The sequence below is a fragment of the Heloderma suspectum genome, chromosome 10 (assembly GCF_057233095.1).
Source record: "Heloderma suspectum isolate Gila_16-S chromosome 10, 16-S_ref, whole genome shotgun sequence".
In the NCBI taxonomy this organism is placed as follows: Eukaryota; Metazoa; Chordata; class Lepidosauria; order Squamata; family Helodermatidae; genus Heloderma; species Heloderma suspectum.
In genome coordinates this window covers 20,073,962-20,124,539 of record NC_139467.1, presented here as the reverse complement: position 1 = coordinate 20,124,539, position 50,578 = coordinate 20,073,962, and the positions used below count along the sequence as shown (strand labels likewise).

General features: G+C 45.4%; 1 protein-coding gene and 1 pseudogene across 4 annotated transcripts; both read right to left on the bottom strand.

Annotated features, from left to right (window-relative positions):
* Positions 1 to 14,582: 14,582 nt before the first annotated feature.
* Positions 14,583 to 49,841, bottom strand: LOC146337910 (IgGFc-binding protein-like). 3 transcript variants are annotated; one of them, XM_084815448.1, is made up of 12 exons: positions 49,754 to 49,841; positions 46,412 to 46,465; positions 40,851 to 42,077; positions 39,813 to 40,012; positions 39,058 to 39,199; positions 35,584 to 36,191; positions 34,132 to 34,696; positions 31,780 to 32,375; positions 31,028 to 31,598; positions 27,064 to 27,263; positions 21,893 to 22,273; positions 14,583 to 16,252 (listed from the first exon to the last, which is right to left on the bottom strand). In XM_084815448.1, the coding sequence occupies exons 2-12, from the start codon at positions 46,461 to 46,463 to the stop codon at positions 15,977 to 15,979; spliced, it is 4,818 nt and encodes a 1,605-aa protein (XP_084671574.1). In that variant the 5' UTR covers positions 46,464 to 46,465; positions 49,754 to 49,841; the 3' UTR covers positions 14,583 to 15,976. The 3 variants fall into 3 exon arrangements, with proteins under 3 accessions (XP_084671574.1, XP_084671575.1, XP_084671576.1); XM_084815449.1 differs by having other exon boundaries at positions 49,684 to 49,812; XM_084815450.1 differs by lacking the exons at positions 14,583 to 16,252; positions 21,893 to 22,273 and adding an exon at positions 24,906 to 26,905.
* On the bottom strand, positions 15,212 to 15,916 carry LOC146337911 (AN1-type zinc finger protein 1 pseudogene; annotated as a pseudogene). The gene has a single exon (XR_014785120.1). The product of XR_014785120.1 is annotated as an AN1-type zinc finger protein 1 pseudogene (transcript).
* Positions 49,842 to 50,578: the final 737 nt, after the last annotated feature.

Sequence of the window (50,578 nt, the reverse complement as noted above, 5' to 3'; positions counted from 1 at the left end):
AGATAGAACATGGATACAGATTATATATGCACGAAGAAAGTTCACACCTCCCCTCCCCTCAGCTGACAAAGCAGGCACTCCTGCCACAAGCTAGTAAGTCCATCTGAGTCCCCAAGACAAACGGGGAAGCAGTTCCTGGAGCCATCAGAGTTCTGTAAGCTGGTAACGTGTATTTCCCCTTGAAGCAAGTCCAAAATATGAAGCCTGTGGATTGGATCTTACAAGCTTTTCTGCTTGGGGGCCTACCCCCAGGGGCATGCCCCCGGCTCATGAACTGACGGGCAACACCTATCTCTCTCCGAACACACACACTGAGAAGGGGAGGGGGGCTTCCTCCCCCCTTAGGTGAGAAAACTAATTAGCCTGGGAAAACTAATTGTCTTTCCAGAGAGAGAGATTGTGGGGGAGTGGAAGCCTCCCAGCTCATGGGAGAGATAAGATCAAAAAGGGTGTATGCGTGTGTGTGTGTGTGTGTGAGAGAGAGAGAGAGAGAGAGAGAGTGTGTGTGTATGTGAGTGTGTGTGTGTGTGTGTGTGTGAGAGAGAGAGAGGGTATGAGAGAGTGAATGAGAGTGTGAGAGAGTGAATGAGAGTGAGAGTGAGTGAGTGAGTGTGTGAAAGTGAGTGAGTGAGTGAGTGTGAGCAAGTGAGTGAGTGAAAGTGAGTGAAAGTGAGTGAGAGAGAGAGAGAGAATGAGAGTGAGCGAGTCAGCGTGTGAGAGTGAGCATGTGAGTGTGTGTGTGTGTGTTTGTGTGTGTGAGAGAGAGAAAGTGTGTGAGAGAGTGTGTGTGTGTGAGAGAGAGAGAGAGAGTGAAAGTATGAGAGTGAGAGTGAGAGTGAGCATGAGAGTGAGCGTGTGAGAGCATGTGTGTGTGTGTGTGAGAGAGAGAGAGAGAGAGAGTGTGTGTGAGAGAGAGAGAGAGTGCACACACACACACACACACACACACACTAGAGTACCACTGAATCCAACTGAAGTTATTCTCTTCAGTTATGTAAAGGAAGTAGTTTTATCCAATGGCATAGAGACGGTAGTGCTTTTACTAATGGCCACCAGAATTCTGATATCTGCAAACAGGAAAAAATGAAAGCCCCCACAATTGATGACTGGATTATTAAATTATGGGAAATAATATATATGGTTGAGTTAACTAACGTGGTATAGGTTAAGAATGGAAGGCAACAAAATAATAGTTTTATAGACAAGCGGGCCTTATTTGTAACGTATTGGTATAACAAGAATCAAGAGAAAGTGCAACCTTTTGCGTTACTGGGAACCTCATGATATTTGTTTATAGTCTCTATTGTTAAATCGTTGATAATTGGAAACTTGGTCCAATTATTTGTTTGTATGCTTTTGTATGCTTTTGTCAGCATTGCAAAGAGAGAGAGAGAGAGAGAGAGGTGAGGCATGTGATACTGGTTAGGGCCTGGTGTGAAAGGGCCTGCTTTTAACCATTAAGCTGTCAGTTAAGCCAAGTCACACAGGTCTATTACCAGCATGTAGTAACTCTGTGCAGGCCCCTTTTTTGCCCGCTAACCAACTCACTACACTCCCCTCCTTTTCCTTTCAATAAACCGACCACAAACATAGTTAACCAGAAGCTTCTGTATCTTGAACTCAATGTATTCTCTCATTGGACAGAAATCCATTAACAATGTTTCCTGTGCATCCTCACTGGGATGAATGAGACATATGCAAGAACACTCTTTTATATGTTGAGTTCATTTCAGGTTTGCAATTTGTCCTACTTTGTCCCGTTAGGCAATACTCAGTTCCTCCACTGAAATGCAGAAGCAAACTGAGGCAAGAAAGTTTGCAAGGCCGATCGGAATTGCCAATCTTCCTGTCCCACTTTTATCCCTTTAGGGTGCAGTCCTATGGGTTGCACGCTCAATGATTTTAAGCCCCTGAATACAGGGGCTTATGATTAGGCTATGAAGGGCAGGAGGAGTGCCGGAAGCGATTTTCGTCTCCCCATCCTCCCTCTCTGCATTGTTGGCTAGATGTGCTCTTTTGCCCACCTAGCTAAGGTGTTTCAGAGGGGGAGGAAAGGAAGTTGGGATGGCCTCAGGATAGCTCATACCCTGGCCTGGCCTCTCCAGTCTCCTCCCTTCCTCACCCACTGATACACCTCCATTTCTCCCCTTTCTGAGGTCAAGTTCTCAACCTTGGAGGGCAGCTGATGCAGTTCTTTATGCACTGGCTGCAATGGGGCGGGGGAGGAGGGTGGATCCCAGATTCCCCCTTCTGACGTCAAAGTGCTGTCTCTGACCTCAGATTGGGGAATCCAAACTATCCTATGGTCCCTCAGACACTGTCTCAGGGCCATAGGATTACTCTTCTGCCCTCTTCCAGAGGAGATGAAAAAAGAATGAAAGACTGAAGAAATTTCACTCCAGACTTCACCAAACTATCTTCTCCTGGGGAAAATGGTACTTTTCTTCTAGTAATGTCTTTGCACTATTGGTTGTCCACTCAAGAGCTGCTTCCTGTGGGGACTGGAAGCTGCTACAGGGGTGTACTCATACTTAATCTGTGATGGATTTCCATGGGGGCCAAGCCAGTTCAAGTACTTTGAGATTTTGTGGATCTCGCTGCCTGAGATCTGGAATCTTTCCTGAGGAGGCAATATCCTTCCTTCCTTAAGGGGGGCTTTACCGAGTCACCTCTGGTGAGTAAGGCTCACTTTCAGGTGACCAAACAAGCTTTTGTAAACTAGAAAAGAGCTGGTTCTTATTTCAAGCTGTCAATGTTCAACAAATGACTTTTAGATCAGTATGAGTATATGATCTACTAAAAATGTTTGTGAGCTAGAAAACACCCTTAGGGATCTCCCTTATTGAGTGAATTTGCTCTCTGTCTCTGTCTCTCTCTCTCTCTTTTTACCAGGTGAGACCTCCTTTGACTCAGGAAGCCTTCTCATCCAACAGCATCAAGACAGGATGAACACAAAGCCTTGAAATCTATTCTGTTCCCTTGGCCCCCACCTTCCTCATGCACACACACAATAAGAGAAGCTCCGGTCAACAGGTTCATTACAGATGCAAATCCCCAAAGACTCTCAGGCTACAAAGGAATCACAGCAGGGGATCCAAATGGGAGCTACGATGTTGCCAGCAGTTTGAACAGGGACTTGCTGGCTAGAATAACTGAGGGAGGGAAACCCCTCCCATCCAGTGATGCTCCCCTACGTCGACCCTCTTGCATCACCAACCGGGTCGACCATCTGAGCTCCGCCTCTAACTTTTCCCGCTTCACTCTGCACCGCAGTCTAGCATACCTCAAGTCACACCCCGTGCTCTCCTCCTCCTCCACCTCTTCTTGGGTTCTCACAGAGGAAGGAAAGGGGGGGGGAATTCAGGCCCAGCCACCCAGGTGCTAGCATCCTGAGAAGCACGCCTATCCATATCTGAACTCTCTGGGGTAGGGGTGTACAAAACCCCACTTACCTTGCTCCGCTGGGGTCCGTGGAGGGGGAGGTGATCCGGTCCTCCCCCCGGAATCCTCGATGGGGGGGAAGCGATCCGTTCCTCCCCCCCAGAATCCTCCCTGGCCAGCTCCGCTCTGCGGCGTGTCTGTGAAGCCACCGGCTGGGCCGATCCGCAGCCAGGCTGCTGCAGACGCAAATGTAGGGATGTCAGAGAATTCTGCCACAGATCTTGGTGAGGCCGAAGGCCAGTGCATTCGGCCCCCCAAAATCCGTGGCAGAACGAAGCCCCCGCCCCCCCACCCCACAAAAGGCATGCAAAATGGAGCATCAACCTGCTGCCGTCCGCGCTGACTTGCAAATGGCGGCCGCATCTGCGGCCACCATTCGCTTCTTCATCATAGCCGTGATAGGCTACGTAAGTATTTACGTAGCCTATCACGGCAAGCAGAAAAAACAACAACCAGCAGATACAAATGGTGGCTATGGTGGCTGCCATTTGCGTTCCCTTTTTTTCACCATTTTAGCCTACATAAATATTTACGTAGGCTATTACGGCGAAAAAACAAAGGGGAATGCAAATGGCGTAGTGGGCGCTATTTACGTTCCTTTTATTCCCCGCTGTAATAGCCTACGTAAATATTTACGTTGGCTAAAACGGTGAAAAAAAGGGAATGCAAATGGTGGCCACCATAGCCGCCGCCATTTGCGTCTGCTGTTTTTTTGGGGGGGCTTGCTGTGATAGGCTACGTAAATATTTACAATGCCTATCACAGCAAAATACAGGGACGCAAACGGCGGCAGCTACAGCAGCTGCCATTTGCGTCCCTGCAGGCTGCCCAGTGGCTGGATGTCCGGCTGTGGGCGGCCCCGGCCAGTGGCTCTGCAGAATCTCCACAGAGCGGAGCTGGCCGGACAGAATTTCAGGGGGAGGGACGGAGCGCCTCCCCCCCCCACTGCGAATGTCACCCTTCGAAAAGGTAAGTGACTTTTGTACATCCCTACGCAAATGGCATCCTGCATAGGGGACACCATTTGCGTCTCTGCTTTAGCTGTGATAGGCTATGTAAATATTTACCTAGCCTATCATGGCTAAAGCAGTGACACAAATGGCATCCCCTACACAGGATGCCATTCGCAACCACACACCAGAGCAGCGGCCAGCAGTGGCCGGATCCGGACCGCCAGAGACAGGTAGGATCTGGTCCGCGGGGACTTCATGGGGTGGTGGTGGGGATTGCTCCGTTCTGCCATGGACGGGGGGTCCATGGCAGAATTCTCCTCCATCCCTACTCTGGGGAAGATACCTCCCCCAATCCTGGCTGTTCCCCTTCTGAATTTGAACTGCTAACTATCTCCATATGCTCAGAATCAGTCCTGAAAAAATCATCCCTCCATTGATCCCTATAGGCAGGGAGCCCACTCCAGCTGTAGTTTATTTATTTTTCATTATACAATTTATATTCCGCTTTCCGGGAAGTTATCAAAGTGATGAACATACAATATAATTACCACTAAAATAAAATAATGTGGCAATAATCATTACTGATTAATGATAAAACTATACTTTCTGCCGTATACTGGAGATTATATGACATCTCAACAAAAGCCTGTGGGAAGAGATGGGTCTCAAGAAGATGTCTGAATCCAAAACGGTGGGTGCCTGTCTAACGACAATTGGTCATGCATTCCGGAGGGCGGGTGCTGCAACACTAAATGCTCTGCTGCAAATGCGCCTGAGGTGGAACTCAGGAGGACCACGAGGCACCATCAGGAGTGCTCCCTCTGAAGGTGGTTGTACTGCAGCAAATGCAACACAGAATTGTTCTCACAGGGCTGCTCTTCATTTCTGAGTCCCTTCCCTTGGGAATCGGTCAGGCTGTCTGATGAAGGATAGCTGTTAATGTCTGTGTGTAAGTTAATTACTTACCATTAATTAAACAACTGCATATGGGAAGTCCACAAGTAGGCAATAACCCTCTCCTGTGGCTCCTCTGCAGCAGCAGCTTATTTGGAGGTGCAGCACCTCTGAATCTGAATCTGGAGGTTCCCTACAGTCATCATTCCTAGCAACTGCTGATAGTCGTAGGGCGCCATCCTGTGCATGTTGAGACAGAAAACAGTCCTACAACTCCTAGCATCCCCCAGCCAGCATGTTTGGCTGGGGCATGCTGGGAGTTGTAGGACTTGGGAGGTGGGGGGCTTCTCTATAGAAGCGATTTATTATACACTCGTGACTGGCCACTTAAGGAAGTTTGTGGGTCCTTTACACTATGTCGTCAACCTCCAGGATGTCTCCCATGCTTTTCTCCAGTTATCCTACTTTCAAAAAGATTGGAGATAAGCTATAATAGACCTTAATGGTGCGATATTTGCACAATAATGACAAGAGCTTCGGCTGTTGGACGGTATAGAAATGAAAATACATAAATCAAAATACACAAATAAAAATATTGGCAGTGTGTAATGCCAGCGTAGGGCTATAATTCAGCCACTAGTTGGTGCTGTTTCATTGAACATATAGAGCATTGCTGAGAAAGGAAGTTTTTGATTCCACATCATGTGTTCGCTGTCTAAAGGGTTCTGCAGGTTTCTTTGTAGTCCTGCAAAGAAAATGGAAGCAGAAAGCCCCGATAAAGTTGCAAGATTTTAGCCTGGTGGTGTAAATCCTCTTTTTGTCTCAAAGTGCTTAGGGTTGCAGCTTTACTCCACTTCCATGTGTGAATTTTCTGTTGACCAGGAGGATTATCTCTAAGCTTCACAGAAGCTTTTGTAGTATTCCCTGATCCACAATGCAGGTATTCTGTGTATGCTTTGTAGCACAAGGATTTGGGGGCTCTAGATCAGTTCCTTCACCCTGACTCTTTTAGACAGCGCCACACACTGAATGCCCACAGTTTAAAAACAAAACAAACAAACAGGGAGTAGGTAGCAGGTATGACGGGGAAGACCTGTTCCTGAGACTCTGGAGAGTCTCTGCCAGAGTAGACATTACTGGGTTAGGTGGGTCAAATAGACTGACTTGGTGTATAAGGCAGGTTCCTTTATTCTCCAGCTTAGAGTCATCTTTACAAAACTGGGTGGTGTGGTGGGAGTTAGCAATTCGGCTGAGAAGCCACGTTTCAGCACTGGAGTATGTCCATGTGCACTGGAGAAAGACAAAGGAAGTCTTATCTTGGGTTCACTCTCAGTCCTGAGACCTGAAGGAGCTACTTCTGTTGCCTGTCTTCTGCCAATAGCCCTCATGAACACTCTGAGGTGCCTTCACTAACATTATCACTCAAGAAGAAGCTGAGGGGCTCATGAAATGGATCCATCTCCTCAACTGTCTCCCCAAGCCCTCCCTGCCAGTCCCCCACGCTCAAAACACATCCCCCCTTTTCTTTTAAAATGAGTGCAAAACCCCTGACTCATGGAGACTTCAGGGGTTCCCCCAGTGTGTGTGTGTGTAGGGAGGGAAAGAAAGTGGAATTGCATTCTTCAAAATACAAGTCACCAGTTTAAGCACACCTCTTTACAAACTTGAATAACGTAGCATGTACTTCGGCTCTTCACAGTTAAAGCTATCCACATCATCTACAGGTGAAGACCTGGCCACCCTAGATTCTAGGTTGATGGAACTGCTGGGCCACTGGAACTCAGAAGGCATGACTTTTGGTGCAACAACCTGAAGTTGTTGCCTCTTGAGTTGACCTGTCAGTTGGAAGGGAGGGAATTTTCTAAGGCCTCCATGGGCAAGTATGGTAGAGGCATTGTAGTTTGATGGGTTCTGATTTACAGCAAGCGGGTTAGCCAGATGATCCTTGGCTGGACATGGTGGCTATGTTTGATGTGAAGCAGTGTTCAAAGAACTGTTCACCTTGCTTGTTGTTTGGATGAGAATCCTTCCCCCCCCCCAATCCTATAGACAAATTGATCAACAAGTTCCAGAGAAACAGAATGTCAAACACACCTCAAATCTCCTCTATCAAAGTCCAGAGCTTGTTTAGCACTCAATGGGACCTGTCTGTTTTTGTTTGTTTTCATTTTGTTTTTTGTCTGGACATCAATCCCCCATTTCACATCTGCCTTTGAACACCTCCCTCTTTATTTTGTGGGTTTTCCACTTTCTTTATGGTTCTGTAGGATAGGAAAGAGATGGAGTTTCCTTGACATTCTACTTTCTATTAGAAATATTACAGTCCTAAAGGTCAAATTCTACTTCTTTGGAACTTGCAGAACAATTTGTCAGTGATGGGATCCAAAATATACTGCATTGGCCTTTCCCAACCTGGTGCCCTCCAGATGTGCTGGAGTACATCATCCTCCATCATCGTGGACCTTACGATTGGTGTTCTAGTCCAAGCAACACATCTAAAGGGCACCAGGTTGGGGAAGGCTGTAGTAGAGCATCATCTAACCAATAAGCAAGGCCAACAATTTTGAGCACCCTGCCCTTTCACTCCACTGGAATCTCCACAGATTAAATCTTAATGGAAAATCCTAAAATCTTTATTAGTCTAATACCTTCACTGGGCCAACCATAAGGTCACCCAAAGCATGCAAGCTTTTGAGATCCCCAGATCTCTTCATCAGGCAAGATGTTGCAAAACGCCAGCTGAAGAGTTCTGGGGATCTTGGAATTTTGGACATTTTTGTTAAGGTAGCCACTGTTATTCCTGATAAAGGCTTTGCCTGGTGCATAGCAAACAGAAATGTAAGCCACCTAGCATGCACCAGGAAATGTAGCATTAGGGGAAAGATGAACCAGATCACTGGACACATCGTAGAGCCTGTATAATGATGCTGTGTGTTAACCTAAAATGGGTGCAGAACCTCTTTCAGCCCAAGGCCTGAATTCCATTGTAGAGAAGATCTAGGGGGCTGCATTCCAATGATCTACTGGGCTAATGGCAAAAGGAGCAGGGCCAACCCGCCCACCCACCAGCATATTTTAGGTTAGAGCTCTTATTGCCAATCACTAAGCCTTAGGAGTGAAGCTGAAGCTCAAATATTTTGGCCACCTAATGCAAAGAGAAAGCTCTCTGGAAAAGACCCTGATGCTGGGAAAGACTGAAGGCAAAAGGAGAAGGGGACAGCAGAGGATGAGATGGCTAGATAGCATCACCGATGCAATGAATATGGACTTGAGCACGCTCCGGGAGAGAGCGCAGGACAGGAAGGCCGGGCGTGCTATGGTCCATGGGGTCACGAAGAGTCGGACACGACTGAACGACTGAACAACAACAAGCCTTAGGAGAGGCATTTCAGCCTTTCAGAATAGTACTAACCAACCTGCCTAGTCACTGAGGTCTTCAGAGGGCATGTTCCTGGTGGTTCCTCATGGACCCACGGCCCAAGTGGAGTCCACCAGGAAAAGAGACGTCAGGGTGGTGCTCCCTTTTGTATGGAATTTCCTGCCTTTGGAGGTCAGGTAGCCACCAATGTTGTGTTGCTTCCAGCACCTCCTGAATACATTGTTATTTCGAGAGGCCTTCCTTGGGTGGCCAGCAGTGGTTTATCAAAACTCAGTTTGTCAGAACTCTGCTTCTTTTAGAAAATATTAATTATAACATGGTGTTTTTATTATTTTATCCTGTCTGCTGTTCAACGCTCTGGATCTTTGGTTGTGGAGTGGTATACAAATATTGTAAATAAACAAATAAATAAAATACTCCTATTCCTCAAATGAGTATTCTCTGAGGAGATAAGCTGACTGTGCCTTCTGTTGCATGCACTTTGTCCTAATAAGCTGTCTGTGCATACTCTAGCATGCACTTTGTCCTAATGTCCTTTCCCTAAGATATAAAGCAAAACAAAAAACAAAATAGCACGGAAACCATGGATCAAATTGGCGGATGGGAATCAACTGAAGCAAAGGCACCCGTCTGCTGCCTAAATGCTCTCTCATTCACACACACACCACACTCTCACACTCACTGCCTCTGTAGGCCTCAAACCTTCACATTCTCCTCTTAATCTTTTTGTTTCTTTTGTCTTGTACTTCTATTTCTTACATATTCTATTATATAAATAATTTAAAAGGTCAATTACATTCCTAATAAATAGAATTCGGCCTTTGTGATTTGATATTTTAAAAAATAAATAAATCAGAAACTAGATATTCAAACCTCTTTTTCTCTCCTGTCCTTAGTCAAAATCCAGGGATGCGTTGAATCTGTGTTCAAGGGCATTGCAACATTTTGTTTTTTTTCTTTAAAAAGAAAAAGAAACTCTCCAGGGGTCAAATGCTACCTCTCTGGAACTTGCTAATCAGTTGGTCTGTCAGTAGGATCCAAAACATACTATCATCCAAACAATAAGCAAGGCAAAAAAAAAAAATTGAGCACCCTAGCTTTTTACTCTGTAGGAATCTCTACAGTTTCAGTATGAATGGAGAAAGCTTGAGAGTTACCATGCTAAATCCTTAAATGTAGGGATGAGCGAACATGTGATTTTCACGATTGCCCAGGTTGTCTAAATGCCACCTTGAAATAGGGATGACTGTTGTGGGGAAATCTCACCCTTTTTTCCCTCTCTGGATATCACCAAACCCCTCAGTTCGGCTTGCATTTGCAAGCCAAGCCAGAGAGCCTGTTCCCCAAATCCAGGAACGTTTGCTTCCCCCACCCCCTGTAAGAAAGTCATTTACGCAGGTTGTGACCACAAGTTGCGTAAATTGTGCAATTTTTGGCTGGAATTTGTGTAGCTTGTGCAAATTGCAGCTGTAAATATGCCTAACTTGCACAAATGGTGGCCAGTAATTTTTTTTTTTGGACAAATCTGGCCACAATTTGTGCGAGCTAGGCATACGTATACCCCTATTTGCACAAGTTATACAAATTCCAGCCAAAAATTGCGTAACTTATGCAAATTGCGCCCACAACTTGCATAAATGGAAGTGAGGCGGGTGGCTACTGTTAGAAAAAGACTGTCCTCTTATTCTTTGACTGTCAGCTCTTTGCTGGACCTTTGAGCTATTAGTCATAACTATTGAGCCCACCGGACACACATGTCCAGTGGCAGTGTACATCTGTTAAAAAGGGGAAGTCTGGTGAGACAGTCACATAAGCATAATCAGAAATAAACATGTTGACACAGTCGTGCTCTAATGAGTCAGCTAACGGCTCAGTCAGTTGACATGTCTTGTGGCTAACAGAAAATTGTAAAGGGGAGGGGGTATAAAAAGACTTATGCTTGCTTAGCTCGGGGTCCAGACTGCTCTGCACCCGTTTTGCAAAATGTTCAATAAAATAGTGTTGGATCCACTGCTGCCTGCCTGGCATCCTTTCTTTCAACCAGAAGCAAGAACTTTTTATCTAACACTACTAGGAGGGCCTTTTCTGCTGTGGCACCCCGGGTGTGGAATGTGCTCCCTAGTGAGGTTCACCTGGCACCTACATTGTATTCCTTCTGGCACCAGGTGAAGACCTTTTTATTTTCCCAGGCATTTTAGCATTTTAGCTTTCTAGACTTTTAGTTTTGCTGTTTAAAATCTGTATTTTAAATCTCTGCATTGCTGCTAGGTTTTATTCTGGTTTTACTCTGGTTGTATTGTTATACTGTGGTTTTCATGTTTTTATATTTTATATTGTTTTACTGTGTGCTTTTTGATTTTTTGTGAACCACCTAGAGAGCTCTGGCTATTGGGCGGTATAGAAATGAAATGAATAAATAAATAAAATGATGCTTCTTACCATAAAATAAAATAAAATAAAATGGTGAAGATCCATGACACAGATCAAGTTGGGTCAGCTCATGGACAAATGAGCTGAAGTCTGGGCGGGAGGAAGCTGCTAAAAGCTTGGCAGACTTGACCCCCAGACAGATTCCTCCTGCCTACCTTGAACGTTGGCTCACCTCAGTTCCCACATTCATTTGCACTCTTTTTTCATATCATTTGAATGGAGAAAATGTATATCTCAAAAGTAGAATATGCACTTCTTTTTTTAAAAAGTGCATGGAAATGTGCACTTCCCCCCATAGAGTGAAGCAAAAAAATATGCACATTTTTAGAATACAATTTTGGGACTTTAAGGACATTTTCAGAGAACATGTTCTCCTATTTGTATCCACGTTTGGGGTTGTGAATGGGATATATGTTTGCATGATTTTTTTAGCATAAAAGAAATTTTCATACATCCCTACTTGGGTGACATACCTGCAATGATTACATGAGGAATGTACAGAATAGAGAGATTCTGACTATTTTAAGTGGGGGATGGGGTGACTTGTCTTACTCATGCCTGATTTGGGATTAACTGGAATGCAAGTTGACAGGGCTTGTTGTGCCAGGGTCCAGCAGAGCTTAGTTTTTTGCAAGGTATTTAAAGGTTAATTGCCTTTAAATTAGGGATAGGGGAGAATTTCTCCCTGAAACTTTGGGGGGCCGAGTGCCAACGCATTTGGCCCCCCGAAATTGGCAGTTAAATTCTCCACCCCCCCCCCCAGGATGGGACTTACCTTTCACGAATGTCCCTCCCGGCGGTGGGTCCTGGCGGCAGTTCGGCGGGCTTTTGTCAGGGGCGGGGGCGGCAGCCAGTCTTTTGACCGGCTGCTACCGCCACCATTACAAGGGAAGTAAAAAAAAAAAAACCCGTGATAGGCTACGTAACGATTAACATAGCCTATCACGGCTAGATCTCCAAAGTTAGCCATGATAGGCTACATTAATTGTCACGTAACCTATCAAGGGTGACTTTGAAAAAAAAAAAAGCACATACGCAAATGGCGGCCCCATAGGGCGCTGCCATTTGCATTCCTTATTTGGTCCCTGTAGTCTATGTAAAGATTTATGTAGACTATGGTGAAAATAAGGGCAACCCTATTTGCGTTGCCCTTATTTTCGCCGTAGTCTACGTAAATCTTTACATAGACTACTGGGACCAAATAAGGAACGCAAATGGCGGCACCCTATGGGGCCGCCATTTGCGTACGCACTTTTTTTTTTTCCCCAAAGTCACCCGTGATAGGCTACGTGACAATTTACGTAGCCTATCACGGCTGACTTTGGAAATCTAGCCGTGATAGGCTACGTTAATCATTACGTAGCCTATCACGGGGGTGGTTTTTTTTGTTTTTGTTTTACTTTTTTTTTCGCGGCCGGGTAGACGGGGCGCTTCTACCCGGCCTGAATTTCGCCGGTGAGGGATGGGGCGCCTCCCCCCCAGCCTGAATTTCGCCTGGGCGAGGTGGGGCGCCTCTCCCCCCTCGCCTGAACTTTGGGGGGAGAACCGAAGCGCCTCCCCCCCACTGCGAAGCAAGCTTCGAGAACAGGTAAGGGACTTTCGTCCATCCCTACTTTAAATACCCTCTTATCTCCAATCACTGATCAGAGATAAAAGCAAAAGAAGCTTGTGGCCAGATGGGGAACCCCTGGGATGACTTGGCCCATTTTTTTGGCTCACACTCTGTCATGAGACAAAACACTGAAATCAGTGAGACTCTTTAATGTAGCAAATCTCATGGCAAAAGCTTAACTGTTATAAGTTACTGTTACAAGTTACAAACTGTTACTCTCCAAAAACCATATAGTGAAGGCAACAGCTATAAATGCATTGCTTAGTTCAAGAAACTGTTCAAAGGCTAATAACTACAATTGTGTCAGAGATTGGTCCAACAGTAGTTTTCAAATTGGGATCTCTATGGTTCAGAATATAAGGCAAGGTCAAGGTTCACAATAAACCCAGGCAAGAAAACATTCCAGGCAATTCAAGATGTTGTTCAAAAGCAAGTTAGAAAACTATCATTTACGCACACAGGCAGAGATCAGTCCAACAATAGATTCTACATCAGAATATTCATGATATATGTGTCAAGGCAGACCAAAGCCAAGGGTCACAATACATCCAGGCAAGACAGTACCTTGGGCAGTTAAAACAATGGTAAGTCCAAGCAAGAGAGAGAGCGAGCACTGGAAGTAGAGATGTACCCATGAAGGGCCTCTACAAACGAAGCTCTTAAGCAGACTAAATCCAGGTTTTATGGTAAGTCCAGGCAAGAGAGGGCCCCAGGCCATAGAGATGTTCCCTATTAGGGCCTTTACTACACTAGATCTCAAGCAGGGATGCTCTGACTTGGATTCCTGCACTGAGCAGGGGGTTGGACTTGATGGTCTTATAGGCTCCTTCCAGCCCTACTATTCTATGATTCTATGATATGATTCAGGCTAAAAGCACAGGTTTCTAGATGAGTCCAGGCATTAAAGACAAGTAGAGTTCACACAATAAAGTGATCCTGGCATTATATTCCATGGCAGGTTTTTAACAATACAAGGTTCAAACCTACAAGGATCCAAATTTAACAGAGAGTCCAGGTGAGAAGTGTTCAGGGCAGTTAAGATGATGGAATGTCCAGGCAGAAAAGGTTTCAGACAATAAAGATGGATGTTCCCAGCAAAGGATTTAGCACCAGCTTAAATGCAAGGAAAGGGTTGCTATAGCCCCCCCCCCACCACCACCTTTGACAATTAAATGAACTGGGGATCCTAGCCTGTAAATGAGCCCTATGCCGAACAGGCCACCTCTGTTCAACTCTCTTGCATTGATGCCTTAGCCTGGGTGACACTGCTGAAAACCCCTTCTGCCTGCTTGGTTCCCACAAACGATGTCTCAGGCTGTAAATCAGAGGTTTGACTCAAAGCCTGATCTTGCAACTGTGCTGAAAAGGATCCCTGCTTTCCTTTGGCCTGTAATGAAATGGGAGGCCAGGCAGAGCCAGGCTTTTACCATTTCAACATTCCACAGCCTGAGCAGGCTGAAACCAGCCTGCCTCTCTCAGCGTGTCATTGGATGAGAAACCAGGCTAAGCTAAAGTCTCAGGCCCCATGCTTCCCATGATTGACCTAGGTTTTAAACCATCCCAGGCACCTTCTGAATCAGATTCTGGCTCTAAAGCTAGAGAGCCCACAATAGTGCTTGGGCTAGGCCCAACAGGGGGGCACATCTGGCCTGTGGGCTGGAGGTTCCACATGCCTGCATTAGCAGCTAGAGCAGCTTGGACAACCTGTGGCCCTCCAGATGTTGTTGGACTACAACTCCCATAGTTGGATGCTCCCATCATCTCTGAGCATTGGCCATGCTGGCTGAGGTTGATGGTACTTCAAGTTCAAGAACATCTGAGGGCCACAGGTTCCCCATTCCTGAGCTTTTATGGATTCAGTTTCTTTCTTTTTGGTTCTGCAGTTGCTTTCATCATCTTTCATTGCATACCGTGCTAGCAACCCTCAAAGAGAAGACAGCATACTATGGAAATCAGAATGTGGCTGTGTATTGCTTTGTAGGACCACTGTTGCTATGGCCTACAGCAAATACTACTGAACAAAATTATGGTCTTTGATAGGGCTTCACTGCCTTCAGTCATAATCTGTGACATTAACTAGGTACAGAGCAAATAAAAGGGATGGGTGGGGTGAAATCATACTAGTTTGCTGGAATTTTAGAGGTTGCGGGGGAAGAAATATGAACAAAAATGAGTCTTATTTATTTAAAATATTTATCTATTGCCTTTCACCAAATTTGGTTTCAGGGTGATTTGCAAAATTAAGATACCAAACCACAGAATAAAAATAATCAACAGATAAAATTCAGTGGGAGGAGGGGGGATAGTTCAGATAATATGCTGAGAGGAATCAAGTGAAGAATATGCATGTATGAGCAATTCATTAGCTTACTTTGGAATGGAATGGGCTCAGTTTTAATAGTATATGTCTATTTTAAAATTGAATTCATGTAGGTGAATTCATGCAGTAGATAACAGGCATGAAAACACGTACAGTGTTTTCCATAATAACTCTAGATTTGCTTATGTTAAAATCTGACCTTCATTATCAAGGTATTGCAAGATAACATTACATAGTGGGGATTTGTTACTGCTTATCCAAGACGTTCGGGTGTGATCCAAAGGAAAGGCTTCTGTAGCTGCCTAGGAGAATCTTAAGTTCTTGGCTATGGTTTTGTTGTCATTTTATGGTTTGATAAGGAAGATGCAAAACCTGTCACTTCGCTGACATTCCAGTTACCAGAAGAAAATGGGTATGGGTTTGCTTCTTGCTTCTGTTATATAAAAACACTTGGAAATAGATTCTCTCTTTTCACATCCATACATTTTAACTGTTATTAGGGTCACCTTTGCTGACATTTCACTGTTCTTGGCTCCTCTGCACTTTTTATTTGCTGTGGCTTTTTTTTGGAATCTACAATATCATTAACAAGCTGCTCGGTGACAGGCACGTGAGGCTTAGGTTTCTCACACTCATGGTCCGACTGGTGACAGTGCTGTAAGCAAAGCTGCTTTTCACAATAAGTGCCTTGCAAACGTGCAACAATGAATGGCACTGTGCACTGAGATTTGGCAGCATGGAATGGCAGAGCTGGGGAAGCAGTGATGAAACCATGTTTCCATGAAAAGTGCATGTCCTTTTGAGGGAGGTTTCCTTTGGTGCAAGCTTGGTGCAGCTCAAGGCCACACGGGACTTCCAGAATGCCCCAAAATATATGTGGATCTGTAGTTGCCAAGCCTCAATGCTTTGTCAGAAAAAGCAGCTGACCAGAGAGATATTTACTGATGTTAGAAGTCTTCAGCCTTCCAAGCATGGAGGACCTTAGCACTGTCCTCATTCTTCCCACTGGGCAGCTTCAGGTCATCTGAGCTGTCCCCATTGAAGTTTCCACATGGGGCACAGAGCTTCCCTGCCAAGGTCTCCCTGGCTTTCACTGTCACTTCTCCAGTAGGATGAAGGTGAACCTGCACCTGAGAAGCCCAGTCAATCACAATCCCATCTGAGTGTTGGCTCACAGACACAGCATTTTTGTTGTATGGCAGCGTTGGTGAGCGCCCATTTACCTGGAACACCAAAAAAAAAAAAGGGGGGGGTTAGGGGATGAGATGGGGGCTTGTGTAAAGGCCTAGACACTAACAGGTTACTAAAAATCAGGCACCACTGTGACTACAATATTTTGATATATTTTGACTACAATATTTTGAATATTGAATACAATATTTTGACTACAATATTTATTTTGACTACAATAAATGACTACACAAGTCATTTATTGTGTGTTCATCATTCCCTACTCATGGTTGTTTATGGATTCTGTAGGCAATGTTGCGACCCTTCATTTTCACTTCTGTTTTTAAAGAGCACTTTCTGTTAGTTTTTTTGTTTGTTTGTTTTTGTTTGGTTTTTTGTTTTGTTTTTAGAGCAAGGAAAATGCAATGTTATTTGTGAAAGCAGAAGAAAATGCTTTTTCCACTTGTGTAGTTCCACTATTCTGCTATACCACAGTGTCACCTATGTAGTGGAATATGGAGTTCTGTAACGGAAAAGCAGGAAAAGAAATGCTCTTCATGTAGTGCTCAGATCTCAATTCTGTGACGAAACCGAAAGTAGATACAACAAATTATTAGCCTTGTGTAGACAAGCTCTGGGACTGATCTAGGCTGAACCAATGGGCGAATGAGCGATATTCAAGCTTGCCAAAATTCTCTGAACACCTGGTTGCTTCTCGTGTCTCCTTGATTTGCACTCACATTTGCGATCACTGTTCATTTTGTGCAAATGAGAAAACTGTGCAAAATGAGCATTAAAAACGTTGTTGTTCAGGCAGGCATTTGGGGTGGGTTAGGGTATTTTAGAAAATGTTTTTATTGTAGAATTTTATTGTTTTAAACTGTTTTTATTGTATGTTGTACATCGCCCAGAGTGGCTGGGTGACCAGCCAGATGGGCGATTAATAAATTTAATAATAAATAACAAATAAATAATAAGAAGGTTGTGCATTTCAAGAAAACTGCCCATTTTTCAAGAACACATTTTGCGAACATGAAGGCAAGTTTGGGAATTTGCAAACATTTTTGGAGAAAGTGTGCTCCCACTCACGTTTGTGATTGCAAATGGGGCATTTTTGTGTGATTTGTGAATTGAAATGAAATTCTCATACATCCCTAACCAAACCATATATCCGCGTGCTATCAAAATGCTGCCAGACTTTGCCTTAGCGCAGGGGGTCTTGGCGATCTCTGGCTGGATTTACTAGCTAAGCATTATTGTCTTCTGCCATTTAGCTGGGATGTTACGTCTAAGCGAGGATGCTGAAATAGATTTCTAATCCTATTTATGTGCTTCAAAATTAAATACTACAACTTTACAAGACTTGCGGTGCACTCCTACACATACTTAGTTGGCACTAAGTTGCACTCTCAATGGGCCTTGCTCCAAAGTAAGTATGTATAGTATTGCAGGCAAATAATCTAGCAAAGCACCCATACTTAATGACAAATTCCCAATTTATCCCACCCACCCCTTTTTACTTTCTCCAAGCCTCTGTCTTAAGCAGCTTTGAAAAGAAAACAAGTTTCAAAAGCCCTACAAGAGTGCTGCTCTCAGGAGTTCTGTACAGGTTTTCTCTGCTTTAATGCTAGACCTCAAGAAGAGACAAGAGGAAAATCCATTCTAATACTTCATCTCTCCCTCCTTCTACCTTCTGAGTTGATCCTCTGTAGAAACAATGCCTCGTGTGGCACAGGGTGGTAGGCGGCAGTATTGCAACCGAAACTCTCCCCACAACCTGAGTTCGATCTCGGCAGAAGCTGGGTCCCAGTTAGCCGGCTCAGGTGGACTCAGCCTTCCATCCTTCCGAGGTCGGTAAAATGAGTACCCAGCTTGCTGGGGGAAAGGTAGTCACGACTGGGGAAGGCAATGGCAAACCACCCCACTACAGTCTGCCATGAAAATGTCAGCGAAAGCGGCGTCCCTCTAGGGGTCAGCATTGACCTGGTGCTTGCACAGGGAGAACCTTTCCTCTTTTTTTTTCAGTGTTAACATTAACAGTGCCTGATCTATAGAGTGGCTATGTGTCCCCTTTTACAAAGAACGATCCTCTATTTGAAGGGTTGTCCACTCCAATTCCAGCTTAAAAATAAAGAACCATCAGAAGGAAGAGCAGGCAGGGATCTGAAGTTGCCCATCCACAGTTAGTACCTGTCCTGGGCAACAGACCAGCAACCACCCACTCATTTCCTGGGCAAGATTGAGCTGGTGGTTGCCAGTCAACTCCAGGCACTTTGAATGAAACGGATTACCTAGTTCCAATTCAATTGGGCTTCAGACCTGGTTTTGGAACAGAAACTTCCTTGGTCGTCCTGTAAGATGACCTTTGCCAGGACAGGGACAGGTGAAGTGTGATCCTGTTGATTCTCTTGGACCTCTCAGCAGCTTTCAATCCCATCGACCATGGTATCCTTATTTATAGGATATCTATGCTGGGAGTTGGACATACTGCACTGCAGTGGTTCCACTCCTACTTGGATGGCTGATTCCAGAAGGTGGCGTGAGGAGGTTATCGCTCTGTCCCTTGGTCATTATGTCATGGGGTGCTACAGGGCTATATTTTATCCTCCATGCTGTTTAACATTTACATGAAACCACTGGGACAGGTTATCCAGAGATACGGACTGAGGTGTCACCAATATGCAGAAGACACCCAGCTCTATCTCTCTTTTTCGTCAAATCCAGGTGAGGCAGCGGGCATTCTGAACCAGTGCCTGGATGTGGAAATGGACTGGATGAGGGCCAATAAACAGACTCAATCCAGGCAAGACGGTTGTACTGTTAGTGGGTGGTTCATCTGCCTGGCTAAGTGATGTTCGACCTGTTCTGGAGGGGGTTGCACTCCCCCTAAAGGATCAAGTTCATAGTTTGGGGGTACTCTTGGATCCAGAACTCTCACTCGAACTGAAGGTGGACTTGGTGGCACAGAGCACCCTTTATCAGCTTAGGCTGATATAACAACTATGGCCTTATCTGGACAAAGATAGCCTAGCTATAGTTATCCTTGCTCTGATAACCTCTCATTTTGGGTTACTGCAATATGTTTTACATGAGGCTGCCTTTGCAAATGGTCTGGAAACTTCAGCTGGACCAAAATAGGGCAGTGAAACTATTAACAGGGACTGGCCAATGTGATCATATTATGCCAGTACTCTTTCATCTGCACTGGCTGCCAGTCCATTTCTGGGCCCGATTCAAAGTGCTACTACTAACATTCAAAGCCCTAAACCGCTTGGGGCCAGGCTACCTGAAGGATCTTCTGCTCCCATATACACCTGCCAGGACCCTAAGATCAGCTTCAGCAGTCCTCTCCCTGGATCCCCTGCCAAAGGAAGTGAGGTGGGTGGCTACTAGGAAGAGGACCTTTTCTGCTGTGGCACCCCACGGCCACTGTAGAATGAGCTTCCCAGAGAGTTTTGTCTGGCACCTACATTGTGCTTGTTTCGGTGCCAGGTGGAAACCGTTTTATTCTCCAGGTCATTTTAATTTTTCAGTTTGTTTTTATCTGGTACTGTATTTTTTTTTTCTTTTGCTGCTAGCTTCTGTTTGATTATTTTATTTTTATGTCATAGTTTTAAACATTTAAATGTTTATATTGTATTTTATCAACTGTATTTTATTGTTTTATATTTTATGGTTGAATTGTTGTGAACCACCCAGAGAGCTTCATCTATTGGGCAGCATAAAATGGAATGGAATGGAATGGAATGGAATGGAATGGAATGGAATGGATGAGTGAGTGAGTGAGTGAGTGAATGAATGAATGAATATAAAAAGGCAGACACACAAATAACTTGATCACACCCTTCCCCACCATGGCAAGATGTACTCTAATTCTATTTAAATTAACAACAAATTATTTCTAGATTCGCACCTATACATATAAATTAACCTATGCAAATAGGCATCCTCTTTTGTCCTCTTTTTTAGTGATGCATCTCCTCTTTTTTTGGCAATTGATAAGTGACTTGGATTCTGACTTGGATTCCTGCATTGAGCGGGGGGTTGGACTCGATGGTCTTGTAGGCCCCTTCCAACCCTACTATTCTATGAGTCTATGAAGCTGGACAGCCACCTGTCAGGGATGCTCTGACTTGGATTCCTTCACTGAGCAGAGGGTTGGACTCGATGGTCTTGTAGGCCCCTTCCAACCCTACTATTCTATGATTCTATAAGTGGCCACTCTATGCCTGAAAGAAATCCTGTTGTCATGCTTCTTTTATCAGGAAAGCTCCAAAAAACATCCTTAGGAGAGGAAAGAGTTACCATGCAAATGTTCTTCATTGGCTCTGCTAAGACCCTTCTCTTCTTGTGCATTTTTAACCTATAAAATGGCATGGCATCTCCATTGAACACAGACTTCCATTCACAAAAATCCACTCTAGTTTTTTTCTGGCTGCCCAGGTTAGCTGTTGCAACGCAACCTCCCTGTTTGTCCATCCCTGCTTCTGAATCCCACAGAAACTGGTCCTCGGAAGATGAGAAGGAAACTCTTTTGGGGCCCTCCCTACCTTAAAATCTGAAAACAGTGGTGTTGCATGTATCATTGTGAATTATCCCTCTTGGTTAATTATACCACCTCTGCAGAGCAAATGTGAATTGGTGAAAAGTCACTCCACGCACCCCCAGTTTTGTGGGATGGCTGTGGGGCATATAAGCTGTTTGTGATGGGAAGCAGCCCATGTGCTTGACTGGGAAGCAAACATACTGTTCTATGGTTCTCGTAAAAAAATCTACTTTAAATAATCTGAGGTTGGGGGCTGTTATCCTGAACCAGCAGCCATTACATACACAAGCAGGGAACCCCACACATACTGGCTCAGTAGTTCTGATCATGCTGGAAACACTGTATCCTGAATGCAAATTCAGAAAGTCTCTCCCCCGCTCCATCCCCACTCTACGCACACAGACATCTCCATAGCTGAAATAAGCAAACCATCATTGATGTGGCACTCCCCATACCAACTGAAGACTCAGTGTCCAAAAATAGGTCAGGTTAGATTTGGCTGAGAGATTTTAAACAATGAATAGATCAGAGATTAATCCAGACCTCCTCGTTTTCTTCAGGCTCTCTTCCTCACTTTCAGTGCAGCAGCTAAAGATTATCCCAGGCAAGCCCAAAAGAGGCTAAGGGCGCAATCCTATGGCCACTAGACAGTGTCTAGATGGTCATAGGATTTTTCTGTTTCTGGGAATCAAGCTTGGAGCCAATTGCTCCAAACTCAGTTCCCAGAAACCCAAGTCCCCACCCCCTTCCCTGCCACCTTGTAGGTGTCATGGTTCATCCCCAGCTCTGTGTTCATAAGAACAATGCAGAGCAGGTGAAACGGCAGGGCAGGGAGGAGACTGTGGAAGCGCTGTTACGATGCTTCCTATGCGCCGTCCGGCCTCCCCCCCGCCCCCAACTCCATGCCCTGGCTAGACAGCCGAAATCACCCTTTGCTGCGATTGCAGGGCAGCTGGAGCAAGGGAGGAGAGGATCCCTTCCATGTTCCACCCACCCTGCATTGGATAGTTGGCCACCTCTGAATTTAGAAGTGGCTGACTATCCCCATAGGATTGCACCCTAAATAGATTTGAGGACAGATCATGTAAACAAACCTTAGTAGAATGGACATTGAGCATTGCTACTGGTTCTCCTGTCCTCTACTTACCCATGTTCTATTGTTCCTTTTCACAGCGATGAATGCATCTGGGAAGAAAACGTAGATGGCCTCCCCACCTACTAGGTTGTTGTCACTGTCCTCTCCAATGCTCACCAACACCCTGAACCAGGTGGTGGCACTTTCATCACAAACAGAAGCCAAATCATAGACCCCGCTCCAGAGGTACTTTCCTGAGGCACCATCAAAGGAAGTGAGCTGGGCTCCTGGGCTGACTTTGCACTGGCCATCCTTGCGCTCGCAGCCATGTACACTGCCCTCATGTGTGCAGAACTCTCCAAACTGGCAGCTGGTTTCCTCACAGGTGAGTTGGCCAGAAGTACTACAGGTACATTTCTCTGTGCAGCCTGTTGAGAAGATGCTTTCTCCAGCCTGTTCGATGAGAGAGAGAGAGAGAGAGAGAGAGAGAGAGGATATAGTTATCAGAAACAGAGGGGGGAAGGGGAGTGAAGCATTAAATGATTAAATAATAAAGAGCAACTCTCCTATGAGGGAAGGTTACAGCAGCTGGGATTGTTTAGCTTGGAGAAAAGGTGAGTAAGGAGACCCATGATAGAGGTGTATAAAATAAATTATTAGTGCTGTGCCAAAAATTTCAATTCTTCCATTTTCAGCCGGGGGGGGGGGTGAAAACTCTGGTGAAAGAGGCTGGGAGAGGTGAGCATTTCAGAGAATTTTCTCCTTGGAGAGGGGGACAGGGTTTCCACATACCTTTTTAAGCATAGGCAATTTTTGAGGGGTCTATTTTTTAAAAAATAAATAAAATTGCACTTGCAAGAGCCCAGGACTCTTCTCCAGCCCAGCAGTTTTTCTAAACTCCCACTGTCTCCCAGGAGACCATGTGAGCTCTCTCTCTTCAATAGGCATTCAGGAAGAACTCCCAGCTCGAGAAGAGTCCTGGGTTCCTGCAAGTGCAGGTTTAAAAACAAAATAGAAAGACCCCCCCCCAAAAAAAATTGCCTACACTTAAAAAGGGTATGTGGAAACCCTGTCCCCCTCCCCAAGGAGAAAATTCTCAGAAACTCAACCCCTCTCTGAGAAAGAGGCAGAAAACACAATGCCTCTTTCACAGGGAGAGAAAAAGTTCCCCAACATAGGGGGCAAGATTCAGCACAGCACTAAAAATTATGCACAGAGTGGAGAAAGTGGGTAGGAGTCATTTTTCTCCCTCTCTCATAATACTAGAACCTGGGGTCTTCCCATGATGCTGACTGGTGGGAAATTCAGGACAGATAAAAGGAAAGACGTCTTCACACAGCACATAGGCAGACCATGGAATTCGGTACCACAAGATGTAGTGATGGCCACCAACTTGGGTGGTTTTAAAAGGGGGTTAGACAAATTCCTGGAGGAGAAGGCTATCAATGGCTACTAGTTCTGATGGCTATGTGTGACCTCCAGTATCAGAGGCAGTGAGCCTATGTACACCAGTTGCTGGGGAACATGGGTGTGAGAGTGCTGTTGTACTCATGCCCTGCTTGTGGGTTCCTGGTTGGCAGCTGGTTGGCAGCTGGTTGGCCACTGTGTGGACAGAATGATGGACTAGATGGCCCCTTGGTCTGATCCAGCATGGCTCTTCTTACCTTCTTCTGATGTTTTTGCCTTTTTATTTATGGGTATTTATTTTGAAATATTTGTATGCTGCCTTTCCATGTTAAGAAAAGAAAAGAAAAAAGATGCACAGGGTGATTCACATAAAGCCAACACATAAAACTCTCCAAGAATGCCTTGCAGTGGGGTTGCCACTACACTTTCCGCAACAATGGCATACTGGAGACAAGCAGGGGAGCACCACCTCAGGTGCTTGCTCCAGCTGGACTTTCCCCTTCCCTGTCCTCTCACAGGGTCACTACCACCAACTGCCCTGTGGAAAGGATTCCAAGAAAGGCAGGGAGGCAGGCAAGACCCATCTCAGAGCCTGCTACAGCTGGAATTTCTCCTCCTCCTCCACAAGCCCTTCTACTAGCAATGGCCATATGGGATAGATCCTTATTGATTGATGGACTGACTGACTGACTGACTGACTGACTTGGGGCTAGTGAGCAAAAGGGAGACGGTCTTTTTAGGGGTGGCCCCACACCTATGAAATCAGCTTTCAACAGCAGTTCATCATCAGTCCCTTTTTTCCTTCAGGAGGGCTTTGAGGTTCCATTTGCTTTTGCTGCCCTTTTTATAATCTGTGGGCTGCTGGCTTTATTGGTGTTACCTGTTTTTATGCATTTTATGGTATTTTGTTGTTGATTTATTTAATTATTGCTGATTTGTATACGTCTGCTTCACAAAAAAAAAAAAATCCTGTATGACTCCTTGAGAGAGTTGTACCGTTAAAGGCATCTTAAAAATAATTTTAAATACATAAAAATACATACATACATTGATGGATTGAAACCTTTTTAAAATTGCTCTTCATCCTTGTGGTTACCCAGGTTAATCATACAAATATGATTAAAGAAATACACAATATGAAAAAAATCCTCTCTAAAACCACATCATCATGATAAAAACAGAAGAGGTAACAAATACAATAGAAAAAACAAGATCAAGCCCCTAAAATGCCTGGGCAAACAAAAGGTTTTCTTGTTTCTTGTTTCTTTTTCTTTTTCTTTCTTTTCTTTTTTAATATGATTAAAGAAATATACAATATGAAAAAAATCCTCTCTAAAACCACATCATCATGATAAAAACAGAAGAGGTAACAAATACAATAGAAAAAACAAGATCAAGCCCCTAAAATGCCTGGGCAAACAAAAGGTTTTCTTGTTTCTTGTTTCTTTTTCTTTTTCTTTCTTTTCTTTTTTAATATGATTAAAGAAATACACAATATGAAAAAAATCCTCTCTAAAACCACATCATCATGATAAAAACAGAAGAGGTAACAAATACAATAGAAAAAACAAGATCAAGCCCCTAAAATGCCTGAGCAAACAAAAGGTTTTCTTGTTTCTTGTTTCTTGTTTCTTTTTCTTTTTCTTTCTTTTCTTTTTTTTTTTTCTTTTTTGAGATAGGAGCGAAAACAATTGCCACGTTGGCATCAGTTGCACCTCCACCGGGAATAGAGTTCCAAAATCAAGGTGCCACAACTGACAAGGATCTCTCCCATGTTGATGTATGATGTACCCAAGTTCCATGTTTTTATGGATTTTAATTGGCAATCTGTTTTTTATGGATTTTATTGAAACATGTGTTTATGGATTAAAAAAAAAAAAGTATCCACTTTGTGTGTTTTTTATCTTGTATGCCACCTTGAGAGGGTTCCACCCTTAAAGGCAGCCTAAAAAATATTTTAGGGTGTAATCCTATGTCGATTGATGGCAGCTTCCAAACTTGGAGGCTGCCGAGTATCCAATGTAGGGTGGGAGGACAGCAGAAGCAATTTTCACCTCCGTCCGTGCTCCAGCTGCCTTGCATTTCTGCTAAATTGTAGGGATGTCAGAGAATTCCCCCTGGAATCTGTGGTGGAACGGCCTCCCGCCCCCCTGCAAAATCCCCCCATGACGGAACTTACCTGGGGCGGATGCGGCTCTGGCGGAGGCTCCGGCGGCAGTGGCTGGTCTCCCAGCCGACCGTGGCCGGGCTGCGGCCACTATGCCATTTGCGTGGCTGCCTTTACCGTGATAAGCTACGTAAATACTTACATAGCCTATCACGGCAAAGAGAAGGGGCACAAATGGCATAGCGGCTGCCATTTGCATCCCAGCTCTTTGCCGTGATAGGCTATGTAAATACATACGTAGCCTATGACGGCTGCTTGCAAGGACGCAAATGGCGGCTGCTGCGACAGCCGCCATTTGCGGCCGCAGCAGCCTGGCCGCAGCTGGAACTCCGGCTATGGACGGCCCTGGCTGGTGGCTACACAGAGCCACCATGAAGCAGAGCTGGCCAGGGAGGATTCCGGGGGAAGGGATGGAGGGCCTCCCCCCCACCGCAGATGCCCCTGCATGGAGCCAGGTAAGGGATTCGTACATCCCTAGCTAAACAGGGGATTTTGCCCATCTAGCAGCAGTGCCTTGGAGAGGGAGGAAAGAGGCTGAGGTAGCCATAGGTTACATCATATCGTAGCCACCTGGGTCTCCTCCTCAACCTGCCACCAGGAACGCCCCTTTTCTCCATCTCAAAGCTCCATTTTCTAAGCACAGAGAGGTAGCTGGAGTGGTTCTTTCTGTGCCAGCTGGGACGAGAAGGGGAGTGCAGTTTCCTGGTTCCAAAGTCAGAGCCTTATCTTTGACCTTGGAACCAGGAGACCCAACTATCCTATCCCCCATTCCCTTGATGTTGTCTGGGAGTGGGTGCATTGGATTGCTTAGGTAGGTAGGTTGGTAAATAGATGATAGATAGATAGATAGATAGATAGATAGATAGATAGATAGATAGATAGACCTCCTCTTATGATCTTAAGTCATGGACAGGCTAGTACAGGGAGTGGCACCCCTGCAAATATTTGGGTCCTTTGACATTCAGGGCTTTCTAGATAACTGCCTTGAACTGGGCTTTCAAGCAAATAGAAAACTAAGGCAACCCCTTCAGAAACGGTGTAATGTGACTCCACCTAGCTGTACTGATTGAAATTCTAGCGTCCATATTCTGCACTAGTTGGAGCTTCGGGGTTATCTTCAAGGGAAGACTCATGTACACTGCATTTCAATAATCTAATTGGGAGGTTACCAGAGCATGAACTACTGTGGCCAAACTATCCCAGTCCAGGCATGGACATACCAAGAAAACCAGCCAAAGTTGGTAAAAGGCACTCCAAGGCACCAAATGCCTCATGAATCACTGTATTATTTTAATATTGTTTATTGTGTTTTTATGACTGCAGCGTTATGTTACTAGTAAGCCATCTTGGAAGGATTTGTATCCTGAAAGGCAGGTTATAAATAATTATAATAAATAAGTATTAGTTAGCCAGTGCAATTCAGTCCATGGAGAGATGTTTGTTTGTTTGTTTTTTCAGTTTATGATCTGTTTCACCATCACCTCCTTCACAGCAGTAAGGACCACTTCCTCCTGTAAAGATTTTTTTAAAATTTAATTTGATGAATTTTACACTGGCCCCCATTAAATATTTCCAGGGTGGTTTGTGTAAAAAAAAGATGGTGCATCCATAAACCCAGTCTGCCTCCTCCTCTAAATGGCAACCTCATAACTTGGATACAGAGACTTACCTGGAGGTAAAGTCCATCATGCACACAGCCACATTGGTCTATAGGCACACAAACATCCCCATTGAACATGTAGCCATCGTTGCACTGGCAGCCTTCAAAGCAATTCTTTGTGCACTGGACTGGAGTGTACAAACTCGCACAACTGAAATCGCAAAGTGTGGTGCATGTGTCATAGTGACTATTGGTTGGGCAGGTGAGGGCTGCGGAGAGAGAAAGCAAACAGAGTGATATCTGGCAAACATTTCCCTTTTCATAGAATCAGAAGGATCAACAACAACAACAACAACAACCAGAATTGTTTTTACCCAGTTTGCTTCATCTGTATTGTATGTTTTGTTTGGGGTGCTGAAACTTCTTGCATTAATTGGCTGAGCTGGAGTATTCACAAACATTCTAACTACTCAGGGAACAAAGATAGTGGAATGTTAGCAGCCCAGCCTGTGTGAGAGAGGCAGTTGCTCACTCCAGTATGGGGTTAGAATCCTGTATCTGCCCTAAAGAACAAAAAAGCTTTCTCATGCAAGCTAAAGATGGGAAAGAGTTTATGAGAGACAGAGCAGCTAAGAGGCAGGGAACTCACAGGTAAATAGTTCAAACAGCTTTTCTTTTCATGAAATTTTTATTTCATTCTGAAGTAAAGTTTTAAAAAATGAAGGCAAGATGAAGAGGAAGAGGAAGAAGAGGAGGAGGAAGGAGGAGGAGGAAGGAGGAGGAGGAGGAGGAGGGGAGGAGAGGGAGAGGGAGAGGGAGAGGGAGAGGGAGAGGGAGAAGGAGAAGGAGATGATAGCAAGATCACTAAAGAAACAGAGAAATTCACTCATTATAATTCTTAGTCCATCAGTAATATCCTTGTGGAACATCTACAGTAAAACAGCCTAAGTAGGATCTCAATATCTATGAAAGAATAAAAAAAAGAAAGGTATACAGCATATAAAAGTACTGTGTTCAAGTCTGTATTATCTGTGCATATGTGTGTGTAGGTGTGTATTAGTCAGAAGAAAAATATAGGCAAGTGTTCAGATTTGATCAACAGTTTGAATGGCTTTAACACAGGAAATAAATGGAAACCATGGTGCCATAAAGTCTTTCTTAAAATTAGGATTCTTTGCTTGCTGCACTTGCTGAGTAAATGTATATATAGTCATAGTCTACCAAATTGTATCAGCCCACTTCTCTTTAGATGGTTGCTTTCGAGACTTCCACTTACATGCTATACATGACTTTGCAGCTGTATACCATTGCTTAAGTAGGTCTTTATGCCAAAATCCAGCATCATTAGGTTCAAAAAGATGAAGAAGCATAGCTGTAGGAGTTAGCAGTAGTCTAACATGGAGAAATTCCTGACAGTAATCAGCAACCGTGTACCAAAACTCCTTCACTGTTGAACATTCCCACCAAAGATGAAAGTATGAACTAATCAGTTGTCCTTAAGGAGGTGACCACTCCTGAAGACACCCACACTGGACCCAATAGCATTTGAAAACTGCCACCCAGTTGCAAATACCCTCTTTTTAGGGAAGGTACTTGACAGGGTTGTGGCAACTGCAGGCACTCTTGAAGGATAATGATTATCTAGACCCACTCTGGTCTGGGTTTCAAAGTGGTTATGGGACTGAATCAGCTTTGGTGGCCTTGGTGGATGACCTTAATTAAGAGAAGAATAGGGGGAGTGTGATCCTGTTAATTCTACTCAATCTCTCATTAGCTTTTGATAACATTGACCATGGTATCTTCCTGGATCGACTCCATGGGTTGGGCATTGGAGGCACTGTGTTAGAGTGGTTCTGGTCTTACCTGCGGGGTCAATTCCAGGCAGTAACATTGGGTGACTATTCCTCAGCCTTTGGCAGTTGAGCTATGGGGTTCTGCAGGGTACCATCTTGTTCCCAATGTTGTTCAACATCTACATGAAGCTGCTGGGAGCAGTCACTGAGGGATTTGGAGTCAAGTGCCATCAGTATGCTGATTATACACAGCTCTATCTCCCTGTGGCATCTAGGGATGTCAGAGAATTCCGCCACAGATCCCAGGGAGGCCGAATTCCAGTGAATTCAGCCCCCTGGAATCTGTGGTGGAACGAAGCAACACCGCCCCTGCCACCCCGCAAAATGGGCCCAGAATGGAGCCTACCTTGTGTCGGCTGTCCGGTGCTCTGCGAATGGTGGCTGCATCTGTGGCCACCATTTGCACTCCATCAAATGGCCGTGATAGGCTACGTAAGTATTTACATAGCCTATCACGGCTAACGCAGGGACGCCATTTGCATCCCTGAGGGGGCCGTGATAGGCTATGTAAACATATATGTCACCTATCACGGCAATAGGCAGAAATGCAAATGGCGGCCGCCGTAGCTGCCACCATTTGCATCCCTGTCTTTTGCCGTGATAGGCTATGGAATATATACATAGCCTATCACGGCAAAAGACAGGGACGCAAATGTCGGCGGCTACGGCAGCTGCCATTTGCATCCTTGCACAGCCCAGCGTCCGGATATCCTGCTGCAGGCGGCCCTGGCCAGTGGCTCCGCAGAGTCGCTGTGGAGTGGAGCCGGCCGGGGAGAATTTTGGGGGGAGGAACGGAGCACCTCCCCCCCACCGCAACTGACCCTGGATGAAATGGTGAGTCAGTTTCGTACATCCCTAGTGGCGTCTAAATCTGGTGAGGCTGAGCAAGTCCTGGATCAGTGCCTAGACTCAGTGATAGGCTGGATGAGGACCAATCAACTGAAGCTGAGTCCTGGCAAGATGGAGGCCCTGTGGGAGAGTGGTTCCTCAGTCCGGGAGATAGCCTCATTGCCTGTTCTGGATGGGGTTGCACCCCTTCTGAAAGATCAGGTTCATCGTCTGGGGATACTCCTATATCCATCACTGTCACTGGAAGCCCAGATGGCTATGGCGGCTCAGAATGCTTTCTACCAGCTTCAATCACCTTTGGCCTCTCTTGGACTGGGATAGCTTGGCCACAGTGTTAAGGGCTCTAGTAGCCTCAAGACTGGTTTAATGCAATCTGCTCTATGTGGGGCTGCCCTTAAGGCTGGTCCAGAAGCTGGAGCTAGTGCAGAACGCAGAAGCTCAGCTATTATCAGGAGCTGCCCCTTTCAGCATGCAAGTCCTTTGCTGAGGGAACTGCACTGGCTGCCTATTCTCTACCAAGCCAGGTTTAAGGTTTTGGTAGTAACGTATAAAGCCCTAAACAACTTGGGACCAGGATACTTGAGAATGCGTTCTCCCTTATCAACCTGCCTGGTCACTGAGGTCATCAGATGGGATGCTCCTGGTAGTTCCACATGGACCTACGGCCTAGTTCGAGTCTACCTGGAGTGTAGTGTGGTGACTCCCTTTCTGTGGAACTCCCTGCCTCTGGAATTCAGACAGGCACCAACATTGTTTTGTTTTCAGTGTCTGCTGAAGACTTCTTTATTTCAGCAAGTCTTCCTTGATTAACCAACCATGGTTTTTATTGATATTCTCTTTTTAAAAGCTATTAATATGGTGTTTTATTCTTTTTATCTTTTATTGTCCACCACTCTGGAATCTGCCACAGAGTGCTATATAAATGTTGTAAATAAATAAATAATCTGATCAAATATAAAAAGGTAAAGGTAAAGGTGTCCCCAACCAGTCGTGTCCGACTCTAGGGTGCGGTGCTCATCCCCGTTTCTAAGCCGAAGAGCCAGCGCTGTCTGAAGACGCTTCCACGGTCATGTGGCCAGCATGACTGAACACCGAGGTGCATGGAACACTGTTACCTTTCCCGCCGAGGCGGTACCTATTTATCTACTCGCAATTTCTTGCTTTCGAACTGCTAGGTTGGCAGAAGCTGGGACTGAAGATGGGAGCTCACACTGACCATAATTCAGATGTATTATGTGAAGCCATGCAGGAGTAAAGTACCACCGACTGAGAAACTTGAGGAGGTTCACTATGAGAAAAGTGGTGAAGAAAACCATTCCTTGAAAACTTACGACAGAAGGTGGGTGTTCTCCAGGCTTCAATCCTGGCTCCAGCTGCTTGACATGCAGCTACATAGGTTTGAAGGCTTCGACAGAGGGATTCTTCTGCCCCATTGACCACACACATGTCATGCAAACAGTGCTCAAAGTACTCAGTGGGGCTCACCAATGGGTGACAGTATCTGAATGGGCCTGATTTGGACTGGATCATTCCACAGGAGCTCTCAGCCTTGCATGGTGCTTTCTGGGCTGTATTGAAGTTGGGGCATTCATCACCACAGCCATCAGAGCAAGTGACACCATCCACAGGGACCTTCCAGGAGGCCCCAAACTCATCCACACTTGGAGTGAGATTTCCATCGGGTAGCATGTAGTCATCACTCTTATCACCATTGAAGTTGCCACCCAAACCACACATGTGTCCGTGGTAGGTGCTGGGGACAGAGACATGGACATACGAGGACGTATCATAAAGGACTGTGAGGCCAAACTGTGCCTGGACAATGATATTGATCCCCTCCTGAGTGATCCAGAGTTTCCCATCATCTTTATTCACTGGCAGAGTGTGGGACTCTCCATCCACCTGTACCAACAACAAAGAATATCAGTTCGCCATTTCTGGCCAACCACAAATATATGTGCATGCTGTACATGTGGCCCTTTCTCTGGCAAACCACAAATATATGTGCATGCTGTACATGTGGCCCTTTCTCACACCAGTGACATTCAGCTTTGACATGGTATCTAATATGGCAGTCACTTACCATAGCCTTCCACTTCATTCCCCTCTCCAAGGCAACAGTATGTCCATAGGTGGAGATCACAACAGTCTTCATTAGAACCAAAAGCCCCACCTCCACCTTTTCATTCTCCAACAACACAGAGAACTCCACCAGCCGGGGATCCTTGCTGCAGACTTTGGCCAAGGTGTAGGTGCAGGAGCCCTGAAATTCAAAACTCTGTCCATCGAAGGAAATATAATAGGGGTTTCCAGATGCTATTGTTATTCCATATCCAATGGGATGGCAGTCGTGTACACCATTCTCCATCCTGCACACTGCATGAGCTCCACAAGAGAACTGCTGGCAGTTGACGACTCCCTTGTCCATGCACTGGCACTTCACTTGGCAAGACTTGCTAGGATAAAACTGAACTCCTTTCTTGTAGTATATGCCCTGATGCTCACAGCCACACTCAGCAGGAAGGACACACTGACCCCCACTGAGGAGGAATCCAGAGTCACAGAAGCATCCTTCTGTACATGGAGTCTCACACATTTTTGGAGTGGAGGGGCTGTGGCATGTGGCAGGACAGCCAGTTCCACAGGGTTCATAGTGGGAATGATGTGGACAAGGAAGGCCTGGAAGGGAAGAATGAGAAGAATGGGGCTGATGCTTGCATTAGAATTAGGGATGAGCTGAAGTATCACCCAGTCGATTCTTTGAAAAATAATTTTCGGGACTGTGCAGTGCAAAGTGTTCCCTCTCCCAAACTCCCCCCCCCCATACCTTGAAATTGGTTCTTCTGCCACTCTTCACAGGCATAGAAGAAGCAAGACAGCGGAACAGCACTGGAAGATAGGAGTGTTGTCTGGTTGCCTAGGCAATCAGGCGACATGCTCTCTCTTTCTGTGCTGTGCTATGCTGCAGTGAGGAAAAAAAAATAAAGAATAAAGTATCCCTAATGAAAGCGGATCCACTTTGGAAACAAGACCTAATAATTTGGAACTCCCAGATTTGGAGAGGATGCCAGATTATGAGAATATCAGGAGAATCCTTACAACATGTTGCCAGTCATAGCTGATCCCAAAAGGTGTGTTCAAAAATGCAAATCGTTTTCCCACTAACTACCCCATGTGTCCTCCTGCAATAATAGGATCAGTCATTGTTTGCTGCTCTAAGAACGTCAGAAGAGCCCTGCTGGATCAAACCAAGGGTCCCTCTAGTCCAGCATTCTGTTCACACAGTGGCTAACCAACTGCCCACAGGAAACCCACAAGCAGGACATGAGCGCGACAGCACCCTCCCACCCACGTTCCCACTGCAACTGGTGTACATAGGCATACTGCCTCTGATACTGGACGTAGCATATAGCCATCAGGACTCATAGCCATTGATAGCCTTCTCCTCCAGGAATTTGTTTAACCCCCTTTTAAAGCCATCAAAACTGGTGGCCATCACTACATCTTGTGGTAGTGAATTCCATAGTTTAACTATGTGCTGTGTGAGGAAGTCCTTCTTTTTATCTGTTCTGATTTTCCCACGAATCGGGTCCCCAACAATCCAGGGAAGGAACCCTACAACAAACTGTGGGTTCTTTTTCTGGCTTGTCACTAACTAAACCATGGATGGAAGGACCATGGTTTGTTTGGCCACTCCCACTTGCAGCTCATTCACAAAAACTCAGAATGGTTTTTAAACATCTGAATTATTGTGACATGTGAACCAGACCTAAAACTCATACAATTGTTCAACAAAGATGCCTTTAATCCATTGGCAGAAATTATTAAAATGGCTTTGGTATCACTTAGGTTCTTGTTAGTGCATGGAGAAAAATGAAAACACTCAAAGCATTGAGGGGGGAGTTTCTAAATGACCCCATCATTGTAAGAATTCTCCTTGTAAGAATGCAATACCTACTTTATGTTCATTGCAAGAGTTCAGATGAGGAGATGTTCATTGTTCAAGTTTTCTTTTAAAGTTATATCACCATGAGATTTGGGGTTGAACAAAATGTGCATGAGTAAAATGTGCATGCATAAATGTGCAAAATGTGCATGAGTACATGTCTGTGAGACACCACAGGAATTAAAATTAAATGCACACATGTAAATGTGCAAAATGTATACATGTAAATGTGCAAAATGTGCACATGTAAATGTCTGTGAGACACCACAGGAGTTAAAGCAATGGGGGTCATTACAGACTCCAGTTACTGTCCCTGTACAGTTGTGTTCCTATAAACAACAATCCTAATGTCATATTTTATCCAATACATTGAAATCTTCTTCAAATACATAGAATTTTTTAAAAAACCAAACATACACACCAGTATTACATTGGGGGTCAATTTCACCCTATATTTAGTTGAACTCAGATTCAGAAAGTAACACTTACTGCAGAAAGAGGGTGATCTCCACTGCTCAATCCGGATGCCCTGAGTTTGGCAGGCTGTCATGTAGGCACTGATGCCAGTACAGAGAATGTCTTGAAGGCCCTTGTACTGGCAGGTGTCGAAGACACAGTCATTGAAGTAGGGAGTTGGGTCAATAGCTGCATGGCACTGCCTGAATGGCCCATCCTTTCTGATGAGGACCCCACAAAACCGGTCCCCTTTGTAGGTTTGTTTCTCTGCCTCCTTGCACACTGGACAGTCAGTAATACATCCTGCTGAGCACCCTGGGACCTCCTTCACCTTCCAGCTGTCTGCAAATTGGATTTCATGTGTTGTCTCCGTTCCATCCTTCATGATAAAGTCATCGCTGGGATCCTGATTGGCATTTCCACAGAGTCCACAGATAGCATTGGCATAAGCATCAGGAATAATGACCCTGGCATAGCTGTACCAGTCAAAGCTGACTCTCAGATCAAAATCAGTCTTGATGAACCCATGGACGCCACTGATGTAGACCTTCAGTTTATTTTCATAGGAGAATGGCAAGTCCACAAGCACTCCATTGACCTGGAAAAGACATGGGAAAGACAGCCACATCAAGGGTATTGGTGAATTCAGAAAACAAGGATTTGGTTTGATCTTCATTGGCTGTCAAACTATATATACACAATTTATGGCAGGAATGGGGCATCTGTGGCCTTCCAGATGATGCTGGACTACAACTCCCATAATCTTTCACCATTGGCCATGTTGGCTCGGGCTAATAGGAGTTGGATTCCAACAACATCTGGAGGGCCACACATTCCCTACTCCTGCTATATGGGTTTTATTCACCTCTGCTGGCCCAAGCTAGTGAAGAAGATAATTTGCCCTGTCAGAAGCCTAGGGGCAAGAAGGAAAATGGTGTCTGCCATTGGCATTGTTGTTAAAGCATCTACATTCCATGGACTTTCAGGAGGATTTGGCTTCCTCTTGGAAGACATTCTCTGCCATGTTCTCTCCTGCTTCCTCTGGATACCTGCAAATAATCCCACTCCAGACTGATTTAGAAGGTCAGAGTAGTTGCAAGATATCAATCGATAGTTTAATTATTGAGAACTTCCACCAGAAGGCAGCTGTTATCAATGCAGTTTTTTAAACACATGCAAGCAACATCCATTGTTCAGGCAGAAAGCTCACATATAAGAAGTCTCTCATATTACAACCTCCATATAAACTACTCCCATAAATCAAGAATTTCTACAAGGGAGGGCATAACTCCCAGAGATGCCAGTTTGCATCTCTGGAAGAGCTGAACTAGATGTTTCTTGCAGATGAACATCATCTCCCCCATCCCCAGAGTTTCTTCACCCTCATGGCACTTCATGCCAACAACTACTCTTGTTCTTGGAGTAGAACTGATCTATAGGCCAAGCACCAAATTTGAAGCTCTCCCCAACCTCCCCAAGAAGTACCTGAATCTTCTGTGGATGTACTTGGCTCAGGCTGATGGTCATGTTGTAGACTTCCAAAGTCACTGCTTTGGTGAAGGACACGGCCTTACTGCCTCGGTTGTTATTCTCCACCGTGACCAAAAATGGAATGAGGGTGGGGTCCTTAGAGCAGACGCCTGCCATCTGATAAATGCAGGTGCCCATGAAATCATATTTCTTTCCATCAAAGGTGGTGTAGTGTGGGTCTCCGCTGCCTATGCAGGTGGAGTAGCGGGTGGCATGACAGCCCCGAGCCCCATTAACTATGATACATCTCTGGTTGGCCTTGCAGGAATCTTTTCTGCACTCAGTTTTGCCTAGTCTGGAGCTACACCTGCAGCGTGTTTGGCAGTCTTCATCATCCCAGAACTCCTCCCCTGGCTTGTAGGTCATGCCTTTGTAAGTGCAGCTGCAGCTCTCCACTGGGACGCACTCCTTATCGTTGAGGACGTAGCCCTCGTCGCACTGGCAGATCGCTGCACAGGTATCATCACATGCTAAAGGAGCAGACCGGTCAGAGCAGGTAGCTGGGCAAGCGTTTCCACAGGGATTGTAGTGGCTGTTCTTAGGGCAGATCAATGGTTCTGGGGCTGGGGTGAATGAAATGACAATCAAAACCAATCCGGTGAATTTTCAGGTCTATCAAGATGCCTTCATCAGTGAGATAAATCTTTACATCCCTCTATTGATTTGCAACTTATTGTCCCAATGCCTAATACTAGGCTAATTTCATGGGGGAGGGGGGGGGATGAATACAGCCATACAAAGCCAGCTGGTCTTCGACTGGAAGTCTCCAAAGATGACTTTTGTGTTGTTTATTGAGTAATTTATGGTAGTGGCAAGGGAACTTTTGAAGTGACAAGGTGGTTGGTAACCATGCAGTATGGCTTAATTTTTTTTCTCAAACAAGCCACCTTGAGAACCCATGGTTTCCGCTGTTCAGGGTTGTTAACAAGCCATCCTGTGGAAAACATCCTGAGTTCAGACAACATGCTACTAAAGTGACAGTATGGGAAAACTCCTCGTAACTGCATTCTCCCCTCCCAACATTCCTGGAATTGATTTTGAGTTACACACTCAGCGGGATTCCAGATGAGGCTTCTATTGTGCAAACATACTGCTTCATTCTTGGAACATTATGAGGGGTCCAGATGACATTGCCTTCCATTTCTAACCCTCTTGTGTTTTCCCACCTCTTCTTCCATGGTTTTTCTCACCAGAAAAAAATCTGGTAAAGGAAGAAAAGACAGATTCACAACACAATGCCTGTTGACTATTAGCAATAGGATCCCTCTGTCTGGAAGCACCCTCAGATTCCAAAAGTATAAATTTGATAACATTTCTTCCATAACTTATTGATAGATGCAGGTTTCAGGAGAAATAATGTGTCACCAAAACACTGATGCACATATGCACACAGAGACACAAGAGAAACTTCTTCTATGGATATTGAAGAGAAGACTGAAACCTATTGAGATGCCTTCATGCTGAGATAACTCCTTACAAAGCAACCCTAAGAGCCAAACTATATATTAGCATGTAGCTGAAGCTTGTCTTTTGTTTTACTGTAGTGTAAGCAAGTGTGGCTTCGATTCAGATCAGAACCACCACGCTTGGGAGCGGAGGATTAAACCACACACACACACACACACACACACACTCACAGCTTGTTTCCCAAAATCTCCCCCTCTCAAAAAAAAAAAAGTGGCCAGGAGCAGCAGGGAGAATAATTGAACTGGCAGCAGCAGTGAAAATGGTGAGCTGGGGTGGTTGCAGGATTGATTCTGAGCACAGGGAGATAGTTAGCAGTTCAGGTTCAGAAGAGGAGCAGCCAGAACTGGGAGAGGTTTTTTCACAGGCCAGTTCAGATATGGGTAGGTGTGCTTCTCAGGTTACCAGGACCCAGATGGCAGGGCATGAAACTTCCTCCTTGCCCCCCTGAGAAGCAGCAAGCAGGAGGAGCTTGAGTCCTGTGACCTCAGGGAGGTCAGGCAGAGATGCAGAGCTAAGAGGGAAATGTCAGGGGCGGAGCTTAGACATTCGACTCAGGTTAGCAATGCGTGAGAGGCTAAACAGGGGAGCAGCAGGCAAGGAGCGGGACCTCCCTCCCTAAGTTAGCCTAGTCAGACAGCCGCCCTTTCAAACTGCAGGCAACTTTCAGTGATCCGATTTGAATCCCCTGGAGGCATTCCTTTGTAGCCAGAGAGTCTTAGAGGCTTTGCATCTGTAATGAACCTGTGAATAATGAATTAAAGGTGTGAGACTGAAGCCTCTCCTTTTGTGTGTTTGTGAGTGCTTGAGGAAAGAGGGAGCCAAGGGAATCTTGACAGCTGGCATGGTTTTTGAAACTGCACCCGTGCCTGACTTGAGCTTTAAAGGGTCATCTGAGAACTTGGCTCTAGTTCATCTGAGAACTTGGCTTGGCTCTAAGATGTATAGTTTTAATATGCTGTGCCCATTCAGAAGCCTCTAGTGGCCTGCATTGGCTTTCCTCAGCCACATGCTCAGACCAAACCTGCCTTGGAGGAGAAGCGGATGGTAGCAGCCCTACCTGGAGGGTGGGAGGGGGAAGAGGTGAAAGGTGTGGTATACCTTACAGGGATGATGCACAGCATATGTTTTGCAGGCAGAAGGTCCCAGGTTCAATGTCTGGGCTCCCTGGGTAGTCCTGCATAGGGATGTCAGAGAATTCTACCACAGACTCCAGTGAGGCCGGATTCTTTAGAAACCAGCCCCCCAGAATCCGTGGCAGAACGGCCTCCCCCACCACCCCGCAGAATCCCCCCGGGACAGAGCCTACCTGCCGGTGGATGCAGCAGCAGCAGCAGCGGCAGCTCCGGTTGGTCTCCCGGCCACTGCCGGGCTGCTGCGGCCGCAAATGGCAGCTGTTGTAGCGGCTGCCATTTGTGTGGCTGCCGTTCTTCGTGATAGGCTACGTAAATACTTACGTAGCCTATCACGGCAAAGAGCAGGGGCTCAAATGGCGGCTGCTATGCCATTTGCGCCCCTGCTGTTTGCCGTGATAGGCTACCTAAGTATGTACGTAGCCTACCACGGCCAAAGGCAGCCACACAAATGGTGTAGCAGGTGCCATTTGCGTGGCTGCCTTTAGTTGTCATCGGCTAAGTAAGTATTTACGTAGCCTATCATGGCTTGGCAGCCACGCAAATGGTGGCCAGTGTAGCGGCCGCCATTTGCCACCACAGCAGCCCAGCAGCGGACAGAATTCCAGCTGCAGCTGACCCAGCCGGCAGCTCCACAGAGTCGCCGCAGAGCGGAGCCAGCCGGGGAGGATTCCAGGGAGAGGGACGGAGCACCTCCCCCCCACCGTGGATGCCCTGGAACAGAGCTAGGTAAACATTTCGTACATCCCTAGCTCCTGCACACTGTATCTCGCCAAGAGCACTCTTGCTGAGTATATAAAGCCATTGTGCTTAAATTAATTTCAATTGTTACCTTTATTAAAACAACCCATGACTCCATCTCGGATTTCGCAGGTCTTATCAGTGGCACAGGTGTGATCCTCACATCTAAGCCCCTGGCCTGGGATGCAGTGGCAGCTGACTTGGCATGCATTCTGCAGCATCGTCTCATTGGGCTGGGGAGACATGTTGAAAACAGTAACAGAAAGCAACAGAATCATAGCAAATATTAGTTCTAGAACATCAACAATGAGGGAGACTTAAGCGTGGGATACAAATAATATACAATCAAGAGTTCTGAATGTACTCATCTCTTACAATCACATATAAAACCAGCCATATATCTACAAGGCAAGGCAAGGCATAGCATACTGGAACACATTCATGGGTATAATAATTTAATGGAGAATCCCACAACTTCATTAGTCGTGACTCATAACTAATGAGTCACACATGAACAATAGGCAAGCTCAAGCCAATTCATTCAAATCTCTGCCAGGGTACAGGACTGAACCCTTGGGAAACTGGACTACATTTACTGGAAGGGCTCAGTGCTCAGGAATTCTATCTGTCTTTGAAATGGAAACGTAATGAAGGATGTAGCTCCCATTTGATGGATGCTGAGAAATTTGGGAGCTGACCACAAGAGCTTGTGATATCTAATTGGAAAGTATGGGATTAAGCCAAGCACAAAGACTTAGAAGAACACATCCATGTTCTGTTCCATAAGGATTACTGACAGCAACAAAACTGGAGGGTGAGTAAATAAGGTTCAGAAGACCAGCCTACCTTGTAGAAGCTTCCATTCTTGAAGCATCCACAGTTTTCTTCAGGAACACAGCCACGGTTGTCATAGTAGAAGCCAGCATCACACTGGCAGCCGTCAGTACAGTTATATGAACATGATGGTTCAGGATCTGATGTAATCCTGGCACAGCTGGTTGCACAGATGTCAACGCAGACCTCATAGTGACTGTTGACTGGGCACCCTAGAGTGAAATTAAAATTAAATTAAAATAAAATAAAATGGGATGAGAATATATCCAGTGGTACTCAAGATGGGAGGAAAGAAGGGTGACATGGACCTGGCTATGGGTTGGCAAGCGATGACAGAGAAATTGACCAGTAAGGAATACATCAGTCATGACAGTTCTTTTATACAGCACTTAAAGCATTATACAAAGCTGGTGTAGCTAAGGTGAATTCGGGAGTATTTTCAAGGAAGTTCATCTAGCTCAAATTTGGTGTGACCAGTGGCAAGCGAGTTTAATATCTGGTTTGTTGAGAGGTCACTCTATGTTACTATAGTTTGGTCCTCTGGCAGAGGAGACTAAATCAAAACTGGATACAAATTTGTACTGTTATCCTCAATGCTCTGCCAGGGGACAATGCTTATCTGAGTTTAGTGTCCTTTGGAAGGAGGTCATAGGAGACTTACTGGCATTTTGTGGTATTTGTGTCTATTACAAAACTCCCACTGGGGAGGAAGTGGTGTGGGCAAAGGGACCTGACCAATGTGGTGGCTGGAGCCTTCCAGCAGCTGCTGCCTGGGTCAGAGTCCTGCTAGGGAAAGCTCACATCCAATGAAGCGAGTCCCAAGCTGAAGCATTGGCTGGAGCTTCAGAGAGCATTTGGACCACTCATTAAATTACGTCAGGGTATGACTATGCTCCCAGACATCATCCAGTCCATGAAGGGCCAAGTGTGTGTGTGGGTATCATTCCCCCCTCCCGCCGCCCCAAAATTATTCTGCACCCTCGCAATAGACTATTGTCAAACTATGAATTCAGTCCTCCAAAGCCTGGATTTTAAAATAATGATACTTACTGGAAGAGCAAAGGCCCACAGAGCCATAGCCATCACGGGATGATACTCCAAGGATGAAGACTTCAAAAGGAGTGCTGGCGTGCTCTAAGGAGAGGGCATTAACTCCACTGCGCAACTTGTATTCAGCCCAAGAATATTCTGTTCCTGGGATTGGTCTCCAGTGGATGTATCCAATGGCCCCCTTATCTATTGTAATCCCCCTGGATTCCAAGGTTTTGGCTATGATGACAGCATAATTATCAAAGTCCTTCATTCCATCAATGTGGTATGACATGCAATAGCTTGTTAAGGGTGGAATATTGATGAGGAATGGGTCATATATTTTGAGTCCTTTCATGGCACCAGTGAAGAAGAAAAGGACCTGGATTCCAGCATCAGCAGAAATGTAAAGCGGCTGAGAGTTCCGGATGTTAAAATGGATAACTTCACTGGGGTTCATATTACGGGAGCCTTGTGTGGGCCCAGTTTGGTATGTGATTGTAGTATTCTGGGAAGCAATTACGTATACAATGTCAAATCTAGTCTGGAAGGTTAGTGGGGGAACAATGAAGGTTTTGCCCCATCTGGGAACAGGCAGGAGCTGTTCAACCACATGGTCACAATGTGTGAATTTCTTAGCACAGCTGTGCCCACTCAAGACAGCCACAGGTTCTTTTGATTCAACCCTGGTGCCAGATAGATCATCTGTGCTTTGCAGCTGGATTGCTTCGAAGGCCTTGAGGTCAGCCACAAGTGTGCTCCCTGCAGGAAAAACTTGCCCTTTGTAGATCACAGCCCCTGTCAGGTGAATGTTGACTCTAGTGGGAGTCTTATAGGCTACAACTGCAAATTCCTTGAAAGTATCTGCCATGTCTCCCTCTGGGGTTAGGATGTAATACAATTCGCCCAACTCCTGGACTGGGTACACGACTGTGGCACCCGCTGTGTCATCTTTCTGGTTGCGGGAGAAGACTGAGATGTCTTTGTCCGCTTGGATGTGTACAGTCCTATCAAAGTGGTTAGTCCCCGACATCTCTATGAAGGCTGGAAGATTGAGTGTCACTGTTTGCCCTTGTTCGACGGTAATGCTAGTCTGGTAGCCATCCCTGTATGTTGTAACTCTTACGGTGGTTGCAGGATGATATCCAGTGATGACCAGCTCAAAGTTAGAATTGCGTTGGGGTTGCTTGTGGTTGGTCAGGAAGGCTGTGACAAATTCTTTCCCAGGGGAACTCGCGATACATGGTCCTGAAAGAAAGGCAGTTATTCAGAAAGGGACTGAAAAATAATACACTGAGTATCATCATGATGTTCGATACCACCAATGTGGCCCCTGGTGTAGAATACTGTGGACAGGTTTAAATGCTCCATCTAAAATAATTGTAGTAGTAGAAATAGGAGTAGTAGTAATGCTTGTGGTGGGGGAGGGGGGGGAACAGGATCTGGGCTAGAACATCTTGGATATTAGGTTTCAGTTATCTGGAGAAAGTGGATAGAGAACTTTTTTCTCCCTTTGTCAAAGTACAGGAACTCAGAGTTGTCCCATGTAGCTGATTTGTGGTAGGCTCAGGACAGAGAGAACAAAGTATTTCTTTATGGAGCAGATGATTTACTCCAAATATTTGCTACTACTGGGGTGACCAAGGCAGTTTCAGTCCCAAGACCAATTCAGACTCAGAGGTAGGGATCCCCATCGCTGGGAAATCTGGCCCTTTGGGGGCTCGCCAGAGTTCCACGGCATATCCTGACTTGGCTTGCATTTGTAAGCCAAGCCACAGGTTTTCCCTGAACTCCAGGGACTTCGTGTGTGTGTGTGTGTGTGTGTGTGTATATGTATACACACACACACACACACACACACACACACACATTGTATTGGCTGTAATATATACAAATGGAGTTTTGAGCAAATTACAGCTGCAATTTGCACAAATAGAGATTTGCACAAATTACAGCTGAAATGTGCATCATTTGTGCAAATTATGGCCATAATTTGTGCAAATCAAAAAACACTGGAAATCCGTTGGCTGGGCTGACTCAATACAGGCCAAGTTGTGCCAATTAGCGGAAGACAAATCAAAGCCCAGCGGGGCAAGCTGATGAAAACCAGTTGAACCCCATCCCCCAGCCAAATTCCTCTGACATCCCTATTTGGAAGCCAAACTGACAGAGAGATGTAGAGTAATCTAGGAACATCTGGAGCTGGGCCATCACCACACGCTCAGCATACCTTGCTAAAAAAATAAAATAGCACATTGGAGACATTCGGGTCTAAACAGGTGTGTGTGTGTGTGTGTGTGTGTGTGTGTGTGTTTTAACACAACAACAAGGTGGTCTTTTTTTTTGTGCTACCTGTGCTAGCCATGGCAGTAGCCACAAACTGTTTTTCCCAAATGCCCCAGACCTGTGCCAAGTCCAGCCACTCTGGGGAGGAAAATGATGGCCTCTAAGACTAGGAGCTCCATCGCTGCCACTACAGGCAGCAATAAAACATTTATTGAAAAAAGAAAGGAAAAGGGCCCATCTCACCAATCCAAAAGTTCCCTGCATTTATACCAGTTAGGCCAGTGGAGGCTGGTGGCTCTGATGTCATTGGGGCGGTGAATCTGCTCTGGGTTTCAATCAGTACAAGTCAGAACTCTAAAGCAGCTATCCAAGGTCTGAAGCCACCAGCCTCCGTTGACTGGAGCACAGTGGAGAAGACATACACTTAGAATTAAGGGATTCTCTGAGCCCACTGACTTAGGTCCTACATCTGAGGAACACTGTCTGAGAGGCACAGCAAATATGTGGCTAGCCTAAGATCAGTTAATTTTGAATCAGAAATAACTAGTAACAAAAAAGAGCAGTCTCCCCCCACATGGTACCCTCCAGATGTGTTGGACTACAATCCCTATCATCCCCAGGCATGGGAATTGTGGTCCAATGAATCTGAAGGGCACCAGGTTGGGGAAGGCTGATAAAGAGAATGTGAGCCTATGCAGAATGGTTTTTCCTCACCAATGAGGAACTGATGCTTCCTCTCCCTCCCCCCCCGCCCACAATCTCGCCCACAATCTCCTGCTCAAAGAATTAACATGCAGGGCTTACTGAGTGTTGGCATATCTCCAAGAGAGATCAAACCCCAGCACCCCTCTCTTAAGAAATTAAGCACTGATCTTACCTCCCTTGCCAACAAACTACCTAACGAATCACACCTTTCAACACCTCTGAGATGAAAATAGGAATGCTCTTCTTCCCACACCAAGTATAAGCATGCCTGAGCTCTGTCTCCCCCATCCTCTACAAACTATACCCCATTGCTGAAGCCTCTTTTTCCCTGGCTCAGTGTTGTATTTACTTAAATGCCTTGTCTTGCACTGGCTTCTGAAGCAGCATGCAGCAGTTTGGCTAAAACAGCCTCCTTTCTTCAAACTTGAAAATGTGGATCTGGCTATCATACTAACTGTACTATAACTGCAACATTTGCAACATGCATTCAGCAACAGTTCTTATGTGAGTCTGACTGGGTTAGCAGAACATGCTAACCCACACTCAGTGGTTGAGTGTGTTTGTTGAACCATGGGTTATTTGTTGAACTGTGGGTTATTTGTTGAACCGTGGGTTAGAGTGTTGTCTGAACCCAGGACATTTTCTGCAGGGTGGCTTGTTAACCATGCAGCATGGTTTATTTTTCTCAAACAAGCCACCTTGAGAACCCATGGTTTGTTGTTATGTTGTTGAAGGTGGTTAACAAGCCACAAAGTATGGTTAACAAGCCACCTGGCAGAAAATATCCTGGGTTCAGATGACATGCTAATCCATGGTTCAACAAACAACCCACGGTTCAACAACAACCCACACTCAACCACTGAGTGTGGGTTAGCATGTTGTGTGATAGACCCTCTGTGTTATGGCTCAGTGAGATCTTATTACTATGTTATAAGCAAGGGATAAGGAACATGTAGCCCTCCAGATGTCGTTGGACTGCAACTCCATTGGCTATGCTGTCAAGAACTGATGGGAGTTGTAGTCCAACAAGGGCCACCCCTGTTTTATTACATCTACATGCAATTTAACATATAGAAATATAGATAGAGATGGATGGATGGATGCATGGATGCATGGATGCATGGATGCATGGATGCATGGATGCATGGATGCATGGATGACAGAGAGAGATGACAGAAAGATGATTAGATAGATAGGTAGATAGATGACAGAGAGAGATGACAGATGGATGGATGGATGGATGGATGGATGGAGAGATGACAGAGAGAGAGATGACACAGAGGGGGAGAGAGAGAGATGACAGGTAGAGAGAGAGATGGATGGATGATAGATAGACAGATAGATAGATAGATAGATAGATAGATAGATAGATAGATATACAGAGAGAGAGAGAGAGAGAGAGAGAGAGAGAGAGAACTTTAGTGGGCTGTTTTCGTTTGATACTTAAGCTGCACTTTAGCTCCTATACACATGTAGATTGCAAAAGGAAAGAAAAAAGAGCTTGTCCTTTAACATCAGGACAATTCGAGGGTGGGGCTTTCCTGAGACAGGGCTTTGAAAAACATGGCTTTCCTGGCTGAACAGGGGCAGTTGTTGGGTATATAGAATAGGGATGGGGAACATGTGACCCTCCAGATGTTGTTGGACTGCAACTCCCATTAGCCCATGGTCCTCACCTTTGGCTATGCTGGCTAGAGCTGATCAGTGTTGCAGTTCAATGACATCTAGAAAGACACATGCTCCCCAGCACTGGCGTAGGGGAAGCACATGAACACACACTTCATGTGCTGCAGTGAAGCTACACCAACCTCCCCCCAGCCTGGCATTTCCCAGATGTTTTGGTCTTCAACCCCCATTAGCCCTAGCCATCATGGCTAACAGTCAGGGATTCTGGGAGTTGTAGCCCAAAACATCTGGAGGGCACCAGGATAGTGAAGGCTGGTGTGACGTGAATGTTGTACCAGGCCCGGAAAATCCTGTGTGTACTCTTGAATTCAGCCCATAATTCACCTCTCTTCTCAGTTAGCTCAAATCAGTTTCTAAAATTCAGCCTCTTTCCCCACCTTCTGGACTATTTGGCCCTTGGGATTTATCTGTTCCAAATGGTGGGAGAATTCCTGTATCTGAGTTGCATTATTCAACTTGCAGAGAATGGAGAATGTTATCAGTAGCTGGTCTTCCCATCATGGTGTGTTAAATAACAAGAGCCTTTTGCTGGTTAACATCGTTCAAAACCAAGTGCACAGCTTTCTATACATGAATATAATTATTAAGGGCACAATCCTATGCATGTTTAGACAGAAAAAAAGTCCTACAACTCCCAGCATTCCCTAGCCAGCCATGCTTTCTTGTTGGGAGTCTTTCCTGTTGGGAGTTGTAGGACTTTTTTTCTGCCTAAACGTGCAAAGGATTGTGACCTAAATGAGATACATTTTGAGGAAGTGTCTCATACGGAATCAATATCACAGCCTTCCTCATGCACTGAGGCCAGGAGATTCTCTACCTATCCCTCCCTAGACTATAAGAAGCCACATGCTCAATGGATAGCTATCGCGAAAACGAAGGGCTCTCCTCAAGCCCTGCTTACTCACCAGCCAAGACTGCCAAACCAGCCAAGAGGAACAAAATCCTCCACATTGCCATAGCTGCAAAGAAGAAAGAAAAGAAAGTGGTGTGTAGATTTGTTTGTGAAGCACCTGCAAATAAACATCCCCAGAACATTTGCCACTCTACTGATGATAAATTCTCAGAAATGTGGAGGCAATAGATAGTGGTGCAAGCCTATGGACTGCCCTGTATCTGTCCCTTTAAGAATAGCTTGCTCTGAAGCAATTAGCAGGCTCTGTTAATTACGACCCCCGCCCCCCAAACCAGCATCCAAACGTATGCCAAAGCTGTGTGCCATTTTTTTGGCGCAAAAAACAGCACAAAACTAGCACAAAACTTTGGAATGGATTCAAAGGTGATATGAGGATGTGGGTTGTTGTTGTTTTTTAACCTTCACCAGGCCCCACCTAAGGGTGTGTCATTTTCATGCTCTTGGGGGTGACACCAAGCTCGGGATTTGTGGCACAAAACAGCACAAAACTACCACAAAACTTTTGGCACAGGTCTGGGGGCGATACAACACTGTTGTTTTTGTGTCTGTGCTAACTACGAACCTGCATTGGATGTATCAGTACACAGTTGTGGGTAGCGACACAACACTCACTCAGGATTTATGGCACAAAACTGGCACAAAACACTGACATACATTTGGAGGAGATACTAGTTTGAGGCGGGGAGTCATAGTTAACAAAGCGCAATTAACCAATGATAATGAAAAGCTTCAGTAGCTGATTTCGGAATATCAGGAAAAGAAACAGGAGCAAGCCAGGCTGGCTATTTTCTGGACTGTTGACAAGTCTATTTCTCAAGCAGGGCCGCCTTCAATGCCTGTTCAGAAACTGTGGTTAGTTCAAAATAAAGCTGCTAACTGGAACTATGGGGTGGGAACACACTGTGCCTGTGCTTAAACTATTGGATCGTTTCCCAGTCTGTTTCTGGGCACAGTTGCAAGTGCTGGCACTTGCCTTCAATTCGCAAAACCTTGCATTTTACTATAACTATAATTCTGCAAGGGGCGGGGGAAGCATACCTTATATCTAGATGCGGCAGTCTTAGAAGAAGCATTTCCTGTTCTGTGAGAGTGAAAGACAAATGTCTCTCCTAACCCTAACAGGAAGATGCTTCCTGCCAGCTGCAGTTTTTATCATCACCACCACCATCATTATTCATATATTCCAGCCTTCCCCACACTGGTGCATGCCAGATGTGTTGGACTGCAACTCCCATTACTCCCATCTGGCAGGAACCAGTTTGGGGAAGGCTGAAGGGAATTCTGGTATTGAGGGCAGCGAGCATGCAGCCAACATGGGGCTACTGAGAAACAAAGAGGGAGGTGTCAGCATGCTCAGGGGAACCGCAAGAGTTGCAGAAGTAGGGAAAATATTTGTGGAGGAAAAGGGCAGGGCAGGTGGTCACACATCAACAGTGGTACCACTAGGCAATTTTAGACCCTCAACTTGAGATGGCCTCGTGTATTATGTCCACTGTACTTAGGGATGTATGGATTATGTAAAATTCTTTCTGTCTGTGTTTTGCAGATTGTCAGGCACTTTTTGTTCCATTGTCTGCCCATCACTGAAATTGGATTTTTTTTGTTTTCAAATTTGTGCAAATGAGCATTTATGCCATTTCGCACATGTGAAAATGCACACATTCCCCCAAAATGCACGTTTTCAGGCTTTAGCCTATGGGGGAAAGGAACATTTTGGGTCTTTCTTTTTTTTTTTTTAGTATTTTGGATATTTCTCATCAATGACATTTACACAAATTCGGGAAAGTTAGAAAACCGGTCTGCAAGTCTGTGGAATCCGCCTGACTAGGGAGTGAGCGGGGAGGCGGGGAGCTGGACTGCAGCAGAATCTGCAGGTCAGACTCATGAACATGTGAACTCATTCGGTTCTGTTGCAGATTTCTCTGACATCCCTATGAAAATCCAAACTAATTTGATTCTGTTGCAGATTTCTCTGACATCCCTTGTTGTACATAACCACCAACCACTATTCCACGTTTTTCAACAGCTTCTACATTCCTTATATGTTAGACTGTTTGCCAACCATAGTTAAAAGAAAATTACTCTGAGCAACTGCAGTTTTGCATTTCAAGCTCACTTAAATCATAGCACCAAGATGATGACAGGGGTAAAATCAAGTTTCCTTCTGTTGATGCTCTCATCACCTGCCACTCTCTGGGTGATCATTTGAGCAGGGGGCTGGACTGTGAGTTCCCATGGTCCAGCCCTAGTTGCAGCACTGCACATAACGTGGGCTAAGTTGACATTTCTGACCAGGGTTAGGAGAGTAGGAGAAAGGAGGAACAGGGAGCATGTCATTATCTGACATACAGAGGGAGAAAGCAGTAGTAGGCAGCAGGGCAGAACTAGTTTGTGAACTGTGTTCCCAGGAAAACCCTAAGCTGCCTCAAAAGTTTCTCATGAGGTTCTCACTGAGAAGATTAGCACTGTGGGTTAATTAGCTTGCAAAGACTGAGGTGTATAAGGTACTTTCCTTAGATCTATGAAGCTCCTAAATAGCTCAAGGCACAATCCTAGAACTTGCTTCCCTGAGTAGACATCCATAGGTGCTGTTCACACAATGCACTAACCCACACTCAGTGGTTGAGTGTGGGTTTATATTGAACCGTGGGTTGTTTCTTGAACTGTGGGTTAGCGCGTTGTCTGAACCCAAGTTATTTTCCACAGGGTGGCTTGTTAACCACCCTGAACAACCCAGCAACAAACCACGAGTTCTCAAGGAGGCTTGTTCAAGAAAAATAAGCCACACTGCATGATTAACAACCCACCCTGTGAGAAATGTCCTGGGTTCATACACCATGCTAACCCATGGTTCAACAAACAACCTGTGGTTCAACAACAACCCACACTCAACTACTGAATGTGGGTTAGCGTGTTGTGCGGACCTAGTCGTAGGGTTGTGGCTTTCATTGCTACCAACATTATTTGAAAAGCCTGGTTTAAAAAGGAAACTGATCAGGAGAAAGTAGTTTATTGCAGGACCATCTACCCAACCCACTGTCTCTAGCCCCTCTTAGGAGGACTGTCTTCAGGATTAACTAGCATGAACAACCCCAAAGGGGAAAGGATTTTAGACTAGATCCACCTTCCTCAAGCTGGTGCCCACCGGATGCATGAACCACGCAGGTAAGGGATGATGGGAGTCTGAGTATAACACATCTGGAAGGCATCAGGTTGGATAAGACTGGACTAAGTGGATTCTTGCTTGGCTCAGGAAGGACTTGCCTTTGATCAGCTGGGTTCAGCAGCAGGAGCTTCTCAAAGTCACAATCTCCTTTCCAAAGCAGACTCTTACCTTCAGTAATCCTGTCTTGGCTTGATGAAGAAGAAAGAGGAGCTCACCCTGTTTTCCTCGTTTCTCTGTCACTCCTTCCCCTTTTATAGGGGAAAAGAGCCAAAGCCTATGTCCCAATGAACTGCTAGGAAAGCTCCAGCAGTCCAAATGGGCTGGATTTATTGGCAGAGCAAACTCAAGAGCCAAGTGACCTAAAATATGAAGGCAGCAGATCAAGAGCCTGGGTGTGTGCTCGCAGCCCCCTGGAGAAAGGCAAGTGGTTGGCTTTTGTCACATGCCTGCAAGACCAGCTTGCAAGTACTTTTTTAAACAATCGTTTCGAAAACATATTTCAACACCAAGATGGGTGGAACAAAATGTAATTCTTCAGGATTAGAGTGACAACCAGATTTGTTTTTTCTAGCCCTTATGATAACACTGTCAGACGCAATCTAGCCATAATAAAGAACCAGCTAATGATGAGAGCATTCATCCCCTGTGGTTTCCATGAGTCCCCAAAGGGTCTTTTAATGGTGACATCTGAAGAGACGCATTGAAAAGGAGTCAGTTGAACCATGTCCTTTAGTTCATGTTTTAGAGGGCAAGTTTTAGAGGGCAAAGCTGCCCTTTGACCATCTAGGTATGATGGTGAACCACGATGGACTGCATCAGAACTGAGGCCTGGGAAAGACACAGACCCAATGACACACATGGCTGTGGCATACCCACTTCCTTAAACCTAGCTGTCTTCCAAGCCTGTGTAAAGCAGAATTCCTCTGAGGACATGCAGAGTGCTTTCCCTCATCATTGTGTGATCTTACCCTGTGTCAGCTCTAGATTTTGGAG

What these genes read in the sequence shown, in the direction of transcription:
- LOC146337910 (XM_084815448.1), bottom strand. Translation starts at nt 46,463, where the DNA reads ATGGCAATGTGGAGGATTTTGTTCCTCTTGGCTGGTTTGGCAGTCTTG. An exon ending in AGAATGGAAGCTTCTACAAG is followed by an intron (nt 39,200 to 39,812) that starts GTAGGCTGGTCT and finishes ATGTCTCCCCAG; the next exon opens with CCCAATGAGACGATGCTGCA. An exon ending in CATGGGTTGTTTTAATAAAG is followed by an intron (nt 36,192 to 39,057) that starts GTAACAATTGAA and finishes CATTCACCCCAG; the next exon opens with CCCCAGAACCATTGATCTGC.